This window comes from Pipistrellus hanaki (assembly GCF_964339955.1).
Source record: "Pipistrellus hanaki genome assembly, chromosome: 4".
In the NCBI taxonomy this organism is placed as follows: Eukaryota; Metazoa; Chordata; class Mammalia; order Chiroptera; family Vespertilionidae; genus Pipistrellus; species Pipistrellus hanaki.
Window position 1 is genome coordinate 99345676 of NC_140506.1, and position 58766 is coordinate 99404441.

A 58766-nucleotide genomic window follows, 5' to 3' on the forward strand; every position below is an offset into this window, starting at 1 on the left:
ATCCAATTCCAACCAGCAGCTATCTTTAAACAATGTGTTTATTTACATTTGAATGGCTATGCCTTTTGATAGCCTAAGGGCAAGTTTACATGTAAACAAGTTTGCTTCTCAGTTCCCAGGGCAGAAAAAACAAGGTTTAAAATTATTAGATTTTGCGGAAACCGGTTTGGCTCAAAGGATAGAGCATTGGCTTGGGGATGGAAGGGTTCCGGGTTCGATTCCGGTCAAGGGCATGTACCTTGGTTGCAAGAGGCAGCCGATCGATGACTCTAACTCTCTATCTCTCTCCCTTCCTCTCTGTACAAAATCAATAAAAAAAATATTTTTTTAAAAAAATTATTAGATTTTAAAATTTATTCTTAAAAATATAAGTTTATTAATTAAAAAAAACAAACAGAAAAAACAAGGAAATTAAAAAACCTGATGAACAATATTAACTGTTCATTATAATAGAATCAGAGATACGGCAGGGGAGTGGACTGACAATTCTCGGGGAAAAGGGGAGCGGTGGATGCGGGAAGAGACTGAACATAAACTGTGCACCTATGGTTGAGAACAATGGAAAGGGCAGAGGGTGGGGTGGGAACTGGGTGGATGGGGGAAGAAATGAGGAACCTTTGTAATAATATGAACAATAAAGATTGATTTAAAAAATAAATAAATAAATAAATAAAATTAATAAATGGTCTTTTAAAAAAAAGTTCACCTGTTCGATTGCTGGTTAGGGCACATGCCCAGGTTTCAGGCTCAGCCCCCAGTAGGGGGTGTGCAGGAGGCAGCTGGCCAATGTTGCTCTGTCATTGATGTTTCTATTTCTCTATCCCTCTTGCTTCTATATATAATCAATAAACATATTTTTAAAAAATTGATCAGCTATCTCCTGCATACTCCCCACTGGTACATACCCTTGACTGGAATCAAACCCGGGACTAAGTTACATGCCCTTGACTGGAATCGAACCTGGGATCCCTGAGTCCGCAAGGCCGACTCTCTATCCACTGAGCCAAACCGGTTAGGGCTAGTCTTACATATTTAAATCAACTCATTTTCACATTATTTTATACTGTTTTGACATATTAAATAGTTTTAATCCCTAGGAAGAATCGCGGCATCAAACTTTTTAAATAAATCTGTTTCAGAACCTTCGGAGGGAAGGTGGAAGTAAGTTCCTTCCTGTATCAGTGATTACAGTTCAAGGACCAGAGGGCTGCGTGGTTGTGGTCTGGGCCCTGCCTCTGGCTGGAATGGCTGGGCCGGCGCCCCGAGGGTGCAGTACCGCCAGGGGCCGCCAGGGGCCGCCACCGCCGAGCGGGGCTCTGCAGAGCCGCTCTGTGCGTCACCCGCGCCGACGCGAGGGGACTAGACCGGCGGGCGCAGCGCAGTGCATGCTGGGTCGGCGTAGCCATGGCGGCTCGTGTCCTTTCCTCCTGTGTCCGCCGCCTGCCCGCGGCCTTGGCGTCGCTGCCCCGGCTTCCCACGCTGGCCGCCGCCCGGCCGCTCAGCGCCACGCTGCGCCCCGCGGAGACCCAGCCGAGGCCCCGGGCTCCGGGCTCGGCGCTCGCGCAGGTGACTCGTCGTGACTTTGCCGGCTCGGCAGGGGTCAGGGACGGCTGGGGGTGGGGGCGGGACCCGGCGGCGGCCGCGCCGGCCTGGCGGGTGCGGGCCTCTGGCTACTCCTCGCTCCCAGCCCCCCTGGCTGACGGTCAGGAGGGCCCTGCTGGGAGGCCTGCGACCTCGTGGCACCCCTGGGTTCGAATGGCGCCGCCGCTTCGGGAGACTGGGGGCTAGTGCCCTCCGGGCTCAGCCGCCACCTGTGGAGCCGCCCGGGGGCTCAGAGAGGGCGGCGGCGGCGGAGCCAGCGGCGGGCCTGGCCCCTTCACCCAGCGGTCATGCCAAGTCGGTGGTAGCTTGCTAGGGGGAAACTAAGGCGCAGCGTGCGGACCCTCTGCCTTTTCTGGGCTCAAGTAGCACCAGCCTTTTATGTGATGGGTCCTGTATGAGGATGAATTCCCTTGCACCCCCCCTCCCCCATTCGGATTTCTCTTTGGGGTGAGGCCTGGCATGGGGTTTTGTTCAAGCTCCCCAGGTGACTCTGAAGTGCACCAAGGTTAAAACTTAAGGTAGGAGAGACTCCCAAGATCAAGCTGAGAAACCCTCAACTCCAGGACCTCACTGTAACAGTGGTTCCAACCCTGACTAAGATGTCAGAATGAAAACAGGATGCCCCGGGGCCAAATCAGCCAGAATTAATGGAGACTTGGGCGCGGGCGCCCGGTGATTATTTTGTGCAGCCAATGTTGAGATTTACTGACACCAGCACCTTCATTCATAGGACATTGTCCTGTTGCCTGAATTGGAAGTAAAAGCATCACCCTGAAGTTAAGGGAGAGAAGCAGCATGCGGGGGTTGTGTGTGTGCGCTCCTGAGGCTGACTTCAGTGTGTGTCCAGAGGCAAAGCAATTGTCCCTGTTCTTAGTGCGCTGATACTCAGCGTGGTTGTGGGGACAGGTCACCTTGGTTAAAATCCAATTCTGGAAAGGGACTGAGAGTCTTCATTTCCAATGCTCTCCAGATCCTGCTGCTGCTGGTCCTTGGACCATGCCTTTACTATTTTGTTGTTAATCTTCACCCCATGATATTTCCTCCATTGCTTAGAGAGTAGGAAGAAGGGAGAGACAGAGAGAAACATCAGTGTGAGAAGGACACATTGATTGGTTGCCTCCTATATGCACTCCAACCAGGGCCAGGTATCAATCCTGCAACCCATGTATGTGCCTTTGACCAGGAATCATGTATGTGCCTTTGACCTGTGCTTGACCCTCTGAAGCACAGGCAGGTGCTGTAACCATTGAGCACACCGGCAAGGCTGGCCAGGTCTTTAATAGGAGAGTGCCCGAAGATGTTCCATTACCTGAGCTTAGTTTACATGTACACCGAGGAACTGTTTTATTTATGTTTACAAGTGGTTTTGACTAAGTGCTCCCATTTAGGCACCTTATGTTTGTGGATCGAAGTGGAGAGTAAATAATTGTTCATGCAAGGTACTGAGGGACAGCTATGTGCCTGCCAGCCTTACTCCAGCCTGTCAGGGACATTGAGAAGGCTTCTAAGAGAGACAGTGTTCAGGTCTTCACTGGATACTCTGCCGTCGTCATGTTAAACCTGCGTTCCCTGCACCCCTCTCCCTGGCTGTCCTCACACGGTTTCCCTTGGCCTGGCCCTTTCCTCTTCTCCCAGGGGCACTCTCTGCCTTGCCTAAACCTTTCACGTTGGTAAACTCCAGAGATCTCTTACCACACACGCTCCTTGGACTGTCTCCTGGTTTCTGTTAGTGCCCAGTCACCCCAAGGCCCACCTCCATTCTGTCTGGGCTCTTCTCATCTGGATGGGTGCTCATTCCACCCATCCCTGCTGCTCGTTTTCCTCCTCAAGATTCATCCATTCTGCTGATCTCAGAGCAACCAGTTACTCACCATATCCTTTCCCCCTTAAAAAAAAAAAGGAGCTAAAGCAGCATTTCTGGGTATAAAAAGATAAGACTTAGAAATAGCAGGTAAGAGCCAAAACCGGGTTGGCTCAGTGGATAGAGCGTCAGCCTGCGGACTGAAAGGTCCCGGGTTCGATTGTCAAGGGCACATCCCCAGTAGGGGGTGTGCAAGAGGCAGCTGATCGATGTACAGTGGTGCCTCGCATAATGAACGCCTCGCACAGCGAACTTTGGACAGGTTTTTCATGAAACCATCGGCCAAAAAGCAGAAAATGGATGAAGATGTGCAAGATTCGGTAGACTCTACTTAGTCTGTCTTAAAATTTAAAAAATGTGTGTTTTTTTTTTAAAAAATTATGTTTTTAGATGTATCTAAATAAAAATATGTCATCTTAGCATATTTTTTTTGTCATCTTAGCATATTTTATGCTACAGAACGAATTATTTTTTTTAACATGTATTGTTATGGGAAAACGCGTTTCACATAACGAACTTTCCTCATAACAAACTTGCTCCTGGAACGAATTAAGTTCGTTGTGTGAGGCACCACTGTATCTCTCTCATCGATGTTTCTAACTCTCTATCGCTCTCTCTTCCTCTCTGTAAAAAAGAAAGAAATAGAAGGTAAGAGAAACAAGGGTAGAGTCTAAAAATGGAGCCTAAAGTCTGATATTTGACCCCGGCGTCTCTGGATCTACACTGCTGCAGCCACAGCACAAAGCATTCCCAGAGACTCCTGTGGGATGTGTACCTACATGAAGGCAAAGCACTGATGCAGGGACAACTTGGCTGTTCTTGGCACCAGCACCAGGTGACGTGGGGGACGGTGATGGACTCGGGCTGTGGTGTGGCCACATCCTTCATTCCCCAGGAAGACAGACCTATTTTTTTTTTTTTTTAAATATTTGATTTTCTTTGAAAGATATATTTTATTGATTTTTTACAGAGAGGAAGAGAGAGGGATAGAGAGTTAGAAACATCGATGAGAGAGAATCATCGATCAGCTGCCTCTTGCACACCCCCTACTGGGGATGTGCCTGCAACCAAGGTACATGCCCTTGACCGGAATCGAACCCGGGACCTTTCAGTCCCCAGGCCGACGCTCTATCCACTGAGCCAAACCGGTTTCGGCAAGACAGACCTATTTTGTCTTCCTCGAGGCTCTGCAGCCCCGGCCCTGCCTCGTCACACCAGAGCCTGCGTGGGTGTGCCAGCTTCCCTAAGTCCCCAGCAGCAGGAACTGGCTCTCCCCAGACACTCTGCACGTTCCTGCCTCCTTCCTTTCCTGGGCCTGCCCTTCCTCCTGTGCTTTTAACTCCAGGTCTCCTTCCCTTCCTCTCAATGAATGCCTTTGTTACTGAGGCAGCCTATCAATACCTTTGCTATGGCTCCTGTCTCTTCTTTTAAAATGTTTTTTATTGATTTTTAGAGAGGAAGAGAGAGAGAGACAGAGAATCATCGGTGCCTCCCACATGAACCTTGACCTGGGCCAGATCCCACAACCTGAGCATGTGCCCTGACTAGGAATTGAACCAGCGGCCTTTTTGGCACACAGGATGACACTCAGGCAACTGAGCCACACCTGCCAGAGCTCTTGTCTCATTTTACAGCTGAAATTATCTGTTTGGGTGCTTCTCTGAAAATCAAGGTCCTGTCTTTATTTTGGTCATTCCAGCCCATAGCACAGTGCACAGCATACAAGGTAAAGCTTTCCCGAGGCTGAGATGGTCATGTAAATAAAGGCAAAGCATGCCACATGTCCACATGTGAGGACAGGTGTGTGCACGGTGCAGAAGCAAGAAGGACTAAACCCCAGTGAGCATGGTCTCAGGGCGGCATGCAGGGCCGCTGGGGCGGAGGACGCGCCTGGCGCGCACGGTGGCTGCCCCCAGGATGCCGGTGCAGGGAGGCTGCGCTGCGGCCCCTGAGGAGTGGATGTCTGTTTGGTCAGGGAGTGACCGTCAAACAAGGTTCGGTGGAGGTGAGGAGACCTCCCAGCCAGCCGTGTGGCGGGACCCAGGGAGAGCGGCGGCGGACAGTGGAAGGGTGGGGATTGGCCTGTCTGCGAGCAGGCACTTTGCAGCCAGAGGGGCAGGAGCTCATTTCCAAGCAGCGGGGTTGAGATGTCTGCTGCCCGGCTGGGATTGTAGGGGCAGCTGGCCGAGATGGCCTTCGAAGCTGTCTCCTTAGGCTCCTCTGCGTTTCCCTCAGAGCGGGCCCGGGGAGAGATGGGTTCCGATGGAGACTGATCAGGCTCCATCACTCTGCTCCAGAGGGGAGTCCCCCCTGCCCGCACACGGTGCCTTCCCAGGCCTGGGAGAAATAGGATTGTGGAGGGCACACCTTGGGGAAGAACAGTTAACATCAGGAACAACACGGGAATCTTGTTTAAACAGTGGAGACCCAGCGAGCAGGAGCAGAGAGCCCGCCAAGAGGTGGGTGGCAGTACTCTGTATCTCACAGCACGTGAGAACTAAACGTGAGGTGTGGGAAGTGCCTGTGGCAGCGCTGTAGTCTGACCTGGAACCTAAGGGGAGGCGTGCGAGGAGGCAGGAGCTCGTGCCTTGGGCCTCAGCCAGAGCCTCACTGGCAGGGCAGCAGCGTCACCCATCCTGCGGGCAGCTGCAGAGCACACTCCCTGTGCCCCCCAACAGTCCTGGGAGCTCGGCATGTTGTTTATCGCGTCTTACAGGTAGGGAAACGGAGGCCTAGAAAGATTCGTAATGCCTGGCCAGTGTGGCTCAGTGGTTGAGCATCAACTCATGAACCAAGAGGTCACTGGTTCAATTCCTGGTCAGGGCACATCCTAGGGTTGCAGGCTCAGTCCCCAGTAAGGTGCATACAAAAAACAGCTGATTGATGGTATTTTTCTCTCACTGATATTTTTATTTCTCCCTCTTCCTCTCTCTAAAAAAAAGTCAATAAAAACATTTTTTAAAAAAGATTAGTAAGAGCGAGCTAGTGCTACAATACAACCAAGGCAGTCTCATTCCAAGGTCTGAGCTCTTACCCATCTGTCTCTGCCGCACCCACTATAACTGCCCACTTTACATTGGCATGAGGCCCCTTTAATTTCACTTAATCACAGTGCCCACCTGGCCTCTGCAGGCACTTGCCCTGCTGCCAGGACAATGCTGACCCCTAGTGGGCCACATGGGGAGTTGTGTACAAGCACCCCTTTCTCTGTCCCTCTCCTCAGCAGTAATTCCACCTCCCACCACGTCTTGATCTGCACTGACAAAGCCTCTTCCACTAACTACATCCTTCCTCAAGGTCTTGTCTGTCATTACCACTGTTCATCTCATTCCTCCTCCCGCTTTCTTCAGTCCTTTCTGCTGCTTCATTTTATTTGTGGCTTGGAAACCTCTTCTAGTCGTTGATAAGGCCTGGTGACATTCCCACGTCAGACACCTCCTTACCCCACGCTGTCATCGGAAAGGAAGGGAGACCGTAAAGTCAGACAGAGAGAGTAAGTGCTCCAGAAGTACCCAGAATGCCCTAGAAGCCTTATAAACAGCTCACTCTTAGGCCTCACTTCAGTGCTGGGCCCTTTCGTTGGTAAGTGCTCATACAGAGGTGTGTGCTGGTTTGGTTCACTCGGTGTTTTTTTGTTTGTTTTTTAAATTTATTGATTTTTTTTATAGAGAGGAAGGGAGAGGGATAGAGAGCTAGAAACATCGATGAGAGAAACATCGACCAGCTGCCTCCTGCACGCCCCCTACTGGGGATGTGCCCACAACCAATGTACATGCCCTTGACCGGAGTCGAACCTGGGACCCTTCAGTCCACAGACGGATGCTCTATCCAATGAACCAAACCGGTTTTGGCACTTGGTGTTTTTTATCACAATTTTTCATGGGCCTTTGTCTCAGGTACCTGAGCCCCAACAAGCAAAACCTATTTTCTGTGGGAAACACCCTAAGAACTCCAAACCGCAGTATTAAAATCAGCTTTAGAAGGTAACAAACCAGTTCAGATTAGGGACTTCCATAGCCAGCGAAACTATCGGACGGTTTTGTTTTGCTCTGCGTGTACCTTCCACAGTTTAAACCCGCCGACCAGTGAGTTGGAGCTCTTCTCAAATGTGGTGAAGGGTGCAGGAGTCCGTCAGACCCTGGCACCCAGGTGACTATAAACAGATGACTGGCAGAGATGTGGGATGGCCCTCCATCCTGTCAGAGGTCACAGAGGCTCTGCGGGGCTGGCGGTCTCAGGCCCAGGCCCTGAAGGGGAACAGACTGGACTGAGGACTGTCAGGCTCTTCCTCTCCTTTGGCGTGGGAGCCAGTGCTCGGGTCAGTGTGGCCCTCGGTGTGAGCTGCTCAGTTCCCGTGGCAGCTCTTCTCCCTGTGGGTTATGCCCATTAGAGGTGGCAGGGACTCACAGGCAGGGGCTACTGTAGACGCCACAAGGAAAACTTGGGCTCTTCTGCAGGCCTTAGGTGATTTCAGTCTCACTGAACAGGACCAATGTCCAAAGCCAGTCCTGGCTCCGAGGGAAGGTGGGCCTGCTTCTGCTGCTGACCGCCTAGGCCCTAGGCTAGTGGTCGGCAAACTCATTAGTCAACAGAGCCAAATATCAACAGTACAATGATTAAAATTTATTTTGAGAGCCAAAAACCGACTTCTGCGCATGGCCACAGTTTCAATCGCACTGTACATGCACTCCCGCACGTGGTATTTTGTGGAAGAGCCACACTCAAGGGGCCAAAGAGCCGCGGTTTGCTGACCACTGGCCTAGGGCATCAGAGTACCCAGCAGGGACCCGGTGCCACCCAGGGGCCACACTTAGAATTAGATGGGTGGGTTCTCTAGAGCCCACTATTAAGTGGAAGGTACTTAATAGAGACCAGTGCATTTACTTGGAGGCATTTTATTTGGTAATCCACTTTTCTTTTATTGATTTCACAGAGGGAGCAAGGATGAGAGAGAAACATCAATTTGGAGAAAATCATTACTCAGCTGCCTCCTGTACACCCCACACTGGGGACTGAGCCTACAACCCAGGCATGTGCCCTGATCAGAAATGGAACCGTGACGTCCTGGTTCCTAAGTCACTGCTCAACCCCTGAGCCACGCCAGCGGGGCACTTGAAGCCTGTGGTTCAATGTTTCCTTCCTGCCCTCGCCCTAGGTACCAGGCAGAGTTCCACAGCTGTGCCGCCAGTACAGTGACGCGCCCCCACTGACGCTAGAGGGGATCAAGGACCGTGTTCTTTATGTCTTGAAACTCTATGACAAGATTGACCCAGAAAAGGTAACTGATGTGGTTTACATGCTCCTTTTCTTTACATGAGTATTGAATCGCATGGTACAAAATGCAGGCGTCCAGGCGGACTGCAGTCCAATCTCCCTGCTCAGCCCCATTCCCCTCCGGGAGGCAGCAGTGAAACCAGCTGCTTGTGCACCTTCCCACAGATACTGAGCGTGCGTGCAGGGCAGTAACACATACATACATGTTCTATGTGCTGCATGGTCCGTGTGTCCCCTCCCCCTTTTAAAAAAACAGTGTGGTACGTGTACTGGAAACACTGTTATCCACCTTTCTGAACCTTTGGAGTTTTTCTCATAGTGACATGAAATTTCCTTCTTCATTGATTGAATCTGTTGTGTGAGAATAGTGGGTTTTGGAGGTTTTTTGTTTTCTGAGGTGCAACTGACACATTAGTTTCAGTTATTTGCTGCATATATTATGAATTAATCACCACAGTAAGTCTAGTTAATATTTGTCACCACACAGTTGAAAAAGTGTTTTTCTTGTGACGAGGACTTGTAAACCTACTCTCTTAACAACTTTCAAACGTGCAAGATGGTGTTCCTCAGTGGGGCCACCACGCTGGACGTGTCACCAGGACAGTGGTTGCAGGGGGGCTCTGAAGCACTCCCCCAGGATCCTGAGGTCTGAATTAAGGACAGGTGGTGGCAAACACCACTGCTATTCCTGAGGGAAGAAAGTCACTCCTAAGGTGTAGTATCTTCGTTAATAAGGCAGCAAGAAAAACCAAATCTCGAAAGTCATTCAGAGCAACAAACAAAGATCTTAATATGTAACGTGGAAGTCATTAGCTTTTTATATAAACAATTCAAAACAGGTTGAAAAATCGACATGTAAAGCACACCAACTGTATGTCGTTAGCATGTTAGCGGTATGATGTTAATTATGGTCCCTCCTACTTAAAAACAATCTGTGTAATGATTAAGTAACACTGTACCACTCGGGTATCTTGTGAAGCAGCAGCTCTCAGAGACTGAATTTTGTATTTGGTGTCCCTTTCTTGCAGCTCTCAGTAAATTCCCATTTTATGAAAGACCTGGGCTTAGACAGTTTGGACCAAGTGGAGATCATCATGGCCATGGAGGACGAATTTGGTAACACTCACAGGCTGAAGCTTGGGTCTCCGTATTGTGGTTATGTGTGTGTGTGTGAGATTTGAGAGGGAGAGAAACATCAACTTGATGTTCCACTTATTTATTCATTTATTGTTTGATTCTAGTATGTGCCCCGACGGGATGGAACCCTAAACCTTGCCGTATCGGGATAACACTCTTAACCACTCAGCAGCCCAGCCAGAGCCCATAGAGTGATTCTTGATTTGGGTGTGTTAAAGTGAAAGTATGTGGGGAGTCTGAATTGGGATTTGAATCAATATGTAAATAGAACAGTAGGCCCCCTTTCACACACAACCACACACACGCGTGCGCCTGCGCCGTGGTTTCCTGCGATGTCTCCTGTAATTGCTCCAGGTTATTCTGGTTTGGGACAGTTAGTTGTGCAAATGAGACCATTCAAGGCTCCACAGCTAATTTGGGGGATGAATTGCCTGAATAGAAGCCATCCCAGAGCAGAGCCTAGTAAAGACTCCTCGCAGATTGTGCCAACTATCTGCGGTAGGGTACGGGGGGATTCTTGTGGAGTAATGAAATATTCTAAAAGTGGATAATGGTGATGGCACGCAACCTTGTGACCATGCTAAACACCACTGAATTTTACACCTTCAATGGGTGATTTCCTGTTATATGAATTAGATCTTTCTTAAAAAGAACCAACCATTCTACCCAATACAATATTTACACAGTCCAGACATAACTGAGTCACAACTTGAATGGATTCAGGGTTGCTGGAAACTTGATGTACTTGAGGGTTTTACAGAGGTATTAGTGCTTTCAAGTGTAAAAAATCTGCTTTTGGTTCCCTAGCTGTGGCTCAGTGGTTGAGTGTCAACCTGTGAACCGGGAGGTCACGGTTCAATTCCCTGTGGGGGCACATGCGCAGATTGAGGGCTCGATCCCCAGTGGGGGGCATGCAAGGAGGCAGCCAATGGATGATTCTGATGTTCCTCTCTCCCCCCCCTTCTCTAAAATCAATAAAACATAATAAGGGATTTACTTTTTCTACTCTCACGCATGTTGTAAATTTCACTTTAGGTTTTGAAATTCCTGATATAGATGCGGAGAAATTGATGTGTCCACAAGAAATTGTAGATTACATTGCAGATAAGAAGGATGTATATGAATAAAGATCAGGTAAATAATTTTATATAGAATGATTTCTCCAATAGAATTAACCTCTGTGGGGTTCTTCAGTAAAGTGAGAGTCAGGAAGAAAAGGAGAATGGGAATGCCTGACACGTTTTACTGGTTATAAAATGCAGGCCAGGCCCTCTAGTTATCTGCCACTCCAAGGCACCAGCCTCAGTGATGGAATCTTTATCCTCGACGAGGGTTGAAAGCACTTAATTCCTGGACAGACTCTCCAGGGTGGTAAGCCCTCCTAACAGTAGTCTTGTAGAAAATACTGCACAAATTAACGAAGAAGCAGAGACCACTACCTCGCATGGCAGCCAAGGCCAGCCCAGCTGCTGTCCAGAAGTTGGGATGGCCTAGCTGTTGGCTGTTAGAGACTCATGAGTAAGACGACGGACTCAGGAGACATACGTGTTTATTGTCAGCTCTGTCCCATTCTGAAGTCTGGTGGTCGTATGCAGGCTTTCTGGCCTCTGTGAGCCTCAGGTTTCCCATATGTCCAGTGGGGATAAAGGTAGGACCTACAGGGATTTTTGTGAAGGTGAAGTTCAGTGGCATGTGCACATCACTTACTACAACGCGTGATGGTAAAGAGCCAGTCAGCAAATAAATGTGGTTGTTAATTGGGCTCTAGGATAACCAAGTGGTGAGACTTGTTAAACTTCAGGTACTGTGGTTGTAACACCTCAGAGCTCTTGGTGTCAGGTCGGTAACCAGACACCAAAAGAAATGCTGCGCTTAGTTGGGGCACTTTTTTATTTTATTTTTCTTACTTGCTGTGTCTTTTTCAGACCCCTTATCTTCACCAAGAAGACAGAGGCGAGCGTCTGGCCGAGAGAACCAGTTTTAGCATCATTGCTGACATCGACAGAGCAACTCTGTTTAAACTTGTATTTAAATTGTCTAAGTTTTTGTGCCCTTTGAAATAAATCTATAAAACAATATTTTTGTCAGTCTTTAGTTTTTCAGTGATGTCTATAAAGTGCATTTTTATATTGAGTATGCTTAATAGGGTTTTTGTTGTTAATCCTCACCCAAGGATATTTTCCATTGATTTTTAGAGAGTGGGAGGGAAGAGAGACAGAGAGAAAAACATCAATGTGAGAGAGAGAGACATCGATTGGGTGCCTCCCACATGTGCCCCAACCAGGACAAGGGATTGAGCCTGCAAACGAGGTATGTGCCCTTGACCGAAATCAAACCCAGGACCCTTCAAAGTTCACTGGCCAGAGCTGTGCTTAATATGCATGACTTTCTGAGTAGTGTACTTAGAATGAAACAGGTTGCATGGGACGTCATAATTTTAACATCTGGGCAATTTGTTCTGAGTATTCTAACCCCCATGGGAGCTGCACATTTTGACAAAAAAAACAACAAAAAAACACACGTATGTGGCGTTCGTTGCCACCTCAGGGCTCTGCTACAGAGGGGCCAGTTTGCAGCATCCAGTAGCCGTTCTAAGTCCCACAGGAGCCAGATCAGGAAGGAAAACACTGAATCCCAGATAATTTCCTGGCAATGCTAGTTAGGGTGTAAGTGTTCAAACAATAGCAAAGGCCCTTCTGCTCTCTGAAACCAATAAAACTGTATTTAAAAAACACATACACCCAGGAGTTATATAACAGGGTAGACTGCGGGAAGGGCTGTACCAGGAGTTATGTAACACTAGAGCCCCGGTGCATGGAAATTCACCAGGAGGGGGCTTCCCTCAGTCCAGCCTGTGCCCTCTCAGCCCAGGAGCCCTCAGGGGCAGGAGGTGACCCAGCAATCAGGAAGGTGATGCCCGTCACACCTGTGCTGCTGCCACTGCCGGCAGTGCAAGGCTCAGCCGGCCCTGGTTACCTGAGCCCCAGGAGGCCCTGAGCAGCTAGGCAGCAGCATTCCGAGGCTTGCCTGTGCCTCGGGCCAGCCCTGGGCAGCTGGGGGGTTGAGGGGACGGGACTCCAGAGGTAGGCACACAAAGCTGCCAGACCCACCTGGGAGCGGGCTCAGCCTTGCTACATGCCTGCCACCCCAGCAGGGCCGAGGGGACTGGGCGCCATCATCTTTGAGGGGTGGGCAGTCAATTAGCATACTCCCTTTTTAAAAACAATATATTTTGATTTTTTACAGGGAGGAAGAGAGAGGGATAGAGTTAGAAACATAGATGAGAATCATCGATCTGCCTCTTGCACACCCCCTACTAGGGATGTGCCCACAACCAAGGTACATGCCGGAATCAAACCTGGGACCTTTTAGTCGGCAGGCCAACGCTCTATCCACTGAGCCAAACCGGTTTCGGAAGCATATTCCCTTTTTATTAGTAGGATGAATGGATAGCAGGAAAGCTTGTGCCAGGAGTACAGCATGAGGTGGAGAGCAGAAAGGGTTGTACCAGGAGTTATAGAACATGGGTGGACAGCAGGAAGGGTTGTATCAAGAGGATAAGGCAGGCCAACAAGGCTTTGAACAAAACAGCTTTGTTAAGTAGGATGGCAGGTCAGCTCGGCCGAGCACAGCCATGTGGGAGCATCACCTTTACTTCTGTGTGCACCGCCTAAACTGACTTGACGGCCCTTGAGCTTAGAAAAGGACATTGCTACTTGTCCTAATGGCTGTCTGGCTTGTGGATCCCAGAGCAAAGGGGTGTTAGCTGTGAAAATGTGGGTATGGTGTGCTATTCAGGCTGCAGGTTACCTCCTCCCTATCAAGGAGCCTGAAGCAACCATTCAGAACTGGATAAACCCGGAGGAGCCCGCTGGAGTGGGCGCCAGCAACGTGCAGCCTGTGGCAGTGGCAGCCCCCTGTGGCCGGACAGCACTGCTTCGTGGTTGTGAGGTACGGGAGCAGCGGAACGAGCCAGGAGGGCTGTGGGACCAGAGCCTGGGGAACATTTACGACGCGGCGGGAAGGTGAGTGTCCCGTGGAAGTGCTGGTGTCAGAGCCCGTTCACGCCAAGGCCTGTTTGCTCCGGTCTTCGTGCTGCGGCGGGAAGTGGAGCTCCACCCCAGGCGTCACCGGCCACGCCCTCCCAGGCTACCTGGCTGGGTGAGGTCACAGAGGCAAAGCCAGGTGAACAGAAGGCGAGGCGGCATCGCCTCCAACAGCCGGAGCCAGAGCAGGAGGAGGTGGCCTGGCAGTGACTGACTCATACAGAAGTAATCAAATCAAGTCTCTTTATCAACTGTTTTTTGCAGGATATACTCAAATTTGGATATACTCAAAGGCAAACAGAGAAGACAGGAGAATGGTTCACCACAACTGGTTAAAAAAATGGCTCCAGGCCCAGTTCCAAATATTGTCAATCCCCAGTATGGATGAGGCGCATGAAGAATTGGAAGGAAAAAGGAGACGCAATTAATTATCAAACTTTAATGGATAGGCTAATCTTACAGGATAAACAATAAGACAGCTAGTCAAGGTTACACTTTTTAAAAAATCCAGCAGCGCAAATCTAACAGACTAAATACGTTCATCTCCTCCCAACAGGCATTTGATTAAAAACAAAAACCAGACCGGAGCATACACAAGAAAACATGGTACTTACGTATATTGTCAATTTATTCGGGAGCACTCTTTAAGAAAAAAGAAAGCAGTTCTTGAAATTGGGAAAGCAGCAGGCCACTCGGCCTGGAGGGAAATGGGCCAGGTGTTCTGCACCGGAGGCCCTGACCACCTGTAACTTCAGAAGCCACCAGGCCCTACTAGGAAGGAAGCAGGTGCCAATCCTAAGTAGAGATGACATGGTTACAAAGCCTAAACAAAGGACCAACCTTTCCCAAGACAACAAGCAGAACAGGGGCAAGAAGACCGTGGCACAGGGTCCACCCCGCCCCTTCCTGCCCCGGACAGAAAGGGGGCCGGAGCGGGAGCCCGGGAGCTCTCCCAGGCACGTGGGTACTGAGAGGGGAGAGCAAGCCCCTTCTGGCTGAAACACGACAAGTTTCTAGAGCCGCGGCCACGTGGCAGTTCGTCTCTCTGGCCCCTGGAAGGCAAAGCAGCAACTAAGGAGACTCCTGAGGCCTCGCCGGCCTCCTGCGTCCACAGGTTATAGGAAAGGACAGCCTTAGCTCAGTTCAGCCTCATCGAGGAGGAGCTAATACTACTTGCAGAAGGCCCATCAGCAATTAAAATACTTACACACACAAAAAAGCACAAAAACTTAACATCCAAGAGTTCAGGATTCACAAGTCTAAGCTCTCTGCCCAGGCTGACTGAGGCCTGCCCTCGGCAGCCATTCCTCTGCCATTAGTTGCCAAGGGGCCCCCGGGAGGCAAAGAAAGGCATGGCGCCGGGGAGCCACCACCCGCAGGAGGCCCAGCACGAAGTCCACAGGGAGAGCAGCCAGGAGGCCGAGGGGGCGCCGCTCGGACAGGCCGTGCCCACCTGCTCCTGCACCTGCGGCCCTGTTCGGTCCACCCACGCCCGGTGCCACCGTGAGGGACAGTCAGGGCCCGAGGAAGGCTGGTCCCCTGCAGGAAGAGCTGCTCAGAAACCATCCTGACAAACAGTAACACTGGGAGGCCTCTGGCGGGAGAGCAATTTGCGGACAGACTCTCGGCACACTCTGGGCCGTAAGAAAACAAATGCCGAGGCAGCTCCGGGGACCGAGTGACAAGACTGCAAATACTGCTGGGACCCAGACTCGGATCCAAATCCAACGCCTCCCCAGGGTTCTGGCCGTCCCCTCTGCGCTCCCACAGGCCTTCCCACAAGATCTCCATGATTGTTCCGGCAGTCAGAGAGCCCATCAAACACTCCGACGGAAAGATGTCAGTACATTATTGTTAACATACAGCATTTCAAAGTAAGGGGAAAGCACCATTTTACTGAAAATAAAAAGGCTCACGCAGGCTGTGGTCCTGTCTGGAAATGACGCCAGCCTGAGTGCGAAGCGGTTTGGCCCCTGGGGAGCAGGCAGATGGGGCAGGCTGTCCCGGGACGAAGGGAGGGCAGCTGGCGCGTAGCCAAACAAACAGGGTCAATGCAGACCTGGCGGGAAGGGCCGGAGAGCAGCAGGGTGAGGCCAGTCTGGGGACGAGGACGCTGCTTCCAGAGGAGAGAAGGCGTGTGGCACTGCCGGGACAAGCCGCCAGGACCGGGGCACTGGCCAGCGAGCCGAGCCGAGGCCGGCCTGCCACGTGGCTGGGCCTGCAGGAGCGCGGGCAGCAGGACAGGGTGCAGTCCGTCACTCTCCGGTTCCCGGGGAGGGGACGGCCGGCAGTTCCTTGGACGCTACCCTTCACCGAGGTACTGCTGCCCCGAAGCGAACTGGGAAGGGACTAGAGCGTGAGAAGCACGAGCCTACCTTTGCCGGCTGGATTCCTGAACTACATTTGGAGGGAAGGTGCAGATCACCGTTCACTGGCTCACACATGCTAATACAGTTCACAGAACAAGACGAACAGCCTGGAATCGACTGCAGGCTTGGAAACTCTCTGGCCAAGCCCCGCGAGAGCCTGCAGCAGCGAGGGGGGACGGCAAGGGCAGCAGAGGACAGCACAGCACAAGGATGCCCTCGCAGGAGACTTTCTCATTCCGTCAGCCAAGCCACAAGGAGACAACAGGGTTCACGGGTACAAAGAACAGAAGGGCTAACCCAGAGGAGGGCGAGCTAATCACAAAAGCAATTTATCCCACATTTGCTGTTGCAACACATCGCCAACCCACGAGGCCAGATGTCCTCTTGATGAGAAAGGCATCTCTGACGAGGGAGGAAGAACTTGAACACAACGCACGAGCGAAGGAACAAATGGAGAAGCACAACTGAAATAACCATTGGGCTGCTTAAGAAGCTTGAAATTTGCCACGTGAGCCTTGGCTACATGGCTGCAGAATGGTCTCACACAGCACCTCCGGGAAGAGGCTGTGCCAGCTGGACCTGCAGGTCCTGCAGCAGCACAGCCAGGCGCACTCAGGCCAGCTGGGCGTCAGAACCATCGCAGTGAGGGTTGCGGGCAACCATCAATGCGGCAATGACCACCCCAGAGACCGGTGCCCAAAGGCCAAGGTGTTTAGACAAGAGTCTCTGAGAGACACTCTGCTGCTCACCAGACACCAGCACGTGAGAGCTCCCTGACCAAGACCGGCCGCAACCTCCCGCGTGCGACGCGAGCAGCAGGCGGCAGAGGCGGCCAGGAAAGGAAGCAGTGATGAGGTACAAAAGGAGGAACTGACATCTTTGGGTTTTCAAAACAAAAACTCCTATCCAGGAAGTGAGAAAATACAAAGGGAAAGAATTAAATCTGAGTCAATGGACAGAAAATATGGCTTACCAACCCTCCCACTTTGCATAAAATTTTATATGAAAAAGAAACAAAATACCCCAACTCATCAAAACACAGTCCAAATGTTTGCAACCAAAGATTTATGAAAATATTTGTTGAAATCACTTTTTAAAAAAAGCAGAAAGCTTTTGACCATTCCTTTCTAAACAAAACCTTGGCAGATCTACTCTCAAATACACTTAAGAGTATTCCACACAACACTTTCCGAGTTCAGATTTATTGGTTTCCACTGTACTGACTTTAAAATGGTATGAAGCTGACTGCAAGAAAGGGAGCCGGTAATTTTAAGTTAGGATTAAGCTACGGGTGAAAGAACATCACCTCTGGCTTCGGTCACCACATCACCTTAGATTGGGCATAGATTGTGTGTGAACAAAGGTCCAGAACTCTGAGATCCGGGGGTGCTGCAGGCCTCTCCCAGCAATGTCCTTCACTGTGGGTCAGTCTCCTGGGCCAGAGGTGAAAGTGCTTTCAAAAATACTGCCACTTCCCCAGCACAGTGTCTTTGATTGCATCCACATATTGAGTTGGAACCCAGTACACCCAGTAGTAAGAGGCTTCCGTGGGGCCCAACTGAAACGCCTGGAAGGGAAAAGGAAAACCAAGCGACACTTCAGAGGTGGGAGGCTGAGCGGCAGCACAGCACGCACAGGGGAGGGCTGAGGTGGCCTGACCTGCAGGGAAGGGGAGACTTCACGTGGGGAGCATTCTCTTGTCCAAAAAGGAGCAGCAGCAGCAGCAGCATAGCGAACCCTAAAGCAGTGGTTCCCCAACTTGGGACCCATCAGAGCCTGGAGGGCGGGCTTGTCCAGCAGATCGGTGGCTCCCCTCAGCCTGCGACTTGGAGGGCTGGCGGGGCCTGGGCAGCTGCAATTCCTAGGAGTTGCTGACCCAGGCCCTCGTGGGAACCACTGCCCCAGAAACAGTCCCACATGCACAGGAACAGGTGAGCGCTCGGAGCAGCACTGCCAGCAGGGGAGCCACTTGGAAGCAGCCTGCTGTCCCGTGAGGGGACGCACCATTAAAAGTGATGTGGCCTATTTGTGTGAGTTGGATCTATGGTGAATAAAGACAGAGCACAATGTCGAACCAGAAAAGCAGCTGCAGAAGACACAGACCACGAGACGACTCATGAAAACTGAAAAAACAGACAGCTGAAGCCTGCTCACGGACAAACATGAAAATGGAAGCAGAGCGGGGCAGGCCAGGTAGGAGGTCGTGAAGAGGGCAGTGGGGAGGGGAGACAATGGGGACGAACTCACTGCTGGTAAACTTTCTTTTATTAAAAATGATTCAAAACAAGTTACAAAATATTTGCAATTGTCACTTCTTGGTGATGGGTATATGGGTTTGCTGTAATAGTCTGTCCTTCCTTGTATTTTAAAAGATTTCTCTAAAAAGAACAAAGCACAGCCACCCCCTTCTAATGTGAACTCTGGCATGCTAATCTAGTGACATGGCGCCTGCAGAGAGGGAACAATACTCTCATAGGACAAAGGAAAAGTGCTGATGAACGGTGCTAGAGAAGAGCCACCCCTGCCAGAAACGACTGGAAAAAATGAGCCTTTAAATGACACCTAAGGCATTGCCCAGCCACACCAATCACTTAGGAGGTTCAAGCTGGCCCCTCAACCGGTGTAAAACCCTCTCACCAGGCTGCTGATCACCAGGCTGCACACACTACAGGGCCACACGGGCAAGGCACACGCTTCAAAGGGCAATGCAGGAGCGGATGAAAATATCAAAATCCAATTTTAGCCCGGCTGGCGTGCCCAACCTATGAACTAGGAGGCCATGGTTTGATTCCCAGTCAGGGCATATGCCCAGGTTGCGGGCTTGATCCTCAGTACAGGGTATAGGGGAGGCAGCTGATCAATGATTCTCATCATGGATATTTCTATCTCTCTCTCTCCATCTCCCTTCCTCTCTGAAATCAATAGAAGTGTTAAAAAATAAAAAATAATAAAATAAAATCCAACTTTTAAAGCAAAAAAACCTGAGTAGGCAAGCAATCCATGTGCAGGCCTTAAAGGCGCCAGACACCAGGTTGGAGGGCTGCCACAAGGCCCATGATGTGGTCACCTCAGAGCTTGGAGCCAGGGCCTGGCAGACCGGCAGGGCAGAAGAGGGGCAGGCTGCAGGCCCTCCCGTCAGTCTACAGAGCACTGCCAGGGTGCTAGCGCCCCTTCTGCTGGGTCCTCCAGCTCCTCCCTCTGCTGTGGACGGTGAGCCACACCCATGGTCAGCACACACTGCTCCTTCTCCCTGGGACGGGCCAAGGCAGCTACCTCCCTGCGGAGTGGGCGCTGAAAATGGCCTCTTCCGACAAAGGCAGCCGCCGCCCTCTCACCGTCACTGCTCAGGGCAGGTCCCTGGCCCAGCGGTCTCCAGGTCTGGATAGCTAACTTCGTTTTTCAAGCGGCCCCTCCAGACAGTGCTGGGAAGTGGGCGGCGTGCCTGAGCGGCTCCGTCTCTGAGCTCTCTCTGCCCTGCAGACGGCAGCGCCTGCACACGTCCCGTCTCGGGAGAGCGCAGCCTGCGTCAGAGCAGACCTCCCCGAGAACAGCGTCCACAGACCCCTCCCCACAGGGCCACGCCACGAGCCCGCTGCAGCCTGGGAAGGGCGACACCACCCGAGGGGGGAGGCCTGGTCCCAGCACCGAGACTCCGGGAGGTAATTCTACGCACAGAAAGCAGCTAGAGGAAAGCCACGAGCCGCTCCTCCTCCAGCTGTTCTCCTCGTCTGAAGACAAAGCGTTACAGATAAAGGGAGGCAGACACCCACATACCCCCGAAACTGCTGGACCATCGGGGTGGGGTGGAGGGGGTCAAGAGAACTAGGTAAGTCATGGGCGAGTTCTAGAAGAAAGCAGGGGCTTGGACGGGCGTCTCCTGGAGTGTGTCCTCGGTCACGCAGTCCCTGCTGGAGCAGTGCAGCCGCGGCCGCACCCGGCTACTTACCATCATGTGGTAGTCCTCGTGCCCCTCGATGGGTTCACTGACCACGTTTTTAATGGAGCCCATGGGAAGCTTCTCGGTCCGCTCTGAGTTGAGAGGAAAGACAGCCATTACTCACAGGCCTCCTGTTCTCCTCCTGGGACTCAGCAGTCCCTCGCCAGGGCGGTGGCTCTGGTGCCCCCTGCCCTCCAGGGTGAGGGACCAGCCCTCACAATGGCCCGAGAGCCCTGCGTGGGAGCTGGGACTTCTGAGGAGCGAACAGGGACCAGGAAGTGACAACGGCACAGTCGAGGACCTTTCCTGTTCTTAATCAATAAACCAAGAAGCTCCACTGCACCCTTCCTGCCCAGCCCAGCCCGGCTCGTGCCTGAGACAGTCAAGAGAGCCAAGAACAGAGGCACCAGCGTGTTCGGGGTTCCCACAGAATGGAAGGGAGACGATTGGCTGTAAACAACCAGGCTCTGGCCCAAGATCTTGCGCCCTCAACGCGTCCCCTAGGCCCCACCCCCCATACACACATATACATACACACACACGAAAGTTCTCGTAGAACACTTATTACCTCTCTGATTAATGATCAAGGGCACATGGATCAGAAGACATTCTGTAGCAAGTTTAAGGGTGGCAGGTGTGAAAGGCAGTGCAAGGGAGGCCTTGTGGGGGGGGGGGGTGGCTGCGGGAAAGAGCAAGTGCAGCAGGAGGGGGGCGGTGGCAGGAGGTGGGGGCATCTGCCGACAGGAAATCACCCAGAAGCAGCAGACACCCCAGGGCCTGGAGCAGCTCTCAGCAGTTAAATTAAGTTTAACCACACTAAAGCCTTGGTAGACAGGAAAACCTGGAAAAGGTGAAACCTGGAAACAGGGAACTTGACAAACAGCAGGAACTTCGAGGCCAGGTTATAGCGAGCGGATGAATGGGACATTTTACTTCTGTCCAGGGGCCTCGGCCTGGGAGAACCGGGGTGGGGAGAGGAGACCTGGCGGCCGTCATGCAGGCTGACTGGCTAGGGCAAGACAGAAACTTCTTTTAAGACCAACCACCTTGAAATGTCAGGAGTTTTCACAGAAAAATATGGGTTTCTGGCTTCTTTTGAAAATGCAGATGTAAGAATCCTGGGCCCACTTCCAAGAGACCATCAGCGGGATTACAGGTGCGACTGCCCTCCCAGCAGGGCCCAGGCTCCACCTGTGCTCCCTTCCTGGCTCCCGCCTGTCCCCTCTGCCTGTCCCCTCTGCCTGCCCTAGGCTCAGCCCTGCTCCCTCAATTAGGAGCCCGTGAGCATCCCCTCGAGGAGGAGGCCAGCAGCAAGACAAGCCAGTGCTGGGCGCCCACTTCCAGAACGCGCTGCCCTCTGAGGGAGGAGGCGACCCCAGGGGATGGCACTCAGGAGCAGGTGAGAAGCTGGCAGTGCAAGGAGAAGGGCTCTGGGCGGGATGAGAAGCGGGGCTGTGGCTGACCCAGGACATGAATTCATGGCCACGCCGCTTAGCAAGGCTGGCGACCAGCAGGCTCCTGGCCCCAAGGTTTCCTTGGCCAGAGGGTGGCCACGCCCACAAGGTGAAGCAGGAGCCCGCACAGGCACAGGTCCTCAGTAGCCCCCACACCTTCCTCTCGCACAAGCACTCCCTAAGGAGCGGCCTGGCTGCACCTACCCGCCAGGCCACTGGTGTCTGCCTCCCATTAGGCTGCCAAAGCGGAAGAGGCAGGGCTTAACTAGCAGCGCAATGATGGAGGCTACGCCAGACCACTGCGAGCGTGGAGAAGCGAGGGGATGGCAGGCTCACACTGAAGAAACGACAGGGGTGACGGACCAGCTCTGCAGTGACCTACTGAAGGGGCCGGGCCCGTGAAGAATGCGGGAGCCCTTAAGTAGTTTGCAAAACTTGCTCTGATCATGCAGTTAGAATCAAACGTGAAGAAAGAATATAGCAGTTTGTCACACAACTGTTAGAGGACTCAAGTGTTTTTGGCATTTCATTCTTTGCTCACTTTAAGACCCAGGATAGGGGTGAAAACAAGAAACTTAGTTTCATATTTTAGATGATAAAAATTTCACTCCCCATTACCCAGCCCTGATTATTTTCCATGAAATGTTGGTCCCATCTGAAGCAGAATCATCTAATGGCCTGTCTCTGAAACTAATCAGCCTCAGAGGACAGGACCCCCTGGACTTCTCTTTAGCCTTTACCTCGAACACTGACCATCTAAGTGCAGGCAGAAACAGGTGCCTTAGGCCTGCTCCGTCCCCTCCGGGATCTAACAGGGTCAGACAAGCTGGACAGTAATGAGTGCTCTGGGGACATAAATGAACTGCTCTATGAACGGGGATGTGAGGGGCATGTGTGAAGGGCTTCGTAGGAGGGCATTTAGGTTGGGCCTTGAAGCGTTTATTCCTCACAAGGATGGGAGGAGGCTTGCAGGTAAGGACACAGCATGAACAAAGGCACGGAGCTGTGCAGAGCACGTGGGCGACATTCGGCGAGTGGTGCTGGACACAGGGTATGACAAAGTAAGCGGGACAGGAAGCTAAGTCACAAATTTAAAGGGGGTCCCTTTATTAAGAACACTGACCACTATGGTTAAACATTTGAACTTGGCCTTAAAGAGCTAAAGGTTTATGAGCACAAAAACCAGTGAGAAAAAAAACCAGTCCAGAAGGTGGGCTGGGCAGAAGAAATCAGAGACGGGCAGAAAGCAGGCTAAGCCTTTCAAGGACCAAGTTTGGAGAAGCTGGGAGCCCTAAGCAGCGCAGCGGAGGGGCAGAGAGACAGGGACTTTGGAGTGCAGCTGGCAAGACTGAGCCATGGGGGAAGGAGAGCAGCCAGGCACCACCCAGCCAGCAGCAAGCCGGGCCCTCCACGCACAGGGGCCGGTGGGCAGACAGAGGGCAGCCAGGGGGGGAGGGCTGTCCTCAGCACTAATTAAAATGTGATCTACAGGGGCCAGCGGGTGACATAAATGACGGATGCTGGCCACAGGCAGGTGAGATGGGACAGTGGGAACTGTAGCAGCCATATGAACCTGCTACTCAGTCCAGCTGCTGGTTACCCGTGAGAATGCAAGTCCAGACCGGCTAAACCTTCTGATGTTTTTCAAACGAAGCCAAAATCAGATCAAGTGCAATCTCCAGTGTTTTACAGATCGTGTGCAAGCAAACAAAACCCTCCTCTGTGGGCCTCACATCTGGGACCTCTGGACAGCCAATGTTGGATGGATTGGTCCTGAGATCAGAATGAGGGGGAAAAGGTCCAAAGAGAAGCATCTAAAGCAAAGTCAAAGCCAGGAGCGCACAGCCCAGAGCAGAGATTTGAGAATGAGGAGCAGACTGGCACTGGGGAGGGAGTGCTTCTGGGAGCCAGAGGCAGCGAGCCGGCCAGCGCGGGAGCGGTCACGTACCTTTAGTGCCGATCCACAGCTGGTCTTGTTCTAGCTTAAAGGTGAGTCTCACTTTCCCTCCAGATTTATTGTACATGCCAGACAAGGGCACTGTGGGCAGGCGCTCCTGTGGCGAGAGGGAGGGACCAAAGTCAAAGGAGGACAAATACAGGACCACAGACAGGATGAGACGGCAGCCAGGCCTGGTTCTGAGAGTGCTCACGACAGAGCACGGCTTACCTGGGCCCCCTTAACCGATGGCATCACGTCTTCAGGTTTCCCTTTATCCAACACTTTCCTGTGTTGCTGCAACGTAAGTCAAAAGAGCTCATTAAATGAAGGTAGACTGCATGTTCGCCGCCTTTGGGCGTGTTTACTGCTTAAATGTCATTTATCGTGGAACCAACCACCATGATCTTGGCTCCGCTGGTCACCTTTATTTCCCTCAACGTCTTATCCTCAGGGACGAGTCCCTTATACATGACTTTCTGCATGGCTGGCGGGAGACCTTGGGAAAAGGCAGCAGACAGTGAAAGGAAAATCGAAAAAACGTACTCGGACCAGAGCACTTTGACAACAGATCCCAAAGGGAGCACTGCCCTACCGCCCACGCCTTTTGCACACCTTCGTCCTCTGAAAAGCAGGACGAAGAAAGCCTAATGTTCTGTTCAGAAGCCTGTACTGCCCACAGACAAGGCCTCCGACACAAAAGAGCAGCCTGGGCAGCGGACGCTTGTGTGGATGGAAGCGTAGACAAAGCGCTCAAAATGGGGCTAGGAGGCCTGAGGAAATGGACCCTTGAATTCACTGAATTTTAATCAGTCACACCTGGCTGCCACACTTAACATCAAAGCTCTAGAGAAAGCAGGACCTTACAGACTGGTAATTCAAAGAAAGCCCACTTCCTCCCGCAGTCCCCACTGACAGGATTCAACACCAAGCTGAGAGCCACAGAGGGTGCTGCTCTCCTACAGGCTCCGAATGGCAGCGATTCTGCCAACTCATACTCCAGACACCTGGCCCGATGCTGGTGCGCTGCTCAACTGCCTAAAGGGCCAACGCCCCATAAATGGGACTCGTCTGCTGCGGATCGTCACCCTCAACCCCAGCGAGACACAAAGCCTGAAGACCGTGTTCCCCAAGACCAATGCTGATTACCCGAGAGCCTGACCCTATTAAGAAGCCTCTAGCCGAAACCAGTGTGGCTCAGTAGATAGAGCATCGGCCTGTGGACTGAAAGGTCCCAGGTTCGATTCCGGTCAAGGGCATGTACCTTGGTTGAGGGCACACCAATCAGTGGGGGTGTGCAGGAGGCATTGGTCGATGATTTTTTTCCCATCTACGTTTCTGACTCTCTATCCTCTCCCTTCCTCTCTGCAAAAACTCAACAAAGTATATTTAAAAAAAAAAAAAAAAGCCTCTAACCCAGCCCACCCCAGGAGTGTGAGGCAGCTCCTGATGGGTTCTAGCAAGGCTCCCCTGAAACAGTTGACTAGCCCACATGCATGAACCTGGTTTCCGCCCATTTGTGGCTGTGCAGAAAGACACTGTTGAGTAAAGCTACAACTACGGGGCACTGAGTGGGCAGAGGGTAAAAAATTAACCCAAGTTAAGCGTCAGGTGGCCATAAGCCTCACTGGCGAGGCAGAAACCCTCCACTGTGAATAGACCCGCCGGACGGCCAGACTGCTAACAAAGGATCCCCTGTACGTCAGTCCCAGATTTCTGAGCCGCTGACAAAGTCACAAACATGGAGCCCCCATTAGGCCACGTGATGCCTCGTAACTGGCGTTAAACACTCAGCATGGATTCCACTCTGAATCTGACTGGGACTTCACAAGCACCTTTTGGAGAATTTCCCCTGCATGTGGAACAGTTCTAAGCCTGTTAAGCGATCATTTGTAACCCAAAGCCTGTATTCAAGAGACATGTATGCTCCCAGGGTGTGGCCAGTGGGAATGCTCACATCTGCATTCTCATATCTGACACCTCACACATGTGGCAGAGCAAGACAGGAATATGGAAATGAACTCAATTGGGTAGAAGACATTTTAACCCCACATTTGGGAGTGGAAGTGTCCTCATAAACAATTTTTAGATGTTATTTCAGATTTATAACTCCTTATTTTAAAAAAATATATTTTATTGATTTTTTACAGAGAGGAAGGGAGAGGGATAGAGTTAGAAACATCAATGAGAGAGAAACATTGATCAGCTGCCTCCTGCATTCCCCCTACTGGAGATGTGCCTGCAACCAAGGTACATGCCCTTGACCAGAATCGAACCCGGGATCCTTGAGCCCATAGGCCCATGCTCTATCCACTGAGCCAAACCGGTTAGGGCTACAATTCATTTTAAACCCCATAAACAGAGGACTGTTTATGGGGTTTAAAATAAGGAGCTATAAAAAAGTTTTGAACTTTTATGAAGGCCAAAAATTTTAGGGTGGTTTTTTGTGTGTATGGCTTTTTGTTTTTATAAATGTAATTTTTCCCCGCCTTAAGCCTACAGCACCCAGTAATCCCAGGCGGTCTCCCATCCAAGTACTAATGAGGCCTGACCCTGCTTAGCTTCCGAGATCAGAAGAGATCGGGCGCATTCAGGGTGGTATGGCCATATAATATTTTTAAAATACGTCATATATCCTCCACAGAGTTTGGGGCAGCACCATTATCACCAACCACACTAACATTTTTATGATAAAACATGGCTATTCACGTTAACCCTGGTCAGGTTTTGCTGCCATATTTACACGTTTTGGGAGTTTGGAAACGCATAGACAAGGGAATATGGACTGTGACAGAAAACTATGTCCTTCCCACCGCTGGCCATGTGCCTTGCTGCCTGCCACTAAAACCAGTGTTGGTCAGCTGCATGCTCTCCCTGGGACACAGGTGAGGAGGAGAACACTACCAAGAGTGGCCAGGAGGCTCCCTAACAATGACTGGGCCTGGCGGGTGACAAGATCACAAGTGATGGTTCTTCCACCTGGCATCCTTTGACAGTGCAACACACTGACCTCCAAAATGAGCCGCAGAATGTGAAAGCCTGGCCCCTATTTCAGGGAAGGGAGGGGGGGGGGGGGTCGGCATAGTTTTCTTCCTCGAGCTTCACTCGGCTTCCTGAGGGGGTCAGTTTAGAGGAACCTCTAAAAGCTATTGATGTTCACGTCTTTCCAGAAATGGGCTTGTTGACTTGTGGGAAGCCACACACCAAAAAAACCAATGAAAGCACTTGCACAAAATGAGGAATTAGTTCTAGCAATAGCATTTTTCTCTGGCACTAAACAGGAGAAACCCGTGTCTGACTCTGAAGCCTGCCTTTACAAAGGCCTTATCCTAAAGTAGATAAGACTTGAGACACACTGACCCGCCAGATGAGACAAAGTTGCAAATCTCAGGTAGTTGTCACCTCCACTCAACAGCCAGCGGCACCCAACTGCTGCCATAAATTTCCATCATGGACCCTGTCCAAAGAGGAGCTTGTTCTAGGGAGAATATAACCAACCACGGCTCCAGAGGACAGCGCCTCAAACTTCCCAGAACGAAGTCACATGGCGGACTCACTTTCTGCCTGCACAGCGGCTCCTTCTTGTTCTCTTCGGCCTTGGCGTCCTGCTGCGCAGAGTCTTTGGGCGTGTTTACTGCTAAAACGTCATTTATCGTGGAACCAACCACCATGATCTTGGCTCCGCTGGTCACCTTTATTTCCCTCAACGTCTTATCCTCAGGGACGAGTCCCTTATACATGACTTTCTGCATGGCTGGCGGGAGACCTTGGGAAAAGGCAGCAGACAGTGAAAGGAAAATTGAAAAAACGTACTTGCACCAGAGCACTTTGACAACAGATCCCAAAGGGAGCACTGCCCTACCGCCCACGCCTTTTGCACACCTGAGCAATTCACAACCTGTCTCAGCCTCAGTTTCAAATCTTTATATTAGTGACGACAGTAGCTCCCTCTGTATGGAATTGTCTTAAGGACCACAAGACAGGACAAACAGTATTTAGTGCAGCTCCTGGTAATTCAGTAACTGCTGGATAAAAATTAGCGGTCATTCATTCCAACTTGTCCCTCAATCTTCCAATCATTCAAATATTAAGCGAGAGTCCACCGGCCTCAGGGATACAAAAACCAATAAGGACTAAGTTCTTGTTTTTTGGGAGCCTACAAGCTAGAGGAGCAAGCCTAGAGGGGGAAAATCACTGCAGGTGGCAAAGTGCTGACAATGAGATGAAATTAAGTAACAGGAACACCTGGGAGGGGGCCAGCATGATGGTCACCAGCAGCGTTTCCTCGACTCCCTCAGGAGACTGCCTGGTGTCGGTTAAAAATAAACTCCTGGCCACATTCCAGCCCCACTGACTCAAAATCTCGGGCGGAAGAGCCTGGAAGCTGTAAACTTTACGAGTGCCTCAGGTGGTTTTTATTAGGGATGCTTGGGCAGCACTAATTAGAAGCCTGGCCTAGGAGCCAGGCCTGGGCTTCGATCCCAGCTCAGCCGGCCACTTACTAGTTCTACAATGCCAGGCCTCATGGTGCCCTTCTGGGGAGTGGGCATCCGAGGACCCATTGGGAGGACCTGTGAGCACGGGGCTACCTGTAATCGAGTGAATCTTCTGCTTCAGCTCGGAGCCGGTGCTGTCCAGGGGGAACTTCACGTCGTGCTTCGTCTTGTTCCAGATGATCTTCAGGTCCACCAGCTCGCGGGCCGCGCCGCCGCCGCCCGCGTCCTCGCCATTGCTGACCGAGGCCTGCGCCGCGGGGTCCCCCGGGGGCTGGGCCGGGGCCGGCTGCAGGCTGCCTCGCGCGGCACAGGCGTCCTCGGCCGCCGCCCCCGCCGCCGCCTCGGCCTCCACGCAGTTGAGGGGCCGCGCGGGCGCCTCGGCCGCCACGGTCTCGGCCTCCGTGTCCATGCCAGGCTCCTCCATGCCTGCAAGGGGGGCAGGGGTGGGCGCTCGCCGCGGGCTGGGCCTGGGGCCGGACCCACGCGGGCGCCGCCGCACCCTGGCTCCCGAGTCCGGGCTCTCCCCACCACCAGCCCCCGGGCCAGGCCGCGTCCCCGCGGAGCAATCGCTTCACCCGCGCCCAGCCCGGCGCCCTCCACCCCGCCACACTCACCATCCGGGGCCCCGGCCGCCGCCATGATGATTGTGTACAACACCCACCGCGCCCGCAGGGACCGCCGGGAAAAGGCGAGCTGGCGGAGATTGGCCCCCGCAGCAGCCCCTAATCTCGCCCCGGCTAACCGGAAACAGGTGGAGGTTTCTATGGAGACCCGCCTCCTCCGCTTCCCGGGCTCGGCCCCTGCCACGCTTTAGCTTTCCGCGGCCGAGGGGGCAGGGCCCGGGAAGTCGCCCGCTCCAGGGGCTCTGCCCTCTAGCGGCCGAGCCGGGCCGCAGCCGAGCAGGGGGCGTGGGCTCGCAGGCTAAGTGGCTGCGCCTTTAAGGGGCGGGGTTGGGCCCAGTGTGGCGGAAGCGGATTGGCCGGGAGGAGTCCCGGAAGTGGTTCTCGGAGAAGCCCACGTGGATGAGTCGGACCCACATGGCGGTGCTCTTGAGGACGCTGCTGCGGCCAGGGAGGCCCCCGGGAGTGTTGGGGCGCTCCCTGGGACGGCGTGAGGCCAGCCTGGGCCCCGGTTCTGGAGCTGCGGTGCGAGTGCGGTTCGCCCCCAGCCCCACAGGTAATCTTAGGGGATGTGACGCTGCAGGCCGAAGCCATCGTCCGGGGCCCGCCCCCAGAACGCTTTCCAGCGAACCCCTTCCGGTGGAGTTAGAATGCGAGGGCCGCAAGACCCCATTTTGCAGGGCCAGGAACAGGTCCAGGAGCGGAAATTGTTCGCGTTGCAGGAATTTCGTTGTGTTTATTGAATTGCCCCATCTCTTTCGGTCTCTTTACGTATTCAGTAAATGTGTACCAAGGGCAAACTGCGAGGTTCTGTTCCGCTGCGATACATAGAAAGTAGGGCCCCTGCTCTGGTGCCCGCGACAGACGTGTACAAAAATACTGTAATTTTAGGCAGTCACGTGTGCCATGTGGGAAATGAAGCAGGAGAGGTGACGGGTTAGTTTAGGACAGGTAGGATGCTCAAGAACATTTTGTTGAGGTGACATTAGAGCTGATAACCAAATGAAAGGAATGTAGCATGTAGGAGGAACCTTCTGAGCAGAAGAAATTGCAGGTACACGGGCCCTGCGGTTAGTGTTGGAGCTAAGCAAGCCAAAGGGAGTTAGGGGCCATTGTACAGCCTAGTGGAGAAATTGTCAGGGCCTCCCCACTACTTCCCAGAACTGAGCTTTCTTTTTTTTTTTTTAGCCCCTGCTGAGTTAGAGCCCTGTTTCTTGATTAACCAACCAGTTCCCAAAACTCTTTTCTCGAGGGGCTGCTTCTGCCTTCTCCACAATGAACGCGCCTCTCCTGAAAGCCAGGGTCAGTATACAAGGCTGCCTTTGTGGCAAGATCCCATCTGCACAGAGCGACGGGATTATGGACCCATACTTTTATAAAATCCATATAAGTGGATTACTAGAAAAATGAAAACCTAAAAAGCATACAAAATATAAGCCTACTTTATCTTTAATTAAACAAAATTGTTCTAAGTGCTGCTCTCAGCATTTTGCTCTCAATTTCTGTGCTTCCTTGCAACAGTGTGAAGACCAGCACTGGTTTGGGTGCCAAAGCCTGAGATTGGGTACAAATTTTTGGCTTTGCCACTTCTTCCGAGCTGTGTGACTTAGAGAAATTACTCAGAGGCTCTGAGTTTTATCTGTCAAACAGTACCCCACTCATGGGTTTGAAATAATGTTGCTCAGGCATTTAACAAGGTCTGGTACTTATAGAAAGCACTTAATAAAGTAGCCTCTATTTTAATTTGTTATTAGTGTTTTCTTTGTTGTGAAGGGTGTTCTTTGGTCAGCATTTAGGCCTCACTGCAACCCAATAAGGAAGGTTTCTATTTTGTGTTTTTAATTCCTCTCATAGATGAGGAAATGGAGCTCATACACATTAAGTCGAGTGCCCAAGGGGTGCCAGCTAATAAATGGTGAAGCAGAATTTGAATCCAGGTCTGTGTACCTATAAGAGGTTTCACTTTTAACTGCTAGACCTGTCTTCTATCTTGGGACCACTGGTTTTATGGTGGCCTTGCAATAATCAGCTGGAGGTCACACATGATCTGTTGACATGAGTCTGCCTGACCCTAAGGGAGCTGTGCTGTCTCCAGAACTTGGAGGAGCAGGTGAGCTCATTGTGCAGACAGGGCGGTGGGCTAAACCTAGGCAGGCAGGTTAAGAGGAAATAACAGCCCTGGGAAAATTGTTCATTTTAAGTTGTCAGTCAAGAAGGATGGAAAAGCAAAATCTTAAGAATTTAAACTCAGGTGAAGAGAAATATGGACTCAAACGTTAATTTTGGTTTGAGTGTAAAGCCAGCACTTAATGTAAAAATCTCAAGTAGACAAAATTCAAAATGTATAATGAGGATAGTCATGACAGTGCATAGAGGGTGTATATAAAATATTATTTTATGGTATTTTAAATGGGGTATTTTTCCCCAAGCAAATCATTGAATTTGCATAAATTAAATGCACGTGTGGCTTCAGTGACTCAGCCTCTGCCTCTCCTCCTTTGGGTGAAACTTGACCTTGAGGCAGATCTCACAGTAGAGTGGTGGATATTTGGAGGGAGTTGGAACCTTTTTACAAAATGTTCCCTGGGTCAACAGTTACCTACCTGCTGGGACAGGTATGCCAAACCTGGGTGGTCTGCCTGTTCCAGAAAGAGGGGCTAAATGAGTCGTCACCCCGTCCTCCCTGCGGTCTGACTGTCTAGGTGCTAGCTGGAGAGGTGGGACGGAGGTAGTGGTTTCTTGGTCTTTGATGTTCTTTGAGACATTCTGTTACAAACACCTTGCTTGCCCCTCAACTGAGGCTCACCAGCACATTCCCTGACTTGTCTGACTGTCCTTTTCTGCCAGGCTTCTTGCACCTGGGTGGCCTCCGCACTGCCTTGTACAACTACCTCTTTGCCAAGAAGCACGGAGGGAGCTTCATTCTGCGGCTGGAGGACACGGACCAGACCCGCCAGGTGCCTGGGGCAGCAGACAATATCGAGGACATGCTGGAGTGGGCAGGTGAGGCTGCCTGGGAAAGGACCTGCAGCCTTCCCACAGTGCCCAGGAGAGAGAATGAGGGATTCCTGGAGAGATGGGGGCGTTCGTGCTGCCTGGGGTGGCAAGTGCCATCTGAAAAGACTTAAGCTCCCCGAGGAAAAGCCCCAGGCTGTTTGATCCTGTTCTTATCCCAGGATCTCAAGTCCTCCTGGGAGCAGGCAGGCATAGGCCCAGTGTAGGGTGGGCCTGGGGAGCTGGGCCTGTGGTGAGCGGAAGTTCAGCCCTGCTCTCCCCAGTGGGGATGCCGGCCCAGCTGGTCAAATCTTCTGCCTTCCGAGAGGAGACACAACCCCAGGGTTCTGTTGTTTTTCAGTGAATATTTCCCACTGTGAAATCTGAGCTCAGGTTTTTGAGGGCTTTGAACCACATTATATGAGTGAAAGAATGAAAGAAAATGTTATCAGCCTCTGAAGTGGATTTTCTTATGGGAAGTTTGATCCTGAGCACAGCCAAGTTCAAGGAGGACAAGGAGGCATGTGATGGTGTTCCTGGGTCAACAGTTGCCTACCTGCTGGGACAGGTATGACTAGCTAAGCTCCCCAAGAAAAAAATACCAAGACTGTTTTGAGATGTGTATTTTAATCTCAGCATTCCTAAAGGGCAGAAGCCAATTTCATTTCTGTCTTTTGTCGTAGAGGGCTGTACCAGATACTAGGTCGAGATTAGCTGAATAATTCAACAAGGTCACTTACTGTGACCCAGGAAGTGTTCCACCAGTGAGCAGAGACCCTGTGCTCAGTAGTAGAGGAGACAGGCAAACAGATTAATTCATCCCTGTGATACTGAGTGGTGATGAGTGCTATGAAGAAAGGGCAGCAGGTTAGGGAAGCCGTGGGGAGGGGTGCTCATTGAGACGTGGTGGTCTTCGCTGTGGAGGTGACGCTAGAGCAGAGACTTGCACAGAGTGAGGGCCAGCCCCAAGGTTACCCAGGGGAAGAGTGTTCAAAGCAGAGCGAATTGCAGATGCGAAGGCCCCACAGAAGCTAAGTCCCCTAGAGGGGCAGCCAAAGGCCACAGCGGCCCAAGCACAGTGAGCAGGCAGAGCAGTGGGGTGTGCGGGCCATGGAGAGAACGCTGGCCGCATGTGGGCTCTGCACGGGCACGCGGGGTGCTGACGAACGAGGACATGGAGCTCTGAAAGGCGACTCGCCCCGGTCTCAGTGCTGGCCAGTGTGTCCAACCCGGGCGTCTCCTCCCGAATTTGTGTGAGCACCGGGTGTGCGGGATTACCCCGAGTTCATCTGAAAGCTTTTTGAGGGCAGAATGGCTATCATTCAACTCGTCAGTGTCCCTTCTGCCCTCTCCTGGAAGCGTTCACAGTTGAGCATGTCCTCTGTGACCTGGAGCCAGACCTTGGGCTGGGGTTTGGCTGATAATAGATCACGTTTCCTCCAAGGTTTATAGTGCAGCTGCTAGAGGGCTGTGTGCTTTGTGAGCACTGATGCTTTTTAAAAAGTATTTTTTATTGATTTTTAGAAAGAGGGAGAGAGAGAAACATTGACACTGCTGCCTTCTGCACACATCCACAGCCCAAGTGCCCTGACTGGGAATCGAACTAGCAACCTTTCAGTGCATGGAGTGTCCAGACATCAGCCATACCGCCCAGGGCCCACTGGTGCTTTTAGTTCTCAGTCACTCTGCACAGTAAGCTGTCAGCTGCACTTTTCAGAAAAGGGAATGCGAAGAGGCAGTGCAGGGAGTGGAAAGAGCTTGTATTCTAGGCCAGCTTACCTGGGTTTGAATCCATTTGTGCCCCTTATTCTTGGCCAAGTAACCTAACAGAGTCCCTCTGTGCCTCAGTGTCCTCGTTAATGAATGGGGGTAATAATGACATCTGCCTGGTATGGTGGTTCTGAGGCTTAGTGAAGATCAAAGAATAGAAAGACGGCTGGCAGGTTCTAGCACTCTGGTGATCCTTGTCACAGACAAAGCCCAGAGTCCAGTGTGATGGCCGTGCTCTTCCTCCTGAGTCAGCTGGCCCAGGCCTGGGCCAGTTTCCCCTCCCCAGGGAAAAGGGGATGGGAGAGGAAGTGCAGTTGGGAGTGTGGACGTGGAGCCAGCACGCCTCCACCTGACTCCTCACCCACCAGGCTGCGTGGCGTGGAGCATGGAACCTCTGTGCTCGAATTTCCACCTGCGAAAGGGAAATCGTGGTAGTGCTGAACTCGCACGTTGTTGGACTAAAAGTTCTACTCTGTTTGCCAGGCCCTAGAGCAGTGCCTGAGAGCCAGTGTCGCATGCATCTTATTAATTGGTGATCACTCCCTTTCCGTGCTCCAGGCATCCCCCCTGATGAGAGCCCACATCGGGGAGGCCCCAGGGGGCCCTACCTGCAGTCCCAGCGGCTGGAGCTGTACGCCCAGGCCGCGGAAGCTCTGCTGAAGACTGGGGCTGCTTACCCCTGCTTCTGCTCTTCGCAGCGGCTGGAGCTGCTGAAGAAGGAGGCCCTGCGGAGCCACCAGACGCCCCGGTGAGAGCCCAGCCTGTCGTGCTGCCACCCAGAGTCGGGTGTGTTTGTTAGCTATTGCTGCAGAACAAGCTACCCCAGACTTTTACGGTCTCACAGTTTCTATGGGTCAGGACGCTGGCACTGCTCACCTGGACCTTTAGCTCAGGGTTGCCCCCAAGGCTCAGCTCGCAGACCGCCGGGCGTCCTGGCTGTTGCCGCGTGGGCCTCTCCATAGGGCAGCTCACAGCTTAGCAGCGGGCTTTCCTCGGAGAGACCAGGGAGAAGCAAGAGGGCGAGGCAGACGCCAGAGTCTTTCGAGGAAGTGACAGCTCATCGCCTTGGCTGTACCCTGTGCATTAGGCGGAAGTCACCAGGTCCAGCCCATGCTCACAGGAAGGAGACGGCGCAAGGACAGAGACCAGCAGGTGGGGCTCAAAGGGGCCCGGTCTGAGCTGCCAACCGCTTTCGGTCCTAGGGAGTAACACATCAAGTAGTTTTAGTTACTTGTTATTTTGACAAAGTAGGATTTTCTCATGTTCAGGAAAATACACACACAAAGCTGACTCTACCTACTCAGTCCTCTCCAGAGACAGCAGGAGGTAGAATTTGCTCGTGTCTCCTGCAGAGACATTCAGTACATACACTGACACATGCCTGTTACTTCTCTTTCCCCCTCAAATGGTAGCACACAGTGAGGACTGTGCAACTTCTTGTCTCAAGGGTCAGTCTGTATCTGTCCACAGGTTTTTTTGTTTTGTAAATTTTTGTTTTGTTTTTTTAGTTCACAGGTTTTTTTGTTTATTTGTTTTTTAATATATTTTATTGATTTTTTTATATATAGAGAGAGAAGGACAGAGAGTCAGAAACATTGATGAGAGAGAAACATTGATCAGCTGCCTCCTGCACACCTCCCACTGGAGATGTGCCCTCAACCAAGGCACATGCCCTCACCGGAACCGGAATCGAACCTGGGACCCTTCAGTCCGAAGGCCAATGCCCTACCACTGAGCCAAACCAGTCAGGGCCAGTTTTTTTTTTATGCTTACATGGTATTCCATTGTATGGATATACCATAATTTACTTAATCAATTCCTTAATAATGAACCTTTATGTCATTTCTAGTATTTGTTATAAAAAAAAAAGAGAGCTATGCCCTAGCCAAGTTGGTTGCATACACCAAAAGGTTGTCTGTTCAATTCCTGATCGGGATACATACCTAGGTTGTGGGTTCAATTCCAGTCTGGACACATGTGGAAGGCAATCAATCAATGTTTCTCCCTTACATTGATGTTTTTTTTTCTCTCTTCCTCTCTCTCTATTTCTCTCTCTGAAAATCAATAAGAATATATCCTTGGGTGAGGATTAAGAAAAAGAGAGCTGTGCCTGGCCAGTGTGGTTCAATGGTTGATCATCAACCTGGGAACCAGGAGGTCACCGCAAGATTCCCAGTCAGGGCATATGCCTGGGTTGTGGGCTCAATCCCCAGTGTGGGGCATGCAGGAGGCAGCTGATCAATGATTCTCGCTCATCATTGATGTTTCTCTTTCTCCCTCTCCTCTCTGAAATCAATAAAAATATGTGTGCGTGTTTTTGAAGAGGAAGCTGTGATAGATGATGTGACAGGCATCATTTGCACACATGCGCTGTGTTGTTAGAGACCTTCCAGGAAGTGCTGCCTGGTGGCCCTGCACTAGCTGCACTCCATCAGCGGTGGCTTCATGACTTAGTCCAGTTTCAGCGGGCTGTTTGCACAAGGGCTCGGATGTTTGGATAAGTTCACGACATCCCTTGCAGCACTGCTTCTTCATTGTAAACACTGAACTTATCCACTGACAGAAGGGGGCTTTCTTTTACCAAGATCCATGTGGTCTTCAGAGATATAGATCATCAGTGTTGTTAGCAGCTATGCTGCTCTACCTCCCAACAGGTATGACAATCGGTGCCGGAACCTGAGCCAGAAGCAGGTAGCTGAGAAGTTGGCCAAGGACCCCCGGCCTGCTATCCGCTTTCGCCTGCAGGAGGAGGCGCCAGCCTTCGAGGACTTGGTGTATGGCTGGAGTCGGCATGAAGTAGCCAGTGTGGAGGGGGACCCGGTCATCCTGAAGAGCGATGGCTTCCCCACGTACCACCTGGCCTGCGTGGTGGATGACCACCACATGGGCATCAGCCATGTGCTGCGTGGCTCGGAGTGGCTGGTCTCCACTCCCAAGCACCTGCTGCTCTACCAGGCCCTGGGCTGGCCGCCACCTCACTTTGCCCACCTGCCCCTGCTCCTCAACAGGGACGGCAGTAAGCTGTCCAAGAGGCAAGGGGACATTTTCCTGGAGAGTTTTGCTGCTGCCGGCTTCCTGCCAGATGCCTTGCTCGACATCATCACTAACTGCGGCTCTGGGTTCGCAGGTATCCACTCACCCGAGAGCTCCTGGGGGGCCACAGCAGTGACGCGCCAGGGCTTGGGTGCAGGACCATAGTTCATTCAAAGCTAAGCCTTTGTCCTTGCCTCAGACTTAGAGCCCAAATCTTAAAGAAGCACCAAATAGGATAGGATGACCTCTTTGTGGGGGAGATTTCTGAAAATAAGGCAATAGTCTGCTTATTGTTTATTTTGCCCTAGTTTAATCCTTAAAATATCTTTAGGAGGTATGATCTGCACTGTTTATAAGAGGATTGGGAGGTTAGGGAATTTGCCAGTGTCCCAGCTAATAGGGGACGAGACAGATTATTTTCGGCTGAAGCCCCCACAATGCCCAGTGGGACAGCTGTGCTCCGGAGAAGCAGCCCCGCACAGCCGCTCTCAACTCTGGCTGCTCTTGGACTTGCCCGGAAGCTCAGAGCACTGGAGCTGGACCCCACCCGGACCAGCGGGGTCAGGGTCTCAGGATGGCCAGACAGTGGGTGCCGTCCCTGCAGCTCATGTCTCTGAGGGCAGTGAGTGTGGTTAAACCATTTTTTTCACACCATTTTTTCCCTTAATGACAAGCCTTTCTGCAAGTGAAAGTTCATTTTGACCTTTGATGTAAAAATAGCTAGAGATTGAATCCCTTCGGTGAAAATGGGATAGGGATAGGGAGCCCAGTGCTCACTCAGCCTCCCTTGGAGTTGAATGTCGAGGAGGGAGTTGAGTGCTGGGCTTCCCTCACTTGCAGAGAACCAGATGGGCAGGACCTTGCCAGAGCTGGTAGCCCAGTTTGACCTGACCCGGATCACCTGCCACTCAGCCCTGCTAGACCTGGAGAAGCTCCCAGAATTCAACAGGTGAGTGGGGAACTAGAGAGCCCTGGTGGAAAAGGGCTTTCTTGCTGATGATGGGTCCTCACAGAGGGTCCTGTGGGCTCCAGAGTCACATACACCTGATTCTGACTATGAGCTCGTGTTTAGTGCTGTGGGACCAGTCACCTCACCTCTTCAGGCCTCTGTTTCCTCTTCTCTATAACAGAGCTATTAAAGAGTTCCCACCCTGTGCAATTGTTTTAAGAGTTGAATTGTTGGGGGGGGGGGGAGAAGGCACTCGAGGGGAGCAATGGGAGGATAAGGACATATTTGTAATTCCTTAATAGAGGTGGGGAGAGGGAAGGAAAAAAAGAGTTGAGTTAAATTCAACATTGCATCAAAGTATCTGCGCAGCCCCCAGCACGTAGAAAGTGCTTGACCAATGGTAGGTATTCTTTTATCGTTACCACTAGAGGCCCGGTGCATGAAATTTGTGCACAGGGGCAGGGAGGGGGTTGTCCCTCAACACAGCCTGCACCCTCTCCAATCTGGGACCCCTTGAGGGATGTCCAACTGCCTGTTTAGGCCTGATCCCACCGGGATCCAGGACTGCTGGCTCCCAACTGCTTGCCTGCCTACCTTCCTGATTGCCCCTAACCGCTTCTGCCTGCCAGCCTGATCACCCCCTAATCACTCCCATGCCAGCCTAATTGATGTCTAACTGCTCCCCTGCCAGCCTGTTTGCCCCCAACTTCCCTCCCCTGCTGGCCTGGTCACCCCTAACTGCCCTCCCCTGCAGGGTTGATCGTCTTCAACTGTCCTCCCTTGCAGGCCTGGTCCCTCTCAACTACCCTCCCTTGCAGGCCTGGTCCCTCCCAACTGTCCTCCCTTGCTGGCCATCTTGTGTCCACATAAGGGCAGGATCTTTGACCACAAAGGGGCAGCCATATTGTGTGTTGGAGTGGTGGTCAATCTGCATATTACTCTTTTATTGGATATGATAGAGGCCTGGTGCACAGGTGGGGGGCGAGCTGGTTTGCCCTGAAGGGTGTCCCGGATCAGGGTGGGGGTTCCCTTGGGGCGTGGGGCGGCCTGGGCGAAGGGCCTATGGTGGTTTGCAGGCTGGCCATGCCCCCCTGCGACCCAAGTGGAGGCCTGGTATCTGGGACATATTTACTTTCTACAATTGAAACTTTGTAGCCTGGAGCAGAACCAAGCCTCCTGCTCAGGGGTGGCAGCCATTTCTGTTGGAATTTGTTTACCTTCTATAATTAAACTTTGTAGCCTTGAGTGGAGGCTTAGGCCGGCAAGGACAGGTGGAAAGCTTGGCTTCCTCCGTTGCCGAGGAAATGCCTCTTTCCTGCTCTCTGTGGCTGTAGCCATCTTGGTTGGATTAATTTGCATACTCACTCTGATTGGCTGGTGGGTGTGATTTGTGGAGCCCAGTGATAGTTAATTTGCATATTACTCTTTTATTAGGTAGGATTATTTCTGTGTACCCCTCATATGGGTTCTGTTGGCTGCCAAAGCCTTTATTTTAGAACATCTCCCCTCCCCCTGACCCCCCCGACCTCCTGGCCAACACTGAGGAGCACTGTGTCTCATGTCACCCGCCAACACTGAGGAGCACTGTTTCATGTCACCCAACAACACTGAGGAGCACTGTCTCATGTCACCCGCCAACACTGAGGAGCACTGTCTCATGTCACCCGCCAACACTGAGGAGCACTGTCTCATGTCACCCGCCAACACTGAGGAGCACTGTCTCATGTCACCCGCCAACACTGAGGAGCACTGTCTCATGTCACCCAACAACACTGAGGAGCACTGTCTCTCATGTCACCCAACAACACTGAGGACCACTGTCTCATATCACCCACCAACACCGAGGAGCACTGTCTCTCATGTCACCCACCAATACTGAGGAGCACTGTCTCATGTCACCCGCCAACACCGAGCAGCACTGTCTCTCTTGTCACCCGCCAACACCGAGGAGCACTGTCTCTCATGTCACCCAACAACACTGAGGAGCACTGTCTCTCATGCCACCTGCTAACACTGAGGAGCACTGTCTCATGTCACCCACCAACACTGTGTCAAGGGTGCTACACTAAAAAATCTTCAGATACAGTTACCCTTCCCATCACTGCTGACGTCCCAGTCTAAGGGCCTGGGTGGCACACAGCAGGAAGATTGCAGCGAATCCTTGCCACCTTCCCTGGAGCACTGAGGCATTGGCTCTCCTTGGGCCCTCATTGTGTGAGTGCCCAAGACTGCAAACCAGAAATCTCTGTTAACTGGGCAGCCTCTACTCTGCTCAAGCCAACTGAAGCAGGGGGCACAGGGATGTCGGAAATCTTTTCTTCTATTGAATGATCGATTTTTTTCTTTTTAGAGGGGGAGAGAGAGAAACGTCAATTTGTTTTCCCACTTATTTATGCATTCTTTGGTTGATTCTTTTATGTGCCTGACCAGAGATTGAACCTGAAACCTTGGCTGGCATATTGGGATGAAGCTATAACCAACTGAACTACCCAGCCAAGGCAAGAAATATCTTCTTTTTTTTTTTTTTTAATATATTTTATTGATTTTTTTACAGAGAGGAAAAAGGAGGGACAGAGAGTTAGAAACATCAGTGAGAGAGAATCATCGATCAGCTGCCTCTTGCACACCCCCTACTGGGGATGTGCCCGCAACCAAGGTACATGCCCTTGACTGGAATCGAACCCAGGACCTTTCAGTCCACAGGCTGACACTATCCACTGAGCCAAACCGGTTTCATGTATGAGAAATATCTTATTTTTGTGTGATTTCTTTCTAGTTTTAAAATGTTAGATATTTACTAGAGGTCCGGCACACAAATTTGTGCATGGGTGTGGTATCTCGGCCTGGCTGGCAATCAGGACCAATCAGGTCCCATCTACCCAGTCCCAATCAAGCTGATCTGGCCAGCCAGCCAGGGGTAGGATATGCAGGAGATTGGCTGTGGAAGCGCACTGACCACCAGGGGGCAGCTCCAACATTGAACATCTGCTGCCTGGTGGTCAGTGAGCTTTATAGCTACTGGTCCTTGGTCACAGATTGTTGTTAATCCTCACCTGAGGATATTTTTCCTTTGTTTTTTGTTTTTGTTCTTGTTTTAGAATGGAGAGTGGGAGGGATGGGGAGAGACAGAAAGAGAGAGAGAAAGACACATTGATTGATTGCCTCCCAGGCGTGCCCTGACCAGGGCTGGAGATCATGCCTGCAACCAAGGTATGTGCCCTTGGCCAGAATCAAACCCAGGACCCTTCAGTCCGCAGGCCAAACTGGCCAGGGCATGTTAGCTACTATTTTAGAAGCAGCATGTCTCCGTGTTGTTTGGGCCCCCAAGCTACCTGTTTCAGACTCGGCCAGGTCCCTTGCCTGCTGTAAGTGTGGAGAACTCCTTTGGCTTTCCTCCAGGCTGCACCTTTGTCGGCTGGTGAGCGATGAGACCCAGAGGCGCCAGCTGGTGGGGAAGCTGCAGCTGCTCGTGGAGGAGGCATTTGGAAGCCAACTGCCAGACAGGGCTGTCCTGGACCCAGCCAATGTGGAGAGGATCCTCCTGCTGAGACAGGTGGGGCTGGGAGCTCCGGGAGACCGAGGGCGTGGAGGCTCTCCATCCCCCCTTCCAGCCTGTCAGCCCTGTCCCCAGCGCACTGAACGGCTGCCTCTTTCTCCAGGGTCACATTTGCCGCTTGCAGGATTTGGTCTCCCCGGCACACTCCTTCCTGTGGACTCGCCCTGCTGTGGGTCGAACGCAGCTGGATGCCATCTCAGAGCAGGTGGATGTGATTGCCAAGCGCGTGCTGAGGTGAGTTCCCGCAGGCCAAGCTCAAGGTTCTGTACCCTCTTCCCCCTCCCCCGCTTGGTCCCCTTTACCCCAGGGCTGGGCGTTTGGGCTCGCAGCACAACCTGTGGCCAGTGAGAGGTTTGGGGGTGCTCACCAACACGCTGGTAGGAGGGGAGCCCAGAGGAGCCCAGGCTCTCCCGGAAGAGATGATGCATTCAGGTTCCGGGTTGGACCCACTGGGTTCCATTCTGCTCCACCTGTTACTCACCCAGGTAGCTCACCTGCCCAGATGGCCTCACTTTGGCCACGTTACTGCACCTGTGTGAGCATCGTTTCCTCAGCTGAAAGGTTGTTTACTGTAACAGTATCAGCACACTTCCGATGAGGAGAGCAGACAACAGCCATGGAGGAGGACTGGTCTGTGAAATTGTGTGGTCAGACAAGGGCTGATTTGAAGCTAATGTGTGGCCCAAAAATATATCACCACGGCCATTTCTCTGTCTTATTCTGCCCACACTCCTCCATGTTGGCTGCTCCGGTAGAGGGAGAACAGGTTTCTCTCCGCTACGAGTGTACTTCTCCTTACCTCACAGTCCAGGGCGGACAGCTTTCCTCCTTGTCTCCAGGGTCCTGCCATCCCTAGAGTTTGTTCTTGTCCCTGTGGTCCATGGTGGCTCATGGACCATCGAGAATTCAGCCAGAGGAGAAAGAAGGAAAAGAGGAGGCAGACAGGACATCTCTCCCCCTTAAGGACTTGACTTAAAAACTGTCCCGCTAGCTGGAACTCTTGTCTTAGGGCCATACCAGGCCTAAGGAAGCCTAGAAAATGTACTTTTTTTACTTGTCAGCCATGTGCCTAGCTAAAAATTTTGTTACCACATATAAAAGCGAAAAAAGTAACTTGTCTAAAATGATACAGCTAGCCCAGCCGGGGTACTCAGTGGTTAGAGAGTCGGTGTGCACACCAAGGGCCATGGGCTCGATTCTCAGGGAAGGGCAGGTACTTGGGTTGCAGGTTCTCTGGCCCTGATTGATTGTGTTCAGGAGACAGCTAGTCAATGAGTCTCTCTCACATCGATGTTTCTCTCTCTCTGTCTCTCTTCCTCTTCCCCCTCCCACTCTCTGAAAAAATCAATGAAAAAATATCTTCAAGTGAGTATTAACAACAACAAAAAAGAATACAAGCATGTGACAAGAAATATAAATGTATATCCCTGGCCAGGTAGCTCAATTGGTTGGATCATCTTCCCAGTGCCCCAAGGTTGAGGGTTCCATCCCTGGTCAGTGCACATGTAGGAATCAACCAATGAATACAGAAATAAGTGGAACAATTAAATCAATCAATCAATCTCTCTCACATCAATAAATTTAAAAAAAATTTTAGAAACATACAAATGGTACAAGAGGGTTTATAGCAAAACTAAGTCTTCCCTCCCTACTCTAGCCCCTGACAGAAAGGCAGCCACTCTTAGCAGTTTCCTTTGTGAATTGTCTATATTCAAGGATATGTATATACAACTTTAGTCCTATAATTTTTTAATTTTTTAATTTAATATTTTGGTTATTAATACATTCAAACCTCTTAAGCCTGGATTTAAAACCTAGAAATGATAAGAAGGTATATATTCAGGGAGTCCTATTTTTAATCCTTGTCCCCTATTAGCCCAGTTCCAAAACCCTCTGTATGTTATGACTGCTCTTAATTATGTCTGTAAATAATCCTTCTGCCGAATCGGTTTGGCTCAGTGGATAGAGCGTCGGCCTGTGGACTGAAAGGTCCCATGTTTGATTCCGGTCAAGGGCATTTACCTTGGTTGTGGGCACATCCCCAGTAGGGGGTATGCAAGAGGCAGCTGATAGATGATTCTCTCATTGATGTTTCTAACACTCTGTCCCTCTCTCTTCCTCTCTGTAAAAAATCAATAAAATATATTTAATAAATAAATAAATAAATAAATAAATAATCCTTCTTATCTTCCCCCCCCCTTTTTTTTACACAAAAGGTACAATACAAGAACACCATTCTGTGCCTTTTTTCCCTTTTATTTAATATATATTTTGATCTGCCCAGTACTTGGAGGGCATCCCCATTCTTTCCTGCAGCTACACCTACCCCATTCCTATACCACTTTGCCACAATGTATTTAACACCCTCCTCCTGGTGGACATTTGATTGCTTCCAGATTTTGCTGTTAAAACAATTCACACTGAGTAATCTTACCTAGACACCATTAACATGTTTGTAAGGATAACGCCAAGATAAGTTCCCAAAAGAGCTATTATCAGTAATAATGCTTTCTGTATTTGGGGCATTCTACTCTAGGGGCTGTTGGTGGTTATTCACTGGCAGTAATGTCATAACTGCCCATCCTGCCTCAGGCACCGTTTTTAGAGGCGCTCTGGTGCTCCCCTTGAGGCAGGAAAGCTGATACACAAATGATCAGAAGCTGCCGGATCTCTCAAAGTCCTCCTGTGCTCACGCCCAGCTGCACGCCAGCTCTCCCGTGTCCTGAGAGCCGTGCGGGCTGCCCAGGACCTGTCCCTCTCACCTGCTCCTGGGCAGGTTGCTCCCTGCAATGACATTGAGGAGGGTGTCTATTTTCCCCACATTTTATATTTTCAATATTTTGTCTCCATTTTGTAAATAACAACCATCACGTAACCCGGCTAATGCTGCAATAAGAATGATTACTCTGTCTCCAGTTGGAACTCAGTCGCTCAGGTTCTGGAGTTAGTAGGAGATCTGTCTGTGCTGAAAGGCTATTTGTTCAGGTCACTTATGAACCCGTACCCTGCGCCAGCAGCACTGCACACGGAGCAGCCCCTGGGGCAGAGCTGTCCGGACCCATGTGAGCAGGCGGTGTCGGAGTGGGCATCGTGGACCATGTGCCTCAGTCCCTGCTCAGTGCGGGACAGACTCCCCACCCTGCCTCCGCCTCTTGCTCTAACTCCAAAGCAGGGCTGGGGTGAGGTTTTTGCAAGGCCAGCTCTAACAATAGGGAATTCCTCTTGAACTCAAACACAGTTCTGGGAGCAGATCTCGGCTGGACTGCCGGGAGAGGGCAGTGATTGCCGGCCCCTGGAGCTCGGGTCCTTACATGCTTCCATCGAGGGCAGAGGACGGCTGTGGCAGGGCCCTCGTGGGGCTGCGGTCCCCTGATGGCTTCCTTTCTGCTCTTCTATGTTACATCCAACAGTCTCCCTGACCCCAGTCTTGAAGCTGTTTCAGATCATTTCCTAGAAGGCTCCATACTTCCAGCCTCCATCTAACCCAGTCCTGAGTTTCTTTAGATACTTTTGCAAAGCCTCAGAGCTCTTGGGTGTAATAATATTGGCTAATAACTAGCTTTTTATTGAAATACCGGAGGCCTGGTGCATGGATTCGTCTCATGCTCTAAGTGACGGTTCAACCAGTAGCTATGATGTGCACTGACCACCAGAGTCTCGCAATCTGGGACCCCTTGGGGGATGTTGGACTGCTGGCTTCAGCCCAATCCCTGCAGGCCCGGCCAAGGGACCCCACCGGTTCAGGAATCCATGGACCAGGCCTCTAGTATGCATATAAGATCTTTGGTTAATCTCTTCCTGCCCTTCCCCTGCCCCTCTGAGATCCATCAATTTGTTCCATGTTTCCATGCCTGTGCATTGAATGTCTGCCCCCTGGTGGTCAGTGTCTTTTACACTTTTATACATTACTAGAGGCCGCGGAATCGAACACGGGACCTTTCAGTCCTCAGGCTGACACTCTATCCATTGAGCCAAACCGGTTTTGGCACAAAATTCATGCATGGGTAGGGTGCCTAAGCCTGGCCAGTGATCAGGGCCAATCTGTGGGGTGACCGATGGGGTGATCTTGGGACGGGGGCGAAATAGTGATGGCACCCACCTTGGCCACTATGGTGCCACCTGCTCACTAGCCCCATCCTTTACCGTGGAGTTATTGGGGAACCCCCACTGGCACCCGCCTTGGCTGGCCTGGGGCCTGCGGGGTGGGGGGGAAGCTCCTGTGTTGAGTGTCTGCCCCTGGTGGTCAATGAGTGTCATGGTGACTGGTTGTTCCACCAGTCATTCCGCCGTTCAGTTGATTTGCATGTTAGGCTTTTATTATATAAGGTAGGTGAGACCTAATACTTTTGAGTACTTACTACTGTTCAAGCACTGTGCTTAGTGCTTTGCTTGTTTTAATGTAGGCACAGCATACATAGTTCTGTGAGGTGCAGACCCTCAGGTGGGAAAACGAGGCATAGAGATGACCTGCAGAGAGGCAGCAGCCGTTAGTTAATCCTCTGGGTTGGGTACCCTCTTCGTGTGCCTGTGTTATGCCCTCATGCTGGGATTCTCTGCTGTGCGGTACCCTGGTGGTTTTCTCTTCTCCAGCTTGGGTGGGTCGGATGTGGTAGGTCCTCCCTCCCCCCTCTCCCCAGGCTGGCCTGAACATTGACTGTGCCCTTTATATTGTCGCTGATTGATAGTCTTCCGAAGTTCTTCCTCCTGCTCTCTTGCATTGGCCCCTGCGGGCCCCTCATAGACTGGCCCACTTCTAGGCTTTTAGAAGGACCTGGTGCCAGCTTATCTCAGGACGTGCTGAATGCAGAACTGAAGAAGCTGTCCGAAGGCCTGCCCGGCACCAAGTACAGTCACGTGATGAAACTGCTCCGCGTGGCCCTCAGTGGACAGCCGGTGAGGTGGGCAGATGGGCTGGACTGTTCTGGGAAGCCCTCACTTACCAGTCAGCTAACATTCAGCAGCAGCACTGAGCTCATCTTTCATACAGCGACGAGCACTCCCCTCACCCACTCGCTCACCAGACAGCACCTGTTGAGTGTCTCCTGTGCAAGTGCTACGCTAGGTACAGAGGACACAGTAGTAAATCAAACACGCACACTCCCTTCCGCCATCCTTCGTGGGCTGGCCGTTGATTGGAGGTCACAGACATGTCAGTACAGGAAGAAGGGGCTCCGGGGATGCAGCCTCGGCCTCAGAAATGAAAGACAGTGCAGTGCACACCGCCCTGGGGTACAGGCAGCAGTGTGGGGTTGGCTGGGGTATGACTTCTGCAGACCAAGGCTGGGCATGGTCTCTGAGGCAGCCTGCGATCATGGGCGATGTTTTCTCTCTGTTCTCAGCAAGGACCGCCTGTGGCTGAGATGATGGTGTCCTTGGGACCAGAGGAAGTGCGGGAACGAATACAGAAGGTGCTTTCCAGCTGACCGGAGAGGTGCCGGGCGGCGGAGGTGGCCTAGGAACCTGTGCGTGTGGAGACTGCCTTCGGAGGGAGGAGGGGTCCTGGGGCCCCCGGAAACTTGTAGTAGGAACCAGAGTCTGCGCGCACAGTGTACACGTGGCTCCATGCAGCCCATCCTCGCCCGCTGGCTGGGAAGCCCAGCATCTTCTCACCTCCCTGCATCTACAGAGGACGTAGATGGTTCCGATGCCACAGAACATGGCAGAGGTTTCCAGCTGGTTCCTGCACTGTCCGGAGGGCTCCTGTGTAGGCCGCCTTAGCTGCATAACAAATGCCACAGAGCTGGGGGCTTGAGCAACGGAAGTCATTTCCTCACTGCCCAGGAGAGTGGAGGTCTACAAGGAAGGTGTTGGCGGGTTTCTTTTATCCTTGGCTTGCTGCTGTTCCTGTGTCACTGCCCTGAGGTGCCCTTGGTGCCTCTGGGTGTCCAAATGCCTTAGGACACCAGGCAGATGGGATTAGCACCCACCCTAATGGCCCAGCTGCACATACAGTTAACATTCGGAGGTCTCGGCCTTAGGCCTTAGGACTTTTGAGGGGACACAGTTCAGTGCATGTCAGCATGGCAGCAGCCCGGACTCAGTTCTCGGCCCAGCTTGGACTCAGAGTGGCAGGGCTGAGCTGAAAGTCATTTTCTCGGGGCTCATCACGGGACAAAGACTCATCTGTCAGGGTGGGCTGGGGAGGAGCACTTGTGGCTTACACTTTTTTTTGTCCTGGACTTGGGGCAGCCTGCCTCCCTTCCCTAAAGACTGTCTGCTGCTTTCCCAGTTCTTCAGACATAGTCCTTGAACTCAGGCCTTCGCCCTGCCTAATATGCATCTTTTTTTATTTTTTAATATATTTTTAAATTGATTTTTAAAGACAGGAAGGGAGAGGGATAGAGAGTTAGAAACATCGAAGGGAGAGAGACATCAATCAGCTGCCTTGCACACGCCTTACTGGGATGTGCCTGCAACCAAGGTACACGCCCCTGACCAGAATCGGGGCCTTTCAGTCTGCAGGCCGACGCTCTCCACTGAGCCAAACCGGTTCCAGCTAATCTGCATCATTTATTCATATCTACCTCCTCCTCATAACCATTATGGTCTGAAATGAGATGTTCTTGGGGTGAAGAGAAATAGCTAACGCAAAGGGAAGGCCGTGGCTGGGTACAGAGACCCACAGGGCTTCTCGGTGTCCCGGTGCCAGCCAGCCTCTGAGAGGCCCCAGTCATTGCTTCCTCTTGGTGTTCACCCGAATAGGGCTGAGTTGAGATGCATCATGGCTTCCTTCTTGTCCTCTTGGATCCCTTACTCTGCGGGGACCACTTCCCTGGAAGACAAGCAGCCCCGTGGAGAGGCTCATGAGGCAAGAACCGAGACCTTGCCGGCAGCCAGGTTCGTGCCCATCTCGGAAGTCAGTCTTCCAGCCCCAGCCCTGCCTTCAGGTGACCGCATTCTGACCGACTGTAGCCTTCATGCAAGAGCCTTAACCACAACCACGAAGCAAGGCTGCTCTCAAATGTCAGACACACAAATGACAGGGAATCGCGTTCATTGTCTGCAGCCACTAGGTTTTGCCCTGCTGGCTGGCTCAATTGGTCAGAGCACCATCCTGATGCACCAAGGTTGCAGGTTCAGTCTCTGCTCAGGACACGTGCAGGAAGCAACAGTGGGTGCACGGCTGGAGTAACACATTGGTGTTTTTCTCCCTCTCCCTCTGAAATAAGTCAATAATAAAGCTACTAGGTTTAAGGATAATTTGTTGCCCAGCAAGTGTTCGCTCTTCCCCTCTCCTGTCCACAGGAGAAGGGAAAGGGGATAAAGAATTTAGTGAGCCTGGCTGGTGTGGCTAAGCATCAACCTAAGAACCAGGAGGTCACAGCTCATTCCTGGTCAGGGCACATGCCTGGGCTGCGGGCTCCATTCTTGGTAGGGGTCGTGCAGGACGTAGCCAAACAATGATTCTCTCATCGATGTTTCTGTCTCTTCCTCTCCCTCTCTGAAATCAACAAAAATATGTTTTTAAAAAAACAATTTGTTGAGCTTCACAGCTCGTCGTCTTGAAAAGTAGATCATAAAGTTCTGTGCAAACATTGGACACCCGCTGTGCCTGACGAGGTTTCCTGGAGATTATGCCTATGGGGTCTCAGCTGTGGGAGAGGCACGGTGTCTGGGAAAGCCGGAGGCCCGGCTGGCTGTGAGGAGCAGGCGCCACGCCAGGCTGGCTGCAATGGGGACACGCGGACTGCAATGCTCTATGGTTTGTTTCCCTGTCTGCATTCCCGTCAGTTTGGGGTGAGGCGGCGAAGATACGGGTGCCAGGAGGAGAGCTGCTGTTCCTCCGCTGGGAGAGGTGTCCCTGGGGGATGCTGGGCACTGAAGGAAAAGCTGTTCCCGAGGGAAAGTGTTTTTCCAAAAGGGACACGGGGACAAAATAGTGATTTGTGCACTTGCCTGAGGTGCAGCCGTGTCAGGTTTCAGAATTCGCTGAAATGCTTTAGTCCACCATTTTATCCCGTCTTCACAATCATGAGAGTAATACAGTGTTTCCCAAACTTCTCTCATGATGAGAATCACCTGGTGGAGTTGTTAAAATACAGATTCCTGAATCCCAACTAAGAAGTGGTAAACTAGAATTTTGGGGAACATATAGGTAAAATTATATACTTAAGTTGTATACTAGAATTTTGGGGAACATATAGGTAAAATTGTATACTTAACCTATATGTTCCCAAAAATTCTAGATTAGCACTTCTTAGTTGGGATTCAGGAATCTGTGTTTTAACAACTCCACCAGGTGATTCTCATCATGAGAAGTTTGGGAAACACTGCTGTAATAGATAGGGAAACTGGGTCAGGAAAAGGTAATTAACTTCTGAGTGCACGTCTAAGGCACAGTGAGGATTTAAACTCCGGCTTACGACAACCCCCAGTCTGAGCTCAGCTCTTAACTACTGGGTGTTGTCAGCGTCTGCTTCTGGGACATGAAGGACAATTGGGAGAGACTTCCGCACGCCTGGCTCGTGGTCCTGGCGTGTGAGAGTGACAGGGAGTGATGAAAACACTGAGCTGATGGAGGGCTGCCGGTTTCCCAGTTGGCGTGAGTTGTGTAAAAGCAGCATATGCCTTTGGACGAGGGATTTGGTTCAGGACCAGTGGGATTTCACGTTTAAAATAACCTCCAAGCCCCTCCCCCCAACTAGAGAATAGTGAAAGAGCAGGGCCCACTGCCTAGACCAGTGTTTCCCAAACTTCTCTCATGATGAGAATCACCTGGTGGAGTTGTTAAAACACAGATTCCTGAATCCCAACTAAGAAGTGCTAAACTAGAATTTTTGAGAACATATAGGTAAAATTGCATACCTAACTTAGTGCTCTGTATATAACATCTGTCTTAGAGCACTAGTTAAGTATACAATTTTACCTATATGTTCCCAAGAATTCTAGTTTAGCACTTCTTAGTTGGGATTCAGGAATCTGTGTTTTAACAACTCCACCAGGTGATTCTCATCATGAGAGAAGTTTGGGAAACACTGGCCTAGACAGACACCTGGACTAAGTCCTGGCCAGGATGGGGTCATCCTGTTCACCAAAAGGTTGCTGCTGGTTTGATTCCAACTCAGGTCAATGCCTGGGTTGGGGGTTTGGTCCCCTGTTGGGGGCAAGCATGAGGCAGCTGATGTTCCGCTCTCACGTTGATGTTTTCCTTCCTTTCTAAAAATGAATCTTTTTAAAAATATATCTTAAAAAAAAAAGCCCAGTCCTATCATTTATTACTGTGACTTCTGTACCTCAGTTTCCTCACCTATAAAATGGGGATAACAGTGGTACCTGACTCAAAGAGGTGTAAGGATGGAAGTATGTGGAAGTAAAATTCTGAAAACTGTGCCTGGCACTAACAACTGTCTGTTGCCATCATTGTCATCACTGGTATTTTCATTCTTAGAAATGGTCATCTTGGTTGCAAGGCCTAGAAACACAATTCATTGGAAGATATAGGAGTCTCCTGGGTCCACAGCCAGGACTTCTAGCTGCACCTCACAGGAGGCTGGAATCTCTCGGATCCAAGGCACTCACTTCTGTCCCTCTGAGCCCGCAGCTTTCTAACGTCTCTGTGTTCGCTCCCCTCATCCTGTGAGCATCTCTCTCTCCCCCCCCCCTCTCTCCCTCCCTCCCCCCCCCCCCCTCTCCACTTCGCCAACAACTGCCCCAGCCCTAAAGCGAACTCTTCTCTTTTCTGCATTGCCAGTTAAATACTAGTATTCTATTTCCAAGTTCCCGGGAGAGGCTCTGATTGGCCTAGAGTGGGCCCGCTGTCTAATCCTGGTCCAATCACTGGCCAGTGGGACAGGCATGTAATAAGTTCAAGGCTGTGGGGACCTACTGTAATGAGTGGGACAGTGGTTCGTTCCCCCGAGAGTACAGTAAAACCTCAATATAAGAGATTAATTCAGGTGAGGGGGTGGGTGTTAAAGCCAAAAGGCTGTTCTATAATAAAGTAGGTTTTCCACATGTGTATGCTAAAAGATTCACAAAATATTAATAGTTTACCTGTTTTTATTTATGTAGACATGTTTGTGTATGTATGAAAAGTTTAATTTCACTTTGTACTACTGCTATACATAATTTTAAATTTATTCCGAATAGGTCTAAATATGTATTTTCACCAGACACCATGAGTAAACAAAGAGATGCGCATTGTATGAGGGAACATGGGCCAGCTTGTGTTAAAAATGCTACTGAGCCCTCACCGGTTTGACTCAGTGGATAGAGCATTGGCATGTGGACTGAAGGGTCCTGGGTTCCATTCTGGTCAAGGGCATGTACCTTGGTTGCTGGCACATCCCCAGTAGGAGGTGTGCAGGAGGCAACTGATCAATGTTTCTCTCTCATCAATGTTCCTAACTCTCTATTTCTCTCCCTCTCTATAAAAAAATCAATAAAATATATTTTTTAAAATGCTGCTGAAAGTCGCCGAAGCCGGTTTGGCTCAGTGGTAGAGCGTTGGTCTGCGGACTGAAAGGTCCCGGGTTCCATTCCGGTCAAGGGCATGTACCTTGGTTGCAGGCACATCCCCGGTAGGGGGTGTGCAAGAGGCAGCTGGTCGTCTCATCGATGTTTCTAGCTCTATCTCTCTCCCTTACTCTCTGTAAAAAATCAATAAAAAAATATATTTAAAAAAAAAATGCTGCTGAAAGTCATGCCAGGGGACAACAGAACCAATTACCACGTGTTATGCAGTATTGTCACATGCTAATCATTCACTGAACATTGTTTACAAGAGGTGACTCTTAGATTTAAATATACACTAATGAAAGAAACATGCAAATTAACCATCACTCTGTTATACCAAACCATGCCTACCAGCCAATCAGGAGCAAGTGTGCAAATTAACCCAACCAAGATGGTGGCCGGCCATGGAGCTGGAGCAAGCAGGAGGCTTGGATTGCCCCAGCAATGGAAGACAAGCTTCCCACCTGCCCTGGCTGGCCCTGTCCTCTGCTCGAGGCTACAAAGTTTCAATTATAGAAGATAAATAATTCCTAGATACTTGCTTCCAGCTGGCCCTGGCCTCCACTCAAGAAGGTGCTGGGGGAAAAAAAAAAAAAAAAAAAAGGAGGGGCTGAGATCTTGGGTGGCTGGGGGGGAAGGGTGATCAGGCCAGGATGGGACAGCAGGGGCCGTTGGGAGTAAGGCCAGCAGGGGGGCCATTTGGGGGTGAGCATGCCATCAGTGGGGGTCAGTTGGAAGTGATAAGGACAGCAGGAAGTGCAGTTGGGGATGAGCAGGCCAGTGGGGAGGAAAGATGGGGGTGAGCAGGCCAGCAGGGGTAGTTGGGGGCAAGCAGGCTGGCAGGCATTGTGGTTAGGGGCAACCAGGCAGGCAGGTGAGCAGCTGGAGCCAGCAGTCCCAGATTGTGAGAGGGATGTATGACTGCCAGTTTAGGCCTGATCCCTGTAAACCGGCAATAGGACATCCTTTGAGGGGTCCCAGATTGGGGAGGGTGCAGGAATTTCATGCACTGGGCCACTAGTATAGACTATATTTGTAGATATGCAATATTTATGTCAGTGAAATTGCTATAGTGTTTTTTCCAATGTGGCCTATCCGCTAAAATTTATTAAAAAGTAACAGTGATGGTTGGCATGTGCTGTGGGTCCCAAAGAGGAAACAAACAAAAAAGTAACAATGAGCCTTTGTCAGTTTGCTCAGCGGTTAAAGGGTCAGCCGCAGCCTGAAGGGTCCTGGCTTTGATTCTGTTAAAGGGGGCATACCTCAGTTGCAGGCTCCATCCCTGTGTGTGGGAGGCAACCAATCAATCATGTCTCTCTCACATCAATATTTCTCTCTCTGTTTCTCCCTCTCCCTTCTACTCTCTAAAAATCAATGGGGGAAAAAATAATAAAAAAATAAAAATAAATGGGGAATATATCCTCGGGTGAAGATTAACACACACACACACACACACACACACACACACACACACAAAATACCCACCTGAATAACAAAAAAAACCTGTTTAATTATAAGCACATCTTTCTAAAAGCGTTTTGTTTTTTTTGTTTGTTTTGTATTTTTTTCCAACGTGTTTTCCTTTTAATGAAAGACCGGGGAAAAGAATGATGCAGCGAGCGAGGCTCCCACCGGCCTGGGAGCTCCTGAGGGGGGGGCTGAGACGGGAGGCCGGGGGGCTGTTAGTGCAGAGATGGGAGGGGAAGCTGCGAGAGGCTAAGGACTAAAGACGGGGGTGATTCCAGCAACGAGGAGGCGGCTTGGGTCCCTGAGGCAGCGCTAGCCTGTTGGATAGGCAGGATAGTTTCTCTACCATCCATGGGCCTCTTTAGTCTGCGGAGCCTTCATAGTGGTTCTTCCTTATTCCCCGGGCAGCTCCATCCCCCAGGTACTGGAAAGGGGGTTCCTACTGGCGCTGAACACGCTGCGGGGGGTCAGAGAGCTCAGCTGCCTGGAGAGGAAAGATCCTTCCTGGACAGGGGACTCCAGGGAGACCAAAGCGCTGGGCCCTGCCAGAAGGGAGGACATGTCTTCCTGTGGGAAGGCTGCCCCCTCCTCTTCCAGATCAGGGCGTTCACTGGTGCTGGGGAACCCACAGCTCGCCTCGCCAGGCACTGGGGCTCGGCTGCAGCGCCAGAGCTGCTCCACTGGGCCTTCTTTAGCTCATTGATGATTCTCTGTCGCCTCCTTAGATCCTCCAGGTGGTAAGTGAGACAGCCCTTACTCAGCTGGGATGCCCCCACGTCCCTGCATTCCTGCCAAATACGACCTCCTCCTCTTTCTTCTGAAGAGCATCTCAGGGGTTGGAGCCCCTCTGGGCCGTACACACCAGGCTGGGAAGATCCAGTGGCTCCCAGCAGGGGTGGGGTGCACTGTTCTCCATCCAGGTGGAGCTGGGCCTTTGACTAAGGTTGTCCCAGAGATGTCTCCATAATGCTGGGGTGTCAGCCTGAGGCTCTGGGAAGGCAAGCTTGGGGGTGAAGATCGGCTGACCACCCTGGAACACCTGAGGTGAGGACAAGGGAGGCTAGAGTCTGGCTCTGCCCTTATATCTACTCACCCCCTCTAAAAGCGTTTTTAAATTAACAAGGTTTTCATTTTCACATATGACATATGGACCTGAACTTTTGTCCATTAAGTTCAAATCATGTTAAATCAAGGGTTTACTGTATTCTGTTTCAGAAAATACCCTTCCCAGAAAATGATCACTTTTCTATATCCCAATTTGGAATCTCACTCATATTGCCTTTTACTGCTTTATTATGTTCTTCTGATACTCATCACTACTAGTATATGGAATTATATAGTGTGTTTGTACACTTGTCTATCTTACTCTAAAGACTATACGGTTAAGACTTGCTTCAGGCTCAGTGAGTCTCTGTCCCATTAAATACCTACCTAATGATGTTCATTTTAATACTTGCCTGAAGTGAAACACTCCTTGTCATTGAACAAGTTTATCTATTGCCCAGTTTTCTACTTCTTTGTCAGGGGATGAAACTGCTCTCTCTCCCTCATGCATGTCCCTGATGAGTAGAGTAGGAACATCTTCCCTTCCCTCCTCTGAAGAGACTGTGGCTGCTTCTCTGAAGGTCCCAGAGCTTGGATGGTCAGCTCAGTGCTGTGTCCCCACCTCCTCCTCCCCATCCCCATCCACTCTAAGCCATGGACTTGCCCAGAGACAGAGGCTACCCTCACAGACTCACACTCACATTGAGCAACAGACTCAGGCCACAGTGTCTCCCAGGCTGGTTGCTGTTCCTGGAAGACGCTCCCCATGCTGTCTATGAGCCTTGAGCAAGTGAGGATAGTAAAACCCTGTGAGGATATTTAACCCTGAGGGTTAAATCGGTGTCAGGTCACCTCAAAACACCTCTGAAACTGGGCCTTTATATAGAGCTCCTTCAAGTTAGAAGTGACCTGGATGGTGCCAGAAGCCAAGAATGCGAGGAGTCTGGTCAGAAGGCTGAATGGGACTTTTGATATTCAGAAGGCTGAATGTCTGCATTGCTATTACCTGCTGCTGACTCAATAGCCCAAACCTGGTGATCTCTTTACTGTTTGTCAAACATCACCATTGACATGTCTATTTGCATTCCTAAAAGGCAACTGTGTATTCTAGTAAATAAAAGCAGATGGGAATGGAGACTCAGTGGAACTTGGTACCTTGTCCCAACTGGCTTCCCCTATTATTTCCAAATTTATATTTCTTTCTTTCTTTCTTTCTTTCTTTCTTTCTTTCTTTCTTTCTTTCTTTCTTTCTTTCTTTCTTTCTTTCTTTCTCTCTCTCTCTCTCTCTCTCTCTCTCTCTCTCTCTCTCTCTCTCTTTCTTTCTTTCTTTCTTTCTTTCTTTCTGAAGAGCATCTCAGGGGTTCTTTCTTTCTCTTTCTTTCTTTCTTTCTTTCTTTCTTTATTTCTTTATTTCTTTCTTTAGTAAATCTTTATTGTTCAGATTATTACAATTGTTTCTCCTCCCCCCATCCATAGCTCCCCTCCACCTGGTCCCCACTCAACCCTCTGCCCTTTCCTTCACCTCCCCACCTGCTGTCCTCATCCATAGGTATATGATTTTTGTCCAGTCTCTTCCCATACCCCCCCCCACAGACACCCCTTTCCCCCTGAGAATTATCAATCCCCTCCCATTCTATGCCCCTGATTCTATTATATTCACAAGTTTATTCTGTTCCTCAGATTTTTAGTTCACTTGACTTTTAGATTCACTTGTTGATAGATATGTATTTGTTGTTCATAATTTTTATCTTTACTTTTTTCTTCTTTTTCTTCTTTTTAAAGAACACCTTTTAGCATTGCATATAATACTGGTTTTATGGTGATGTACTCCTTTAGCTTTTTCTGATCTGTGAAGCTCTTTATCCTCCAATTCTGAATGATAACTTTGCTGGGTAGAGTAATCTTGGTTGTAGGTTCTTGCTATTCATCACTTTGAATATTTCTTGCCACTCCCGTCTGGCCTGCATAGTTTCTGTTGAGAAATCAGCTGACAATCCTATGGGTGCTCCTTGTAGGTAACTGTTTTTCTCTTGCTGCTTTTAATATTCTCTCTTTGTCTTTTGCTCTTGGCATTTTAATTATGATGTGTCTTGGTGTGGTCCTCTTTGGATTCCTTTTGTTTGGGGTTCTCTGTGCTTCCTGGACTTGTAAGTCTATTTCTTTCACCAGGTGAGGGAAGTTTTCTGTCATTATTTCGTCAAATAGGTTTTCAGTGTCTTGCTCTCTCTCTTATTCTGGTACCCCCATAATCCTGATGTACCTAGGCTTTTCAGCTTTTCAGCGTTTATGCTCCTTTCTCTTTCAGCCAGCTTTCCCGTGGTTCTGGGTGATAGACATTTTGTCTTTTAGTTATAGTTTTGAAATTGTGTGAGGCGGCAGATTAGTTGTTTAACTATGCCACCATCTTGGTTTCCCCCCTATATTTCTTGTGTATTAATTTGTGCATCAGCCCTTCCTCAAGGTCTTTGAGCCCAGGCCACACTGGCAGTGCCTCACAGGATGGGAGGAGTTGTTAGGCTCCAGGACCTAGCTGTGGCTTGCTCCTCCACTAGCTCTGCTCCCAGCCTGGAGGGTGGGCAGGACCTTGCCTATGACAAGAAGTGCCCTGAGTGGCAATTGTGTTTACTGGAGGTATTGCTTCACACTTGGAGCAAACACTTCATGAATCCACTCAATTAAAAATTGCTGGCTACCAAGCTTTGCTGTTAGCCCTCTACATCACATTCCCTTGTTTTTCATGACATCCATTTTCTTGAAAACTCACCGGTTTTCAGAGTGGTAGAGTAGAGGCTTCCATTTAAAGTTCCCACTCACATTCCACACAGAGACATCGTTAGCCCATCCTTCCTTGCCTGGTGTCCCGGCAATGCCTTCCCTCCTGGGTGGGGAGTCCTCTTGGGAATTTTCTCCAGGAGCGGTCTGACTCATCACAACTGAACACTGAGCAACAGACCCCTCAGCCTCAACATATTTTTGATGTTCGTTCAGGAATCATCACAGCTACTTCGCTAATACCAGCAGCTCCCTGCATCATGAGGGCCACTTCCTTTACATTTACCGAAGCACCCCACTGGGCTAAATGCACCATTTCCACCGCTCACGCCAGAGCCTTTCAGGAGGTCAGGAGGTAGCATCTTCCCCTTTTCACGTATCATTGCTCCCAAAATGCTATCACTGGCTAACTGCTTTTTGTTTACCCAAATCAACAATTTTTCTTACCTCTTCAGTTGCCTATGATCATTGTTTTGAGAGCACTTCACACCCTTAGCAACATCAGCACTTTTTTCTTTAAATATATTTTTATTGATTTCAGAGAGGAAGGGAGAGGGAGAAAGAGATAGAAACATCAATGATGAGACTCATGGATTGACTGCCTTCTGCACGACCCCTACTGGGCACTGAGCCTGCAACCAGGCATGTGCCCTGACCAGGAATGAAACTGTGACCTCCTGGTTTATAGGTTGATGCTCAATCACTGAGCCATGCTGGCCGAGCAACATCAGCCCTCTTGCTGGCCTATTTTTGTTTTAAAATTGTGCTAATCATTGATTTTTTCATGCCCTAGTCAGTAGTCAGATCAGACATGCAAACACCTCTATCATGTTTTGCAATTATTTCTTTCTTTTGTTTAAATATATTTTTATTGGTTTCAGAAAGGAAGGGAGAGGGAGAGAGAGATAGAAACATCCATGATGGGAATCATCAATTGGTTGCCTTCTGCATACCCCCTACTGGGGATCAAGCCCACAACCCGGGCATGTGCCCTTGACTAGAATTGAACCCAGAACCCTTCAGTCTGAAGGCCAACGCTCTATCCACTGAGCCAAACTAGTTAGGGCCTCAATTATTTCTTTTTAAAGCTCAGTCATTGTTCTCATAACTTTCCCCTTTGCTGCTATCACTAACCTTCTCAGGACCCATGGGGACTTATTGTACATACCTATATGTATAAAAGCCTAAACAACTGGCCAACCAGCTGACCAGCCAGTAGCTATGATGCACAGTACCCACCAGGGGACAGGCACTCAACGCACAGGCATGGAAACATGGAACAGACTGATGAATCTCAGAGGGAAGGGAACAGGGGAAAGGGCAGGAAGAGATTAACCAAAGATCTTATATGCATACTAGAGGCCCAGTGCACGGATTTGTGCACCAGTGGAGTATCTCAGCCTGGCCTACCAGGATTGGGCTGAAACCGGCCCTCCGACATCCATTGCCTCAAGGGTTCCAGATTGTGAAAGTTCGCAGGCCAGGCTGAGGAACTCTACCTGGGCCTCTAGTTTAATAATAATAAGAAGCAACAAAAGCAAAACAAAACAAACAAAAATGAAAATATTCACAGCACAATTTTCTGAGATGTTAACAATTTGAAGTTTATTGTAAACTGATGCATTCTCTCCTTTGTGTTGGACGAATGAGTGACTAGTCATACAGGTATCAGCATGAAAGGTTTGTTGGGTTGAGAACTGAAGTTTTGTTTCACAATCAAGACATTTTTTCCTGTGAACAACTTGGTTGAGAACCAAAATGTTCAAGATGGATCTGTTTGTGATTTTCGGGGACTTGACACAGCTCCCTCCCCGATGTCTAAGCCCATACACTGGGCTGTGGGGGTCACAGGACACTCCGTGTGAGATGCCCCGTGGTGGGGGCGGTTGGGGCCTCCGAGGCTCATGGAGGCCCATGGCTGTCGGAAGGAAGGGCTGGTCTCCCCCTGCTTGTGGACCTGGGCCCTGGGTGGGAGGCAACCAGGGAGCAGAATG

At 50.8% G+C, this 58766-nt stretch overlaps 3 protein-coding genes and 1 pseudogene across 5 annotated transcripts; 2 read left to right on the forward strand and 2 right to left on the reverse strand.

The window, feature by feature from the left end:
- Positions 1 to 1305: 1305 nt before the first annotated feature.
- Positions 1306 to 11950, forward strand: NDUFAB1 (NADH:ubiquinone oxidoreductase subunit AB1). The gene is made up of 5 exons (XM_084882790.1): positions 1306 to 1566; positions 8619 to 8741; positions 9766 to 9853; positions 10910 to 11008; positions 11800 to 11950. The coding sequence occupies exons 1-4, from the start codon at positions 1405 to 1407 to the stop codon at positions 10999 to 11001; spliced, it is 465 nt and encodes a 154-aa protein (XP_084738916.1). The 5' UTR covers positions 1306 to 1404; the 3' UTR covers positions 11002 to 11008; positions 11800 to 11950.
- A 2394-nt stretch (positions 11951 to 14344) lies between these two features.
- On the reverse strand, positions 14345 to 28872 carry UBFD1 (ubiquitin family domain containing 1). The gene is made up of 7 exons (XM_084882771.1): positions 28727 to 28872; positions 28206 to 28538; positions 27174 to 27382; positions 23848 to 23913; positions 23629 to 23734; positions 20236 to 20318; positions 14345 to 17856 (listed from the first exon to the last, which is right to left on the reverse strand). Exons 1-7 carry the CDS (start codon positions 28749 to 28751, stop codon positions 17746 to 17748), a joined length of 933 nt encoding a protein of 310 aa, XP_084738897.1. The 5' UTR covers positions 28752 to 28872; the 3' UTR covers positions 14345 to 17745.
- A 169-nt stretch (positions 28873 to 29041) lies between these two features.
- On the forward strand, positions 29042 to 51439 carry EARS2 (glutamyl-tRNA synthetase 2, mitochondrial). Of its 2 annotated transcripts, none has more exons than XM_084882739.1 (10): positions 29042 to 29288; positions 31580 to 31735; positions 34055 to 34244; positions 36151 to 36623; positions 37370 to 37478; positions 40878 to 41031; positions 41138 to 41268; positions 45792 to 45927; positions 46374 to 49715; positions 50023 to 51439. In XM_084882739.1, the coding sequence occupies exons 1-9, from the start codon at positions 29135 to 29137 to the stop codon at positions 46455 to 46457; spliced, it is 1587 nt and encodes a 528-aa protein (XP_084738865.1). In that variant the 5' UTR covers positions 29042 to 29134; the 3' UTR covers positions 46458 to 49715; positions 50023 to 51439. The 2 variants fall into 2 exon arrangements, with proteins under 2 accessions (XP_084738865.1, XP_084738866.1); XM_084882740.1 differs by lacking the exon at positions 29042 to 29288 and adding an exon at positions 30572 to 30842.
- A 1910-nt stretch (positions 51440 to 53349) lies between these two features.
- LOC311621773 (protein INCA1-like) lies at positions 53350 to 56831 on the reverse strand (annotated as a pseudogene). Its single transcript has 2 exons — positions 56815 to 56831; positions 53350 to 53995 (listed from the first exon to the last, which is right to left on the reverse strand). The product of its transcript is annotated as a protein INCA1-like (transcript).
- Positions 56832 to 58766: the final 1935 nt, after the last annotated feature.

Bases quoted from the DNA above. Each gene is read 5' to 3' on its own strand.
- NDUFAB1 (XM_084882790.1), top strand. From the start codon at position 1,405: ATGGCGGCTCGTGTCCTTTCCTCCTGTGTCCGCCGCCTGCCCGCGGCC. The intron at 1,567-8,618 runs GTGACTCGTCGT...CCCTCGCCCTAG, and splicing joins CGGGCTCGGCGCTCGCGCAG to GTACCAGGCAGAGTTCCACA. The intron at 9,854-10,909 runs GTAACACTCACA...ATTTCACTTTAG, and splicing joins GGCCATGGAGGACGAATTTG to GTTTTGAAATTCCTGATATA.
- UBFD1 (XM_084882771.1), bottom strand. From the start codon at position 28,751: ATGGCGGCGGCCGGGGCCCCGGATG. The intron at 23,914-27,173 runs GTGAGTCCGCCA...CTTACGTTGCAG, and splicing joins AGCCGCTGTGCAGGCAGAAA to CAACACAGGAAAGTGTTGGA. The intron at 20,319-23,628 runs GTACGTGACCGC...CTCTCAACTCAG, and splicing joins GCTGTGGATCGGCACTAAAG to AGCGGACCGAGAAGCTTCCC.
- EARS2 (XM_084882739.1), top strand. From the start codon at position 29,135: ATGAGTCGGACCCACATGGCGGTGCTCTTGAGGACGCTGCTGCGGCCA. The intron at 41,032-41,137 runs GTGGGGCTGGGA...CTCTTTCTCCAG, and splicing joins GGATCCTCCTGCTGAGACAG to GGTCACATTTGCCGCTTGCA. The intron at 41,269-45,791 runs GTGAGTTCCCGC...GCCCACTTCTAG, and splicing joins ATTGCCAAGCGCGTGCTGAG to GCTTTTAGAAGGACCTGGTG.